Source organism: Mya arenaria, chromosome 7 (assembly GCF_026914265.1).
Source record: "Mya arenaria isolate MELC-2E11 chromosome 7, ASM2691426v1".
Classification (NCBI taxonomy): Eukaryota; Metazoa; Mollusca; class Bivalvia; order Myida; family Myidae; genus Mya; species Mya arenaria.
This window is the reverse complement of record NC_069128.1, coordinates 48295545-48352215: the sequence shown is the minus strand read 5'-3', so window position 1 is coordinate 48352215 and position 56671 is coordinate 48295545. Positions and strand designations below refer to the sequence as shown.

At 32.5% G+C, this 56671-nt stretch overlaps 1 long non-coding RNA gene across 1 annotated transcript; it reads left to right on the top strand.

The window, feature by feature from the left end:
* Positions 1-31323: 31323 nt before the first annotated feature.
* On the top strand, positions 31324-41864 carry LOC128240069 (uncharacterized). The gene is made up of 4 exons (XR_008262037.1): positions 31324-31454; positions 32711-32854; positions 33868-34012; positions 41575-41864. It is a non-coding gene; the product is annotated as an uncharacterized LOC128240069 (long non-coding RNA).
* Positions 41865-56671: the final 14807 nt, after the last annotated feature.

Here is a 56671-nt window from a genome sequence, read left to right as displayed (position 1 = left end):
AGGCTATACAATACATAAAAGCAACTTATTTCAGTGTATGGTAAATGTTTAAATCACTGAAAATACGTCATGGTAAAAATGTATTTTTATCAATGCATATTCATTACGGGGTTATAATTCATAACCACTTAAAAATATACATCTCCAACAAGAGATTTTCAGCTATAAAGATCTATCCATTAATATTGTTATTCTTAAGAGCACTTGCAACTTATGATGTTTTTTCCTTTAACTTTGAAATTAATTTATTTGTCATACAAGGAAAAAGGTGATTTATAATTTGGAAATACCACAATAGTAATAAAAAGACGTGTGATTTCAAGGAAAATAACTGAAACTCACAAATGAATAAAGACACGACATTGAAGCTTTACGAGTATCAGAAAGGTATCACCGGTTTATTTTCTTAATTGTTCATGTTAATACACAAGAGAAAAGTATATAATTACAAATCGTATTTTGTTCTTAAAAAATAAATACAGTTTTCCTTAACATCTTGAAGGCATGAAAAGGTTAACATTGTTAGAGAGCGTTGCTATTGATATGACACTAAGGTGTCATCCTTACCAATGCCAGCTAGATATAATAATTATTTCCCTGATGTTACATCTGTTATCCATTGAAATAATTTCTTTAAAAGAATGATGTCTTTTGAAATAGTCAAACCAGTTTGTACTTTACGTTTAATATATTGCTGCCTAATGCAATAAAGATGATATTTCATGTACGGAGCCTTGACGAGTATTTTTTTATCAACTTGAATAAGCCGATTTAATGAATTTGTATTAAATTGGCACAACATTTAATGTGATCTTTTATTTATTTCATAAATAGGTATGGACTGTTGCGTTGAATGCTTCCTGACGAAATAGAACAAATATTATTGTTTCGAATGTGCCTGTTACGATAAAAGGCGTAAACACAAAATTTAAAACCCTTGATTGATATATTTATATTTTTTTTGAACAATCATTCAGTCTTAATTACACGATTAGATCATTTTTTAATGCAGTTGAATAAATAGTAACACTTACGTCCAGGCGTGCTGGGGTATGCCTGGTTACGTCCCTGGCAGTTGTAAGATGGATATTTAGTCTTAATAAATATCATACGTCTGTGTTGCACGTAAACTGGTTTAAAGCCCCTGTAAATTTACATTTTACTGACCGTCTCAAGGCGGTACATAACAATTCGTGATGAACATAAATATAGTATATATGCACTGTGCTGTTTGTGGATTTTTATGCTGTTAAGCGGTGTTTTTTGTTTGTGATTTTTTTTGTTCTTATGTTCTATGTCTTTGGCGTTTACCCAGTGCCATTAAACTGGGTTTATGTTTAACCTTTTGGCTACTGAGCATGTTTCTGCAGTTTTTCACATAAGTATTGTTGCCCCTTGGGTCTCTCGTTCAGTGTTCGTTATACCTTTCTTTGGGCAATTAAATCGGGTTTCTCCAATAAATTGAAAACTCGTTTTTTTATAATTTTCTATTTAAGAGTCGATAATAAAGTCGGAATTGCAGTCATAATATGTATGAAAAACTGTTGATAGGAGAGTTTATTTAATGATCAGGTCGTGGTTTCCCTTGTTAATTATTCATGGCAAGTCCCGTAGTCGTAACCAAAGATTGTTTGAGAGCCGTTCTCGCCTGTTTGATACCTAGGCGTAATGCATAATATACAAACAGTGTATTACGATGTAACTTGTGCATGTATAATGCACGAGTATTTCACGCACAAACACTATATGCAAAATGATCAATACCTAAGTTCATCAAGTTATAATGCATGCGTTCGCAAATGAAGTAGCAAGCAATTACTCATCATAAGGTGTATATGGTCTGTACAACTACTGTTGAACTATTATTACTGATTGTATCGTGTTTTACAGTGAAGGCATGATAATTGTAGGTTTTTGTTATGACTAATTAAAACCCATATCGAAGCCTCAAACATGCCTTAATATCCTACAAAACAGCATGAACAATGGCTATCAGAAAAGTATTTACGAGTTTTAATTAATACGTTAGTTTTTTGTTAATGATGATGATTTTTAACATAATAAAAATGATATAATGATGATGATGATGATGATGATGATGATGATGATGATGATAATAATAATAATAATAATAATAATAATAATAATAATAATAATAATAATAATAATAATAATAACGATAACGATAACGATAACGATAATAATAATAATAATAATAATAGTAATAATTCTCATAAAAGTAATAATAGTTCTCATAATAATAATAATAATAATAATAATAATAATAATAATAATAATAATAATAAGATATAATACTCACCAAAAATCAAAGGCACGCACCAAAAGATAAACCTTGTTGATTGGTTATGTTAATTTCCTACGTGTTCTACTTTGATGTTTAGTACGAGAGACGTTTTGTTTACCCTTAGCCAATATAATCAATTAACAAGAGTAATATCTTTTGAAGTAGCACGTCTCGAATTGCTTGAAATAAAATGTTTAGCTGTCGAATGACAGTTTCAATATATATTTAGATCTAACAGTTTCATTTGCATTTTAAGAGTACCTGTATGCAATCACAAACTAAAGAGTCATACTTGTCTGTATGATTTACAAATATCATTCCTTGGTTTGGATTTAAGTATTGCTTTGTTTGGATTTAAGTAGTGTGACTCTAGCTCCTTTTTTGGCAATTGTCTTTTGGAAAGGTATTTTTCGACTTCCTCTATATCTATTGGGGAGGGGAGGGTATTTCTCCTTAGAATGTAAAGGTTTGTGTTCCAAGGCGGTACCTTACAATCCTTGATAAACATACATAGCTGTTTTATAAAGTTTATGTAAGAAATCTGGTATTTTTCAATAAATTCGTGATTGATTAAGACGTTCAAAGATTTGATAAACGTGAATTGCAACAAAACAATACTAAAGGGTAAAATGACGTCACAGACTCTTAACCAAACATTTCGCCGCAGGTAATTGTTTTCATTGGTTGATTTTATCTATTTTTGGTGCATTATTTCTCAGTTCAATATGGGTTCAAGTGTGTGTAATGACCATAATGAGGAATATTGTTTCAATATCCCATGACCTAACTAAATGTATTGTTATCATTATGTTTCTGTCTTCTTAATAATGTACTTACAAGTTTCATAAAATATATAAGAAACTGATTCTGCTCGGATATATATCTGTATTTTAAATTCATAGAAATATCTTAATAGCACATATGGCATTCACAATGCATGGCACTTGAATCACTTAATGACATATCACATAACATGAAGGTCCATATGGGAAGCAGTGGGCAATACATACAAATAAAACTGACAGACTGATGCTTTGAGGAGTGCTGGTTTCAGACTTGCAAACAATATGCCCAATGCTTATAACACGATACTGTACATTTTTTCTTTTTTCACCAATCTACTCTTTGTTTTGATATCCTGAATAAAATCGCTCAAAGAAATAAACGTGTTCTGAAGTGAAACCTTGCGGTTCAAAACAGCATGCCTATTAAGAATGTGCAATCCTATTTATGTTGCTAAATTTAGACCTAACATGTTTACGAGCTAAGATTTGAAGAAAATAAGTGCCTTAATAAGGAAAATTTTACCAAGAAAAATAGCTGTCATTTAGGAATGATTTCGAAGTTTTCCTGCAGAAGGACTAATTCGTCGTGCGTTTTCAATATTTTATTTGGGGAGAAAAATCAATTTGTAAGGTGTTTTTATCTGTACAATACAAGTTTGCAACTTTTGTTGGCAGTTTACATCAATTTATAAGGTGTTTTTATCTGTACAATACAAGTTTGCAACTATTGTTGGCCATTTATATCAATTTGTAAGGTGTTTTATCTGTACAATACAAGTTTGCAACTATTGTTGGCAGTTTATATCAATTTGTAAGGTGTTTTTTATCTGTACAATACAAGTTTGCAACTTTTGTTGGCAGTTTATATCAATTTGTAAGGTGTTTTTATCTGAACAATACAAGTTTGCAACTTTTGTTGGCAGTTTACATCAAATTATAAGGTGTTTTGTATCTGTACAATACAAGTTTGCAACTTTTGTTGGCAGTTTACTTAACGTTGTATTTACAAAAGACATTTCTAGCTTGAAACTGGTGTGATCGGCTTTGTTTAGAGTGAATATGTGCAGACATTCATACACAATGCAACATTGTTACCAGCAGAGGTTCAGCAGAGGTTCAAAGCATAATGCAATAGGACAAGGCAGACCTTTGTCTAGAGTGAATATGTGCAGACATTCATACACAATGCAACATTGTTACCAGCAGTGGTTCCGCAGAGGTTCAAAGCATAATGCAATAAGACAAGGCAGACCTTACAGTAGAGCGCTTAGACATAATGTGTTTGAATTATTTCGCATTATTTCACATGAAAGCTACTGAAAACGAGTGTCATGTTTTCTCGAGTGCACCCAATATCGTGAAATAGTAATAAAACATCCTCTGTACTGGTACAGTGGTCAGAAAAGTAATATCATTAAATAATCTTATAAATAGCAGTCATACCTTTTTTGCTAACCCCGTTGATTATTTTATATCGGAAATAATGGCCACGATTGAAAATAAATTAATACACATAGCAGACAAAAAACAAGGTTGCACTAATATGTTTTTAGTGAACGTTGTTTTATGCTTTTAACAATACAAATGAGATGCGTTTGGTTTAAGCATTGTTGTGGTAGTCGGTTCGTTCAATTTATAGTAAAGTTGACATTAACTAAGAATGTCTCATCGGCCAAATAATTGTCCTTATCGTTTAACCATGACGACTGGTTTAGTCAAAGTGAGTTTATTTTTCAACGACATTGAAACACTGTTATTTTGACAGTATTCACTTCAGTGAGGCATGTGGGGATGATGTTATGGAAGATTGGATGTTTTGTGTATAGTTGTGTATGCTTCTGAACGTTTTATTACAAAAAAATATATCCTTGTAGCGTAACAGCCACATAACTTTATAGAAGTTATTAACCAACAATTGTTTCAATGTTCATTCTTTATTTAAATGGTTCTTTCTAAATATAATAATATAGTTCTTAGTACAATATAACGTTCTAATCTCATTCCCAAAACCTAACTCCAAAAAGGACTCAACCCGGAGTTCCTCCGGCCCTCTCTACTTCACAGAGAAAATGATCCAATTTAAATACCACTAATATGAGGCAAATGCGACAGCTTAACAACCCAAAGCATACACGTTATTGTAATTAACATGACAATTTATGCATTACTGTGTATTTGTACCAAGTCGTCTGTCAACCACTTACGCATTCATTAACAATCAAATATGCCGTACAATAATTACTAAATATTCAGTATGAAGACAAATATCCATTTAATTAAAAGCTAATTATATCATAAAAATAACCTTAATAAGATCATTATGTTACATCCTTCATCTAAGCGTCAAGCAATATGTAGCATTGCTGTAGCAATTTAAGACTAATTTAGCTATATAATTCAGAGCTCATTAACATGACTACACGGAAAAATTATATAACATAATGTTTGACTAATCTTGAAAAAGAAGAAACTCTTTTTTAAAATATTGCTGATTATTATATCTAAAATATGCCTCAAATTATATAATTATGCTCTTCATTTCCTATTCCATTTCAGACTTACATGCTCAGTGAGTTAACGTGATTTGTGACCCGTGAACATTTCGGTTCTGTTTGATCAGTATCAGATTACACGCAGGACTTTCTGTAGTTACTCTAGTGATTGAAATATGCGCCCTGTAAAAATATGCTTATTAGAAATATATGTTATGGATAATTTAAACACATAAAATTGTCTCAAAAAATAAATAATAATAATTATAATGATAATAATACCAATAATAATAATAATAATAATAATAATAATAATAATAATAATAATAATAATAATAATAATAATAATATATTATTATTATTATTATTATTATTATGATTATTATTATTATGATTATTATTATTATTATTATGAGTATTATAATATCTTATATAATAAATAATTTACTGAGGTCTACTGTAGTCTCATGAGGTAGAACTACCGTGTTTTATGCTCATTTCTTTCAAATAAAACTCGGTATCCTTCATAAGAACCATTGTTTTCGACATTTATTTATCATTTTTGGAATATCAAAACAATATAATTAATTGTGGTAAATCTTATTTGGGAGGAAGAGTACATCACTACCACAAATGTCTGTCATCCAAAGCGGTGAAAATTAACCAAAAACTAACAATTCGGGAAACTAAACTTTAGTTTAATATCTCACATTAATGATACTGAAACCCTTTCTAACAAATAGTTTCCCTTTTGCTTCCGTTTAATGTTTCAAGAAAGTTCAATTTACAATCCAAACCATGCAACAATCATCTCATCGTCGATAAAACGTGCTTTTAATTTCTTGCAGAATGAAATGCTCTCTGAGATATGGTTATGTTTTGACCGCGTTTCATATAAAAACTTCTCTATTTTCAAAATAAGATGATTTGAGCTCGATAGACGTTTTGTATTTCTCAAACTAATAACGAAATTGAAAAATGATTATTTCTCAAAAACAAATTTAAATTTTGACAATATCTCTGTAAAGTATTTTCAAAGTTTAAAGGAAATGTAACTCATATCTACCACTCCTAATAAAGCAAAGATCATCACGTCAATTTACCGGCGTGGGCTTAATTAGTTGTCAATTATTTATCATTGAAATGCATTCTACAGATGAATATTTTCTTCTTTAAAGTCTATTTTCTTCTATATGTCTTGTTGCTATTTAAGAAAACGTAAATATCCTATAGTTGCAGCTAAAAGCTTGTATAAAATATATGCTTTAATTTCTGGCCCTCTGTTAAAATGGGCTTTGCAATTATTATTTGAACAGTCGTCAAAATGATTGCCCTTTAGAGGTAAAAGCCAGAGGGAGGCAAATGATGCATCTAAGCGTTCTGAATTTCGTTTAGTGTACATTTAGTCTTTCCGACGTGTGTTTGTAAATATAAATTACGAATTATGAACGCAAGCAAAGCGCAATAAAATAAAACTTCATTGTAACTGATTTATGTTTCAATACTCACCGATTTGAATTTAAGTTCTAAAACAGACCAAATATCTATGCTTGTAATAAGGTGTTAAATAATTATCCTGATGCCTTTGTTAAAGTTATTTGTTAAAGAAAGGCTAAAGTTTTGTCCCCTGTTTTTTTCTTTATTTTTAGTAGATTTACCATTGTTTAGTCGGTCATTTATCATCACTGACCTAAGAATCAATGATCGTGTACACATTTTACTACTTTTCAGTTATAACATTTATGTCATTATAGTTGTGAACAATATATTGTAATAATTGGAGTCAGTATACTTAAGCATTGTTCTGCAATAAATCTAAAGTCTTATTACTTGTAACGTTAGTATAAATACTTATAGGATGAAGTCTGCAGTGTTATACGCGAATTATCACGTTTCAAAATATATATACCTAATAAAACCTCTATAATATTGAATATGTTAGAATACATTAACTCTTTTAAGCAAACCTTTTATCAAAACATTCATGTTGACAATACACGCGACTACTTATTAACACAAATTCATACGTTTTCTACTATTCTACTATTTCTACTGTTGCAAATAAAAATATTTCAAATTAAGTACTGTGACATTTAACTCTGAGCTTTTATTTGACAGGTTTTCCCACGGAAAGGTCTTTAGGGACTTCCTGTTTATCGATTGGGAGGGTTGTTGTTTTGCTAGTCATAATGGGAAGTTATTCATATCAACTTTGTAAATGATGTTATCTTCTGTTTTCTTTCAAGTAAAGCCTGCAACGTTGTTAGTTTAAACATATTTATTTTACAACGATTGTGATACAAGTTATAACAACATTATATTAATCACACTCGTTGGCCCGTTTTAACGCGAGAGTGTGGTCTTGTGTTGTAGGGGAAACCGGAGAACCCGGAGTAAACCCACTTGTTCGGCTTGGTGACCACGAACCAAACTCACATGCGCCCGAGCCGGGAATCGAACCCGGGTCGCCTAGGTGAGAAGCGAGTGCGCTAACCACTGCGCTATCCGGACAACCAAAGTTGTTTACTTTTGACAGCTCGAAAAGGTTTTAAAACCATCACGTCAATCTCAGTACAACAGTTTTGATTGTTTGACATGTCGGGATACATTGCAATGTTGAAACGCCTTTATCTTCTTTATATATAACTTATTCGAAGGTGACATTAGATAATGTAGCGTTTAACATTTTGGTGAATGGCAGGAATAGCTTACATGTATCGAATGCCGTAAACATTTAAGTTAAAAGAAAATGTTCTGAAAACCTTAATCATTTGAAAACCTTAAACATTTTTGTTTCTCATCCATACATATCATAGCAACTAAACGGTGCAAAAAAAACTAATAATCCACACACGTCTTAAATCTTAAAGTCAAGTTACAAAATACTTGCTTTAATCGATGGACTTTTTGGATTTTTTTATTGTTTTGTGTAATGCATTGCAGTTGGGTACACCAGCCCCAAAGTTGCATCATTTTCCTAAGAATCAAAATGTCAAAATAACGCGTTATCGTGATTGAATTTATATTGTTGTTGGGTTTGATGATGACTGTATGGACATGACAGTTGCATTCTTTTTTTAGCTTTAAAATATCACATTATGGTTATTAAATTGATGTATACCGCCATATGGTGTTTTGTAGGGTTGGAATGATGACAGTATGGACTAACAGTTTAATGCTACTCTGCATATCCATTGAGCAGTAATTTTCCTGATCATTCGAGATTATTGAATAAGACATTGTGATCGTGGAAACTAAATCACCACTTAACGCACAGTCAGTGAACAATTTCCGCGTTAAATGTACGGGTTAAATATCCGGAAATCTTTTGAACAGGATCAGAGTCCCTGCTGGTATCATAATAGGAAACTAAACTGGTAAAATACCATTTTGTGTTATCATTTGCAAGGACAATACTGGATTATTTCACAATGAATGCAATCATCAATGCTAACAAAGATGCAATATAAAATTCGTCCATTAAGAATCCTTGTTTTGACTTCCGGCATGAAAACCATTTCTGACACAACACTTGGCTTCCAGGATAATGCAATTAAGCCTGTGTATTGATTGTTATCGACTAAACGTAATTTCTTTGTTTGAAGTAGATAAAAGAGGATGAAAATGTTGTTCGTTAAGTAGGACGATTAACATTGAGACAAAATCAATAAGTTTTCCGTGATGTCATATGTGATGTAACGGAATTTAATCTTTTTACGGAGAAAATATAATTGTTTGAATCATTTAGCAATGGAAAGTGTTTGTCTTAAAGTTTGTAACATAGCAAATGAACTTGTAAAATGGCATCTTTAAAATAGTTAATGTACATTCTTATCAACTTGTGACAAACTAAACCTATATAATATTATTGTAACAGTGTGATGCTGAACAAAAAAAGGAATATGTCTAAATCATATATATATATTAGTTTAATTTTCACAAATAAATATTTGTTTTATATGTAGACTGACTTTGATTTTGATGCAGTCCGTCTGTGGTGCTTGTAAGTTTGTGTGACCCGTCCTCGTCTGGGCCTTTGCTTTGTCCCACTTAACAGGGCGTATTAATGGGCTTGTCTCTGTAATTTTCATTGTAGGTTTTATTAATTATTTCATGCAGGACGTCCATGTATTACCATTTCATTTATAATAATAATAATAATAATTTGCGACTTAGCAACATTCCTATTGGTCCTATAACATACTCTTTTTGATACAAAAACAACAACAATGAAATCACAAAAGGAATGAAATCACAATAGGAATGCATTTTAGATAATTATGTATTATTGCCATTTCGTATGGATGTTTCAATTTCAGACAGCAAATATACTGCTGATTTAACAGCAGTACGTTTTCTAGATAAATAGGACAATGAAACAAAAAGGCATTGACTTTTCAATGACTGTTTGTAGTGGCTTGTGAAATAGAATGAAAATGTTGTTGGTTTAGCAGGACGATTCATTTTTCAGTTTGTATTGTATAGAAAAATAGAACAAAAATATTGTTTGTTGGTCGTGAGTTGTTTAGAGTGTGCAATAGGTGGTGTTATAGGATGAAAATGATTGTGTTTCAACGGCTTGATTGATAAATTATTGTGTGTAGTGGATGGTGAATTTAGAAGAAATGTTAATTGTTAAGCCGGACAAATCAGTTTAAAGTGAATAGTGAAAACAAAAACACTTTGTTAAGCGGGTCGATTTATATAGAGGCAAACAGAACATTCCGTTACATCAAATGTAATTTGTATATACATGTATGTGTTATGATATTTTGAAAGTATGAACACATTTTGAAACAAATAAGTTTATGTAGCAACTGTACAGCAAGTCCATAGGCACAACCATAGCAGGTAATAAAGTCATTGAACACCTTAATTTCGTTATAATAGGGTCCAAACTACAGGGACAAGCTCAGATGTATGAATCCTGTTTAAAGGCAGGCGGAAAGGGCTATAACGGCACTGAACGAGAGCATCATGGTGAAGTTAATATGAAAAGATTATAAAGGTTAAACAAAGCTTATAGAAAGTGATTGCTTATGTATCTTTATCTTAGTTATTTTCTCTTTGGTAACTTTGATATATGTTGGTACATATTTGAGGTAATGTGCAAGTAAACAAGTTAATTCCCTGTTAACTCATATTCCACTGCACATTCAAATGCGGTATTTTAATCATTAATTGATAACACAATTGGGCTTTTCCCTGTAATTTTCAATATATATGTTTTATAAAAAATATGCAGATATTCGAGTTCGTTGTATAAACACGTATCCGTCGAGACCGAAGGTCGTGACGGATACATGTTTACTCACCGAACGAAACGTGATGCAGGTCACCAGAAAAGCGTTTCATCGTAATATTCCATTTATTATATACCTGCCTATTTAATTATTCCTTTTTATTTTTTCGGTTTCAATTTGATTTAAATCAACCGCCACCTGTCAAATGCGCGTATGATATCGATTGTGTTACGTAGTTTTGTGTATTGAAGTCAATGGAGGCTACTACACTATATGCAGAATCTAGGGAAGTTCGTGAGTCAATCGCTTTTTCTATCGATGACGCGAATTCGCCTTCTTCTTTGTATTGGCGAGTTGCTCATATTTATGATATATGGATAATGCAACAATTTATGAATTCCGAAATGGCAAACAACTAGTTCAATAAAGTAGCTGTCTATATGGATTGGAAGTGTTCTCTGCTTCGTGCTTATCCTTATGGTTCCTGAATATTTACATGCTTCTGGAGCGTGAATAAAGTTAGATAAATGAATGTATTTAAAGGTGAAAGGTTTCACAAGGTTTTTTTGCCACGCTATTTTAAGCAACGCAAAAGTGGTTTCGAGATTACTCAGGGTACTCGCATGATACGGAATCAGAAAACGACAGTATCATCATTCGGATTTTTCAATACGGCGTGCTGTATTTTCACTGTTGGATATGGAAAAGGAATTTGATAGGCATATAATAAATTAAATTATGCATGAATAATCAGCTTGAATTGGACTATCCGTTTATTTATGAACAGTTGAGCAATAATATTACTCAAATTTGTTCATTTTACGGTACTATTTTCACCTACATACTAATTGTGTTTGTGGTTAAATATGGTTAATGCTGATTATTAAAACACAGTTTAACAAGAAGGTAAATTATATAGCAAGAACCTCCATATTTGTGACTATATCCTGGTAATGATCCCCAGTGGAATTTAGCAAAGGGAAATACCGATACACTTAACGGAGCTATTGAGCTATGATTAGGCGTCCGAACTGCGAGGAAGCATTAGCATTACTGAGAACTCTAGTATAGATGGAATCATCCTTGTTCTCTTTGCTTACTTGCTTCATTGTCCTATATATTTACGATAATCTTGAGATTTCCCAAAACAACAATACAGTGAAAACTACAGTTACTTTATACTATTTATGCTCCCCAGTGCCAACCTACAAAGGGGAATTCCGATAAACTCAACAGAGCCAGCGAGTATTGAACTATCCTTCGTCTGACCTGCGAGGATGCATTATCATTACTGAGGACTCAGGTATTGATGAAATCATCCTCTTTTCTGATTTGTTACATAGTCCTGTATAGCTGCAAAAAGCTTTTGACCGATACAATAATTCAATGGAAACTACTGGGACAACCCTGTAGAAATCAATAACGAAAGCCCTGTTTCGAGGCATGTTGTTCTTGTATCAAACACAACAAACTGTTCTAGTCAAATTTGCAGTGGCGATTAAAAGTGGTTTGCGATTTTATTTTCAAACCTGTAGGCTCGCAAATACTCGCATAAGTCATTGTCCTCGGGCTATCTTGCATGTCATTCTTATCTTGGGCAATGGACAAATTCTGAATGCCGTAGATCACAAAAATAGCCTATACGTACACATACGCGCATAAATAGTGCATCCCAACTTCACCATTGATCAAAGCTAGGACATGTTTAAGGTTGAGTGCATTAAACCCGGTTTTATTACCCAATGAATTATGAAGTGAATTACCCCCAGAAAACGGTAACGGTAACACTATCGTAACATTTCTGTATTGAATTTGTGTTGGAAATAGTGAATATCGTTTATTTTCGGTCTACCGGGCTTTTAATTGTAGTTTCCATTGTATCATGTTACGATCGTGTACCTATTTCACTTATTTCCAGGAGATCAGTGTAGTCTTGTGAATCTTGTAAATTTTGTCCGCAAGGCGTATACAAGCCAGGGGCCCTGATTACAAACAGTCTCAAGTTTAATTTCAGAATGAAATGGTATGCTGTAAAAAAAAATGCATTGTAACTTTCCTCCTAGTTAAGTATTGATCATATAATATTTAAAATTAATTAAACAATATTAATATTTTGATAAAGAGCATGGGCGAAAGATACTGTTTTGTTAACTTAACAAAGGTGCTTTTAAAATTCTAAACTCGGACTTGAGACAGTTCGTAATCATTAAGCAATATTTGCTTTTCTAATCTGCTGTTCTCGCGAGTACGTATTATTCCCTGTATTGTGTTCGGATATTTGTTCAACATGTTCCTGTCCAGATAAAGCAACGCATACTTGGCTCACTGTAACTAGGTTGATTTGTATGCACTGACTGTGGCAGAATACCGCTGAAAAAATGATGTAGGTTACAAATGTTAACGATAAGTATGCGGGGGAGCTATTGTTGCCGTCGCATGAAACGTCAGTTTGGGGTAGGTCTCAATGTTGTATCATTGAGGGTCACGTGATCAAATTCAACCAGCCACCATTATTATTGTAAAATAAAACTATAACATATGTTTAATAAAAAAAAACCTGTATGAACAAACAACGTATAAACTAATAAAAGAGAAAGGAAACATAAAGATGCCAATTTTTTTTTACCGTTATAACACACCTTTAGGCACTTTTAATGGGAATTTAATAACTCGTCATAAAACTCGTGGACTACGGTTTTTTTAAACCTTGATTTACGAATCTTAGGATCCGACTCGTCAAAACGTTTCGGAGGATGATTTAAAATAATCTGATTTTTTTTAAATAAATGTATAAAACAGAAAAGTCAATGACAATTCATTACATATAACACTATCAATTATATCATGAAGGAACTGTACCTAACCTAACAATCAAATAGGCTCACACGATAACCCGTCAGCCAATCAAATCGCAGGAATTTCAGTTAAGACCAAATTTCTTTAAAGCACAATATTCGCAGCAAAAGTAACACATACACGTCATCTTATTCTACAGGACAATATTTACGGGAAAAACAAGGATCATAGTCAATATGCCAAATTGCCGAAACTCTATTGTCCGTGTACCTATACATGTCAGCCCCCTCTGTATGACATAGAATTATAATTGTTTTCTCCAGCTGAATACCATCTGAAATATATTATTCGAATGTACCTGTACAGTTTATGGAAAGTATTATAAGGAATAAGAAATAACTACAACTGTTTTCAAACAAAGTATGCTAATAACGTAGCTAACGCTCTCCGTTTGAATCAGACGATGAGTACATGCTTTTCATTTATTGATATAAACGTTTCCAAAAGCAATGAAGAAAAATGCTCTTAAGTATTACAGTAGATTAAAATTATGTTAAATCTATCAATACGATCCTTTGAATACTTACCAACTGGCTTTGACAATTTTGAAACTTCCATTGAACATTTTCTGGATTTGTTCTCTCCAAAACTGAGACAGTAATGAAGAGCTACATTTTAATTGAAAACTCAATACACAAAACATGGTGAAAATAAAGACTACAATTGTTGTTTAGACAAACCTTGTTGTAAGTTGTCTATGATGTAGTGGCAACAAGGTTCAATTCGGCCCCCGGTATCGTCTGACAAGGCAATAATGCAATCGGCTTCGTACTTCCCCACAAGTTTTGTAAAGCGATTTTGCAGTTCCGTGTGCAATTTGTCCTTCCATTTGTTAGTTGTTGTCCAGCAAGTATGGATATGATAACTCTGTAAACTTTAGTTACGCGTATAACACCATGCACCACTTTAAACATCTATGCTGATTACAGAATAGCTTCTGATTTCATTATCCCCTACCCACTTAAAAAAATAAACAAAACATAGGGTCCGTTTCATTTATAACACTACGGTGCGTCTAAACCCAATGTCTTTAATCGCCATTTTCTTGTTTTTTCAATATTTTCTAAAAATATTACATGACGCTAGAAGAGAAACAGAGAATGGTTGCAGTTGTAGACAAGATATGGCAGGGTGCAATAATAAGTGACAATCGGAAAATCAACACACTTATATTTCGCCGTCCCATATCATTCACCAAATAAACACATTCGTCCATACAATTAGTCATATTTTTGTGAGACATGATTCGAAATAAATCGCCAACGTTTTACAAGCAAATACATTATATAACAAATCAGAAGCAAGGCATACCTTGTTATTGTCAAGAGTGCCAAGTTTTGTTTTGATAAATTCATCCGTAAGTATGTCATCTGGTTTTGGTGGTTTGATGTTTCCAGTCTACAAACGTGTAAACATAAGTTTGAAACATGGGATTATAAATTAGTAAAATAAATCATATGCATAGTTTTTCACGATAGCACGATGATATAGTTGTATGTTATGATAATCTGTTTATTATTTGTTATGTGATAATTAAAAACTTCTTAAACAGGGTTTCAGATAATATAAATTAAGGAAAACTTTCTCAAAATTTGTTTATGGTCATTAGAATCTTATATCAAAGTACAATTGTAGTCTTAAATCGCTCATTGCTGATAGTATTGCTCATCCCGATTTTTATGGTGATGTTTTAAAGACAATTAATAAAATTAAAATGTTTCCAGCAGGAAGTTGGGCAAATAGACTCAATGAATAACTTGGATTTTATTTAAACCGTGGATATAAAGGCAATACTTTGAAGATTACTTGTCTTATAGTTTTTAAAGATGAATTCCTGAAACAAAATATAGGGTTGAATATAACATCCTTACATAACTAAGCTTTCAGTCCTTTGATTTTATAAAAAAAATGCATATTCATGTTATTTTCAAAACCTTCTTTGGCTGGTTCGGAGTGTTTTGGCATGTGACGTCATTTTTTACATGAGTGATCATTTGGAGAAAAAGACTAGCTAATATATGAAACTTTTATTTTTAATTTTGTTATTTTATTTGTTCCCAGTTTTAGTAGAATGATGCTTTTTATTATACAACTCTATGACAACACAGTTTCAAACCTTTTATTTTATAAGGCAGACTGTTCGTGATGCTCATAGTTTCAAACAATGATTGCACCGTATCTTTAAAAGTTTTTGCATTAGGTGCTCTAAATTGTATCCCTCCGTCTGCAGATAGAGTTGGGATCTCTAATCATTAAGCACGTTGGGTTTACCACTAAGTTTATTATTATTTGTTTAATTATCCAGATTCCTCAAGTTAATTCATTTTTTTGTCAGATTTACTGGATAAGTAAGATGTTTATGCACGTAGACTGGTTTAAACCCCCCGTAAATCTACATTTTACTGACCGTTTCAAGGCGGTACCTAACCATCCTTGATAACATACCTAGTTGTTTTATATATAGTGTGTATGCACAGTGTTGTTTGTGGAGTTTTTTGCTGTTCTTTAATGTTTCTTGTTTGTGAGTTTTTGTTTTTGTGTTTTATGTCGTTGGTGTTTACCCTGAGCCATTAAACTGGGTTTATGTTTAAGCATTTTGCTACTGAGCTTCTTTCTGTATTTTTTAAATAAGTATTAATAAATAAACAGACGTATTGTCATTAGAGCTATTTCAAAAAAGAAAGGACTAAAATGCAGTTATGCATCTAACACTTAAACATAAGTAAAAGGATTTATTGTGCATAGTCCGTCACCACATGATTGATTTCAAAACAAATTCAGGACTTTTACCACCCTTACTACGTTTATATCCCATGTAAATTGCATCGACCACGCAGTTTATTTCTTATATTTACAATAATAGTTATATAATTTATTTCCATTAAGAGAACCTTTCGGTAATACTTTCTCACCCATTCTGTAAATAGAATAACTCGACCGTAACCGGAAACAGTTTGTCATATGACGTCATAACAACGCGGGAAAACATAAACAACAACATAGTTGATTTTTAACGTAAAATTGAAACGCCAGTGGCTACAATATTTCAACAAATCATGAATTTACACTTTTCAGCATATTGATTGAAGTACTGGACTGCTCACACCATTAAGATAATAACAAGATAAACAATGTTCAATGTACATACATTTATAAGCAATCTGAGCTTATCCGAAGACTTTGCGTTCATCGGATGATAATCGAAATCGCCCGAAAGGCCGTTTGTTTAAGGAATGGAAGTTGAAATGTAAATACATTTGTAAATTTTAGTATGATATAAATTAATGTACGTTTTCGCTAACTACACAGAAAGAAACTAAATTCACCGTTCGATGATCATGGTGGTAAAGTATTTTTACTTTCCAAAATGCAGTCTCTGTCAAGCTTAAAAAAATAAAACAATGTCAACCTAATCAAAAAGCGATTATTTCAATATCGCATACATAATGCGGTGACGTCAATTTAGGGCTGCGAAGTCATTTACAAAAACAAAATCCGCACGATACGTTTCTTCTATTTACCAGTACAAAAAAAGCACAAAATATCAAAATGTAATATTAGGTTACCTTGAAAGAAGAGTTTCCCATCTTCCAAACACTCACAATCTTTAAGGTACAATTGCAAATATGAAAAGGTTTGTCTCCTTTAATATTTATGTGAAACGCTTTGTTCAGTTGTCAATGAATGCATAATGTAGTTTTACAGCCAGTTATCGTTGGTTTACAAGTTATCATTATTGTCCATGGTGTAACAAGTACAATGACAATCAGAGGACCGAAAATACAGCAGACAGCGATTTGCAAGGTGATAAAGTAAAGATAGACCGGTCTCCGTGGTTTAGATAGTATCAGATACAAGTTTAAGGGATGAACAACCGGCCATAGTATGATAAATATGGAGTTCTTTTTTGATAGTTAAAATAATAAAATTGTTGTTTATTATGGTACAATTATCTTACAAATCAAGCGCAAACGTTTATTGAAAAGTTCGTAAACATTCACACATTAAAGATTGCACGAAAAGCCAAATACACATACGTCTATACAAACACATACCATGAAGGCCGTAGAACAGTAACTGTTATATTGGAGTGTGACGTTTAAGTGACATATACAACGTATAAAACATGACTTAAATAAATCGTGTCAGTCTTTTAGCTAAACCTAATTATATCCAAAGTTCAACAATGAAAAACATTAAAGTAAAGTTACTCGTATTGCTTTATTTCGTCGTATATATTCAGCCCTATTATCTCTAAGTCCTCAATACCGATGTTTAATAAAAGTAGTGTTTTATGTGTGTTTATTATAACGAACATAAATTATAGAACAATATATAATTTCGTCAATAATATTTAATTTATAAGTATTCTGTAAACGGCATGATTCGAAAACTCGTCCACTTGATCTGCAGTGTAATCTCCGACACCACAGAGGCTAGTGCACGCTTTCAGTGTTAATATAATACATACTAATATCTTTGTTACAGAGGCTAGTCACGGACAGGATAAGCCGCATTTGTTAATCGTTCTCGCTCATTTATAAAAAAAAAGTGTTCACCATATTGTCCAGCCTCAAATCCAATATTGGTGACATTTTTCGATTGTCAAGATTACTTCGGTGAATTGAAGGACTTTTAAAAATAGTTTCTGTTTAAGAATGCCTTGATCTGTTAGTTGCAGTACTAACTAAAATAATAAGCGCGTATAAGATGCTATTTGCATCATATACATTATCATTACTTGCTTCTCCGTCATAAGAATAGAACAGTTACCTTATTTATTGTTCTATGACGTCAAACATGCGTCTCCAATTTGTGTTTCCGATGTAAGAAGTTATTTCACTATATCATAAAAGCGTTGCTTCAAAAACCTTTGCTACGGGCTTTTGGACGTGGATGGTAATGCAATGCTTAACTAAAAATGATCATTAAAATAACAATATTTACCGTATTGCAGTTTTAATTACCAGATGTATAAGGGGTTGTGTACACAATGGTTTCAGATACTGCTGTTTTACAATACACAATAGGGGTATTGTATTATAATAGATTTGGTTTGTTGCGAATATGACATAGTAAGGAACATTGCGAGGTTTGTACGAGTTTATTGGTATTTTTTATAAAACAGTGCCAAAAAGATAATCAAGATATTGGTGGCTTTGACGCAAATAATGAATGCTTACCAGTGATGTATCTTATCTAAAGGGTTATGGCATTTTATCATACTTGAGTTTGTATGGTACTCGTGGAACACTTGAGTAGAGTTGAATACACTCGAACAATTATGACCTGGATCCGCAATCAGTCCGCACGTTATGTCGCAATAAGGTTTTTGATATTCGCAATGACTCAATGGATCCTTTTTAGGCCGAGACCAGGCGAGAACGTACGACTATATGAGACAATGTGTCAAGCAGTGGATATGTACATAAAGCTTTCAGGCGGTAAACAGTTTAAGCAGTTAAAAATGCTCGTAGGCACTTCCCGACAATATTCGAGATGCGACGAAACTAGATCGAAATCATAGCACTTCAAGCAAAAAACCCGTTCACATTTACACCAAAGTATGTACGTTATGTCCTCGTTGCAAATTCGTTACAATATGACAGGGGTAATAGTGGCAAACTAAATTGGTAAACCTATTGCCATTCAGACGCTAGCTCGTTGATTTACGAGACTAGAACTGCTGAGGAGTATTATTAGCGAATTAGTATTATAACTTCAGTCTTTGATTTTATGAAAGTATTTTCCAAGACGTAATAATATACTACACTCAGAAATTTTATTTTAATGAAATAATGTGAACTTTTGCACTGATCAACATTTATAGCTTATGGGTGTTTCTGTTTCACCTTTATATCCCCTTGCTCATTTTCTGAGAGCTATACATTTTGTCTGAAACATAATTAGATTTTATATTTGTGTTTTATTTTCAGTTTTTATTGTATGATTGAAACTTATTCAACTTTATAACGGTCTACACCCTTATATTCATGTCGATTATTTCTACAGTACTTGTACTTATAGTTGTATTTTTATCAGAATTAAGTCGCACTTAGAAACAAAATACTTCTGTATGTTTAAACAATGATCCAAACTAAACTGCAAATTTCCAAAATGATATTTCAAATTCTGAAAAATGTTTTTTAATTTGACAAATAACACAACACAAAATTTAATCATCAACAATATATGAACTCATCAATATGATATTTCATCATCCGATAACACATTGTCGTGTTTTTAAAAAATATATATATTTTCTATATAAATGTAAGCTTTATGAAGTAATGAAAACATAATGTCGAATAGATCCGAAGGATGGCGAACTGTTTATCCAAGCCGCTGAGAGATAATATTTCAGAAGAAAATGGAGGGGTACGTTTATTTGAAATATATATTGGCTAATACATAAAAGAAATATAACTACTTTATTTGTTGATTAAAATAAAAAAGTGTAGTTGAATGTAAAGGTTATCATAACATTTATGTTGAGTTTATTTACATTACCTAAAATATTTTGGCCCGGTTGTTCAAAACTCTCGTTAAGGATTTAACGTTAACTATCATCGTTAAATGTTACGTTGTCGACCTAAAAAAATAACGTTTACTTTAACTTTGACAAAAAATAAACTGAACACCTAAACTGACGGCGATAGAGAAGGCGTTAGTTTAACGGTCTGGTCCAACGTTAGAGTCAACGTAAATTAGTTGGTGCTTTTCTCAACAACGGAAGAAAGGAGAGGATTAAATTATTTCATTTGATCCACATGAAAAGTGATGACTTAGAAATGCGATGCCGCGACAGTTTGATATCAATGGAATTGAATCAATTGTACAGCTGCTTGCCAAAGACCTTCAACGTAAGACTTAATGGTCAGAAGCGGAGTCAGTCCGGGAGCAAGTGTGTTTGGCTCTGATTAGGTATGTCCACCATACTGTCCCTGACATTTAATGTTAGTTTATCCTCTGACTGGTCACTGCTAGTAATTTGTTTTACTTATAATTATTGTTTGCACAATTCTAGTGTAGTGTTAAAGTTGAACTTATATTTTAAGCGCATTTTTTGAGTACCTGTTTACCAACACATTTATTTACAATACCTTACTGAATCACTAATTGTAAACAGGCTATGAAATGAGTATGGTTACCAACAAATTGTTTAAGGAATGAATTGTGGGGTTGATGTCATTATTTGGGTATGAACGCAATTGGGCTGGTCGAAGTTTGTGGACTCTAAAGGACTCTATGCGTACTTTAACCAGCCCAATTGCGTTTATATCCCCTATAATGACACCAACCCCGCAATTCATTCCTTATATTTACACCAATAGTTCATTATTTTATTCATGAATCGTTAAAAAATACTTCATTTCATTTCGGATTACCTTTCAGTAATCCTGTCTTACCCATTCTGTAAACAGGACGACCCGACTGTAACCGGAAACAATTACGCAGGAAAAGATCGACCATTTGAAATCATTTTAAACGTTAAATTTAAACACTTTTGGCAACAAAACTTAGTAAAATAATAATTTAGCACTTTCTAAAATGTTGATTTATATTTTACGGGACCTGCTGACACAATACAAACTATAACAAGATCAAAAGTTTTCATGTATATTGTTATGCGATGAATTGTGATCCGAACATATCCGAAGATGTTGCGTTCATCGATACCTGCATAAATGACCCTGAGGTGAAATATATCATGATTACAGACTGGGCTTTCACAAATGCTCTGTCAATGTGACAAGTGTGGAAGACCAACTCACTTTCCTATATCCATATCGGTAGTTTACCATAAGCGAAGGTAGTCACTACAAGTACAGTTTTAAATCAAACTTATCTTATTAAATAATATTTTCGTCCACTGTTTGCATCACCCGAACGCTTGAAATTACGACACAGATAAGTCGGTAAATTAGAAACGGTCGGCCGCTTCAATCCACTGATAAATCGCCCCTTTTATGGGTCAACCTGTTTCACTTCAATTAACAGGTTTACTGTTAATTGAAAATACCAATATGCATTTTATTTTGAATACGAATCGAAAACTGATATCCTAGTTAAGGGCAAGTAATTCAGTCAACATGGTTAAAACATGACCGTGACATTAATTAAAAACACAATAACATAAGTTTAAAAGCAGTTGTATAATTTTGGTATATATAGATATACATGTGTATATACATATCATGTTATATATACCTTTAAGTATAACGATTGCTTTACAAAAAATGGCATCCTTAGTTTTTATATCATTATTCATTAAATCTTGACTTAACTCAAGCAAAGTGATGAAATGAATAGTGAAATACACCATTGCCTGTAATCAAGTTATGAAAGTTAAACTTTTAAAACGATTAACTCTTCAAGTGGAAATAAACACAGGAAGTGAGCTTAACGCTGATGTTAACGCCAACACGTCAGCGTTACATCAGTGTAAGCTAACGCTTACGACGATATATTTTTGAACAGCAGGATAACGCTGATGTCATTAATTAACACTAACATGTCATCGTAAGCGTAAGTAATTTAACGAAAGTTTTGAACAACCGGGCTTTTCTATTTACGTATTTAACATTGTGTTTAAAATGAAGTTTTAGCTTTTTCGGTGATGGTTAAATTCAAGAAAGTTTTGAATTCAAAGTTATTGGAATACTATGATCAGTAAATACAAAAATATCTTAAGTCAATGTTTTCATCAATCTGAAACAGGTTATCCGATTTGCCTCTAATTGCTTGCTCGGACAATCACATGTCAACATAAAACACATCTATCGAAATTCGTGTTTGTGTCGCCTGTGATCATCATCGTTCGCGTCGTCGTCACACTTTCGTTTCCGATCGATTTGAAAGGCATGTCGTTAAGTCTCCAAGCTTGTTGGTCATTGGTCATGCTCACAAAATGAGCTCTATTAATTTTGGGGTAGGGATATAATAATTCAAGGTCATGGTAATATTTACTAGAGAAATGACGGCTGTTTCTGTCAGGCGACATATCCGATTCGCAAAGTTATAGTGTTCTTATTTTTTATCTTTAAAATACTACCAAGTAGTACGGTATATATCTTGTACTGTTTCACTGGACCTTGACTTGTCGTTACACGTACATGGTTTTTTTCTCTTATTATTATGATTCTGGTCATGCCGATGCTATAAATCCACCTGATGCTGCTTTGCAATATCTTTAGCTTCTTCTTAGCTGCAGAACATTATTATTATTTTTTATTTTTTATATTTATTATTATTATTATTATTATTATTATTATTATTATTATTATTATTATTATTGTTATTATTATTATTATTATTATTATTATTATTATTATTATTATTATTATTATTATTATTCAGTAAGCTTTCCAAATAATAAAAGTATTTTGTTTGTAGCGAAACAGCTTCATAGAAGAAGCCATTTACTTGCCCAGCTGTGCAGTTATTGTTGTAAATGCAAAGTCATTGCTATACATGGACGCTCTCGCTGATTATTCCTTTAAAGAAAAGTGGAAAAAAATATTCGACTCAGCCTCTGAAGGTAAAACAGTTATTGGAAAATTTGTTACTACTATGCATCAATAAAACACAAATATTTGATTATTTTCCCTACTAAATAATCAGTTCTACAGTCAAGAAACTGCAACCACTACCCGAGGTTTTGAAATAGTTCACAACAAATGCAAAGCTTTAATTAGATATATTCCACTGAACGTGCCAAGACGTTTGCCCCAACATTTACAAATGGCGATTTGTTGATAGTTGTGTGATGTGTCTTGTAGCGTTAGGCTACTGTTTGGCGCTTCCCCCTTGTGGATCTTTGCCTTGATCCTTGTGTATTAGTTACCTATAAGGCGCTGACATCCGCACGAGTACCCGGCCCTCCTTCTCCAAAATTTAGTATGCAGCATTTTTTTGTTTTTTATTTGCAGATACAGAACCGACCGTGGTGATTACTCAATGCAGCAAATTAGAGAAGGATTTAAGCAGTCTAAACTGCTCAAAGAGGATACCTGAAGTTGTTGAAGGAGAGAGTGATCGGTGTTTCTCGTGAGAGTATCGTTCCGTTAGTAAATCATTATGAAGAAGGTGCTCGAGTCCAGGATACCGTGAAAAATAAGTACCTGCCTGCAGCCCAAAACTGCGTTTCGAGGGCTGCTTAACTTTGCTCAACGAAGAAAGTCGGTGTCATGAAAAGACAAAGGAAACACGAATTTTATTTTTACATTTGTTAATTTTAAGTTTAGTGCATGATACATTTATAGCAATAATCTAATAACTATGGCCCCAATTTCTCGAAACCTCTTAAGTCTCTTATAACAGAATTAAGAAAAGCTCACTTTTTGTTTTTCAATAATATTTACTTCTTTAAGAGTTTGTATACTTTTGATAGGAACTGTCTTTATGATAATCACAATAAACCAGTTTCCATTTATCCAAATACAACTTAAGTATGTATTTTTGGCCAATTAAAATAAGCCACTTTAGCCTGTTAAACTTAATAAGTTTCGAGAAATTTGGGCCTGATGTTGTTCATTTACACCTGTTTTTTTGTCGTTGATAAGAATAATCATACCCTATAGTTAGCATGTCAGTTTAAACCAATTTCTCTAACTCGATTGAGACGTAAGCTTATGGCTTCTAGCATCACGCTCGAGTTTTCTAGGTAGAAACCAGTACTGTCCTTTTCAGAGCGTTATGGAAAAATCACCTGTTTGGATAATATGTTGAACAAGAACTTTAATCTTTATAGTATCAAAATGTAAATGACATTCGATTATTATAGGTAAACATTGTCTACAGCCAGATACAGTATCGAAAGGCTCCAGATAATAATACAAACATTGCAATACTATTGTGTGGTATCTTACTGACCAATTAGATAAATGTTAAAACAGTGATCAGTAGAGAAAAGCTAAATCAAATAATGATAAAACAAATGTACTATTTTCCGAAATAGGTTGATAGAAGAAAAGCTTACATTAAGGTCTGTTTAAACTGATAGTTGGACATGTGATTGAAACAAAAGTTTACCACATTAAAAAATCATTTTTATTGTTAAAATTGTAACAGCGAAATGATAGTGAATGTGCAATTCGTGAAAAAAACAAAAAAAACATCCATTTCATTTAACTTTAGATTTCCAAAGAACTGGTAAAGTTATACAAGTGAAATTTTGTATACGATCAGTGTATTTTCAAATCTTGTTTTGTGGAAAAACATAGGCATTGTGGACGTTTTTAAATATACGACTTTGAAACTGGATTTTAACTCCAAATGTACAAATCGAATAGAGACATTTGTGTTGTGCATAACTTACAGAACTCTGCCTATGGTATCTAAGTGCTTTTTGAAATCATATCTGTGCATATGTCCATTCTGGCTAGCTAGATGATACCAGCTTATGATAATTTAGGACTATTTAATATTTCAATGACACGTAAACGTGATTAACAAAAATGTGCATATTTCTACATATTAATTCAATATGAATCTATAGGTTTAATCTTAAAAAATAAACTCTTGAAATCACACACCCCCCCCCCCCGAAAAAAAAGGATCTTATTTTGTCTGAGAAAATTAAATAAACTTAAAATGTTGGCCTATTCAATGTATTCCTTATAGATAATAAATATGTGTGATGAGCGCAATTGACCCGCTCGTTGTGTAAGGACTTTGTTGATGGCTCTTATATCATACTGAATTTAAACAGCGAATTAAAACTCGCAGTTAAATTTAGGAAGTAAACATAGAACTGAATCTTACATGTCAACGCCTTTAGGTTCTGGGTTCAACATCACAATGAATAAGCATGTTTTAAAAAAGGTTCCGATCTTTGTCCACGTTGATTGGTAAGCAATGAGAATTCAAAATGAATATTTTGTATAATGTAATTATGTGTTATTAATATATTACTGATTTCCAGTAAAGCAATCTATGAAGGGCTTGATGATAAATTATTGATGTAAGCATTCCAATGAATTACCATATGTTGTACATGCGAATAAATTTGACCTGTTCTTCACCAACGTTTGAAACCTGTCTAGGGCATGAATGTAAATTTAAATTTTACTGATGGCAATATGTGTTTGTACCCATTTGGAGAACCATTAATATTAGCCATTGGCCCCAAGGCTACATTCTTTTGACATCTTTTATAGTTTGAGATAAAATATGTATTACCTTAATATTAAAACAGTATTGGCTTAATTGTATTGTTTTAATTGTTTCTTTAAATACTTCAATCATCCTCTGTAATAAGATTAAACACAAAATTTATCTTGAATTATTGACTCTAATAGACTTTTGTCTTACTTTCAAATTGCTGGCTTTGTCAAACATTATATAATTTGGGATCCTAATTATCATGATGTCTCAAATGTTTGCATGCTGATGTGGTCATTGTTCTCATTGTATCATGTATGTCTTGAAGTGTCGTGTGTGTGCGTTGTTTGTGTTATATAAAACTGAATTGTTACGTGCCGGAGCTAGCTTATATTTGAAATGTTTATAAAAAAATATGCTAATTTACTATTTGATTTGTAATTAATAATTATGGAATAATTTGAAAGTAAATATATATTTTGTTCAATTAAAGCTTAATCAACAAAGACTGGACTTCTACTTTCTTACCCCAGTTTACAATGAAAAGCAAGGACTTTTGATATCGTTCTCCTTGCCTCTTGATATCAGGTTCTTCTAAGCTTCAATGTATAATGGTATACAATTATCATAAACTCCAATAATCTGTCTTTTTATTCTATTTATATTGCGTGTTTAGAATTATAAAAGGCTCTCCTTTGCCCATAGTTGGCATTGGTCGACTCCACTGAGCGTCCCATATCGATTTAAAGAACACTCAAATGTCATTAAAGTCATGAGTTATAAGAAAGATGTTTACAAATGTTTATGATAAGTGAGGGAGACAGTCATTTGTGTTTTATTTCCTGCTGCTATTTTGGTCAGATAAATATTGCGAATATGTTAAACATGGACCCATGTTCAATTTATTGTCATAGTCTCAGATAAAAGCCTACATATGAGCACGACATTACCTTTCAATAAGGGCTTTCATGTATATGGATTCTAATGAATACATTTTAGCAGTAATTTTTTTTTTTTATATCAAGAGAAATTATAATTTCCTTTTTTTCTGATACGCATTGCATGTTAAATTGAAGAATATTGCCATTGTAATATCAAATATTCTGAATTCACACTTGTTCAACCAAACTTCAGGGTGCAGCAAGCTTGTTTCGTGTAAAAAACGATCATCGGGGCATAGGAATCAGCTGCATCGAGCAAGTTGAGGCAACCGGCAAGGGACGCCAACTTCTGGATGACCCCTGCCCCGCTAAGACGTGCTCTCACCCGGATTCATTTATTATTGACCATCGTGCTCATATTGTTTGGTTTTATAATAATGTACTTCTGAAAATAAACTATTATACATCTTGACCCCTTAATAAAGTATTGTCCATACAGTTGTATAGGTATGCCTGTGGTTTATAAATCTACATGCCAGTGATATTCTTACTGATCAGTCATTTTATATCAGATTGTATATGACAATCCACGCTCAATGGTTTAAAAATCCGCTGATAATACTTTATCTATTACAAATAACAATTCACTTTGGAATGTCATACATTTATGATAAACTTTTCTTTATCTTTTCACTTGCAATTGTTCAACATGTTCACTAGTACTTTAGCTACAATACATACATTAACATTTGATAAGTGAGGCTACTTTCATGACTTATCTTATTCAAAGTTCAGTAGTCGCTTCCCTTTGGCCTCAAGAAAATAGCAAGCTGATAACTCTTAATGGTTTTGAATTTAAATGTGGCGTTCATAAAATGTATATAATGGACAATTTTAAGCACTTTAATTTAAACAAATTACTATGCGTTTACATTTTGACAGGGTCTGCGAAATGAAAAGCAATGGTTGGATAGCAACATCAAAGCTGCGTTGTGATTGTAAGGAAACTTGTGTTTCTGTATATAATATTGAGTCTTGGTTGTAACAGTACATGTCAAATATTTTTTATTTAAATATGAAATTGGAACTCAACCGTCGATCAGCATTATTTACGCATTTCGTTTTGACATGCCTCGATCTATACACAGGACATTCGCCTTCACCCATCGATTACAATCGTTATTATAACAAAAGTTCAAAGGAACTGATGTCCCATTTTTTTGTCTGCTGAGAACGCCGCTTATCAGTCTAACATGAAAAAAATCTTAACTGATCTTAAATCATATAAAATTAAAAAAATAATCTCTCTGTTATGTAGTCACTGTAACGCTGAAAAACACTATTTTGAACTATGTATTATTACCAGTCCAAAGCTAAAAACACTTAAGAGCACTACACAAGTGCATCCTTTGAGCACTCAAAATACTTTGATCTGGAAATATTTTGGATATTATAAAAAAAAGTTTTTACGGAAGTACATTCATAGATATAAAGTAGATTTCGCTCTCTGTGTATTTAATTTAATTCTTACACTATTGTCATTACTATGAATGTGTTCAAATGAAATATAACATTTGTTTCATGACTTATATGATAAAGTAATCATTTTGCCTTTCCTAGGACATTTTGGGAAAGGGCTGTAGTGTATGCTGGTAAAACTAGTGGCCGAATACATTTGCATGTCAATTATTATATGAATGTTAACAAATATTACATTGTACTGTTAATGTTTCGCTCTTGTTTTTATTAACATATATTGAATGAATGTTTTCTTCATGCAATAAGAAATGATTATATTACAGTAAAATTGAGTCCTTACACGACCTTGTTATTTATGTGTAAAATCATTTCGTTTCAACTTTATGGAAATATAGTAGTGTAGTGGCTTAATGCGTGCGATGACAATTGTGCAATATCCAATACAACGAATATCGCAGATTTTTGAAGGTATGTAATAAAGACACTTAAATGGACTGTGCACCAGATGACCAATTTGCAAGAAAAAAGAAAATTGTCGAAAACTGACATAAACTTGGTTTTAATGTCTACAATGCATTGAAACTTACTAACTAAAGTACCACATAGTTTACAATTTATTTAAGTTTAGCAGTTATTTCGTATTTTCCATAAAAATGGAAATTAACGTTTACTGGGTATGTCTACCTAGTAGAATCAATTCCTTATGCGTGATTGGCTAATCGATGTTATTACGATATATTACCAAGTTAGGTATATAGCTTAAATATACCACTTGTTTAGAGTAATCCTTCGTAGTTCAGTGGATACAACGCTCGACTGCAATTTTGACGACACGTGTTCGAATCCGGTCTCCGAGACAATTTGTTTTACATTTTGGTACTTTTTTACAATTATGATATCAAAGCGTAACACATTCTATTAAAGAATTGTCCTGAGATTCGTGCCAATCTGGTGTACAGTCCCTTTAAAGGTTTACTACAAACATTTTACATGTGTTTTACATGTGCGTACATCAATAGTCTGAATCAAACTGCTTCTCTTATACCTTTAGGGGTTCCACCTTGGCGCCTTAGCAGGGCGGTGACTTATTTGTATAAAGATGCAGAGCTTCTTAGATTCAAAATGAATTATATACCAGAATGTTTTACATATTAAATAAAGCCATACCTCTAACATATATATGATATTAAACATATATATTATAATGAACTTGTCAATATTTGTGCTTATTTTTTTTTATAAATTAAAAAAGTTTAACACAAAATGTGGCGTAATACAATTCTTCAGAAAAGCGTCAGTGAATTTAGCCAGTGGATTGGTACATATATTTGGATTGTCCTCATCTACGTTTTCTTAAAGTTAAGGTTTAATGCAGAGCGCACATGCCAAATAAGTCAGACATGTAAATAAACCAAGCACGGGCAACGTCCAAACATTATCACCATATCACATCATGTATATTAATATATCAAATTGGGCGATACGCACTTGGAGTACTTCGTTGATAAATATTTACCTGCAATTTGAGTGTTGTTGAATTCAATCTGTATTTTTACAAGTTCGGTTAATACGTTTCATATTCTATATTATTTTGATTTAATTATCCGTTTTTTTCAAATCTGAACAACTGAGCTAACTGCTTTAATGTATGTTTTTTATGACAAGGTAAGTATATATAATGCTTCAAACAGAGGACAAACCAATTGTTATCAGCAAGAAACTTTGAAACTATCCTCATGAACGCTCGTTATCTAATGTATACATACGTTATATAATCATGTAAATATTTGTATCCTTTAAATCAGATTACATCGAAATGTATTGTTTGCAAGGTAGTAAATGTTTTGCAATGGAATAAAATTACGGGACAAATATATTTTAACATTCATTGTGTTGCTGTGATCAGGAACATGGGCAAGATTTTTTCAAAGCCATGGAGAGCGTTGCCCGGAGAAACATTTAATAGTAAGTTAAAGGTACACATGTAACACTATAAAATGAAATTGATGTTTAAATGCTGCATACGTATGAAATATTGAGTATTCTGGTATATGGATATAATGCAAAGGTGACCATTTATATATATTGGTATTTGTTCGCCGACTTAGTAAATGTTTCAATTTATTTCACGCATGGAACGTAGACGAAAGTGAAAAAAACAAAATATTATGGTAGTTTCCGTCTTAACAAAACAAATATAACAATATATATATATATATATATATATATATATATATATATATATATATATATATATATATATATATATATATATATCAGTGCATCTTTCAACGTTTCATGGAAATAAGAGTTACACACGATGAAAGCACAAATTGATTGCAGAGCCCCAACAAGTTTTCATACTTTCTGTAGACAGTTTGAATATATACAAACATGTGTAAAGGGTGCAATTATTAGTTGACCTAAATAAAAACAGTTTTGTTTGTGTCATATACTCGTAAGTTAGAAAAGTAGTTTTATTGTATTTTATGGTATTATCAAATAAAGAAACATAAACATCGGAACGTCGTTGTAAAGCATTCCTATAGAGTCGCAAGAAATAAGGGGTATTACATTTACTAATTAATTTCACGTTTGACAGGACGTTGTTACGGTAACGGGCACTAGTTCTGTTTCCTTGCGCATTTACGACTGGTTAACGTGGTATTGAAGTAAACAGACCGATAATGAATGGCAATTAGTACACCAGTAGCTTCTGAAAGATGGGTTATAGAACACTAATTGTAATGTCTATTTTACGTTGGAGCAACGTTCGGGGGGGGGGGGATAAAAATAAAACTACGAAGTTTAATTATTTTTTTAGGTTCTAAATTCAAAGACATAAAAACTTTGGTCTAATGTATTCTCGATATCTCAGTCGATAGTGATCTGGGTGACCAGCATACGCAGGCATTTTGTCGTAGATTCAAATCTAGCAGAACATTACCAAATAAATCAAATACATTTATATTTAAACTCTTGAAATACAAAAAAGTTAAATGTCACTTCAATTTACAAGCTCTATTTAGCGGCAAATGATTCTATAACATACCCAATGATCCACATGTACATTTTCATACTTTTATAAATTCATACGTATGTTTTGTTTATTGCAGACTGAGAAATACTACATAAGAAAGCTTAAATCAATTAAATATCATAACAAAGGGTATAAGATGGCGATTCTAGGTCTAACAGGAGCGGGAAAATCTTCTTTCATCAATTCAGTGTTTACGGCACTGGATGGGGAGTACTCAAATATTGTTAACACCAAAGCATCTACCGCTACTGGAAGGGGAACGGAACGTGTAGGTATTTCGAGAGTTGATACATTAATAACTTACTTATAGATTTGAACATTTGCCACTTCATAGGAATCATACAATTGTCTAATTACCGAAGATTAACTACATATAGCTTAGTAGTATTGCAATCCAAGGACAATAATCGTTTTAGTGTGTTTTGTTCTAAACAGCATTATTTTGGAAGAATTATAATTTCAAGAAAATGTAGTCATAGTATGTTATATAACATGTTGTTTGTGTTCTGAAGAATATATGTTTTTGCATGCATGATATGCGAAATAATTATCATTTTATGTTAATTTGTGCAAAATTAATGGTCAAAGGCATTAAGCCGATTGCTAATAAAACTTTGACACTTCGATTTACTTAACTGCTTGAAATATGACACAATTAATTCATTTAGTAGGTGAATACAACTATCACTTTGTGTGTAGGAATGTCATGTGCATTTGTCAATTGTTGATTGTTTTGTGTGGTAAACGCTTAATAGATCAGAGTTATCATGCATGTTAAGGTTTGCAAAAGAAACATTCAGTTGCATTGTGTCTGTGATATGTTTCTGTTTATCTTGTTTTTTTGCATATATAGCGCACAAGACGATCTTCCTATTTCCATATGGCCATTAAGGAAGAGAATAATGCATATAACGTGAGGTGTTTGTGAATAAAAGTTTTTCATTAGTCAGTACTTGACAATCATAATGATGACCAAACACCAAAAGAAGTAATTACTAAACTAAAAAACAAGTACATTATGATTGAATGGATGTGTTTCGTCTGCTGTTCATACCTGCAAGCATTAAATAATAGAATTCCCAAAGTTATATAGCATTCTTAGTTATAAAAATAGACCTGTAGCAAACACACAGCACTACAACAAACACTAGTTTGTAATATAACTACCTTGGATATACAAAACACATTTAAGACATTTGCTATAATATATGACATTTGATATATATAAACGTCCTTTCTCATAATATCAACAGATCGATTATCAGTGAAAAATAGTTCCGATTAATATGTTACCTTTCTCTAATCTTCTATGGACAAGATCCTTGCCGGAAAAAAAGCACGGCGGACTGAACTTAGGTCCATTTATTTTTTCTATTGAAGCAATATAAGGTTATGCGTTAAAATGCGTCTAAAGAGAAAAGTAGTCGTTTATGTCCATTTTGATGTAGTTTCAATGCAAAACCAAGCGTTTTGGCTCCAACGATTATAACTTCGCTAAACAATTATTGTTGCCTTCATTCATAGGTGAACGCAGTCCGATTGAAGTCACATAATTTACTCCATGATGTTGTCTTTATTGACACAAAAGGAATACAGACAGATGGCAAAGGGATCGGAAAAGATGAGCTCCGAAATGTTTGTAACGGAGAATTTAGCATAAGAATTGAGGTAAGAACTTGTTGCATTGCAGCGTGCCAGTGGTTGTTTTCATTATGATATTTAAGGATCTCAGATATAATTTAGCAGAACACGTTAAAGGTCTAGGTTAAGGAATGTTTGGCATTCATTCAAGCTGCCTATGACTAATATGTGGTTGGTGTAAACAAAAACAAACATGCGATATCAAATGTTTATTGAATACAAATCGAACATCATGAAAGCTTTTATTAAGTATTTAATGTAAGTGGACAAGGAACAAGTTGGAAACATTGAAGACTGAGACCAAATAAGAACAGGTTACTGCCACGAAGAAGAGACAGGAGTACAAGGAACAAGTTGGAAACATTGAAGACTGAGACCAAATAAGAACAGGTTACTGCCACAAAGAAGAGACAGGACGACAGTTCCTATTGAGTTGGACCAGCTCATATTTAATAAGACTGGAAAATGCAGCTTTTGACATGCACTATTATAGTAATGTTCATCTGGTCCATGGCCAATTGCTTACTGACCTAGATTACTAGATTATTTCGAAAGACACCGGCCTTAATAATGAAATCGTATAGATTTGAATTATGTCTTATATCGACTTCGTGCTTTACGTAGGAAAACATAGTGGAACATGTTCCAGGACAGGGCAAAAAGGACATCCTACGATATGATTTGAAAACAATTCTGTGTTTATATTGCTGCAATGCGTTCGTAGTCTTGAGTGATAAACTGCGGAACAGTTATATTGGACTCGTTTGGCTGTTTTTAAAGCTGGCAGGAATGGAGCAGAACGCACGGGGCCCATGTTAGAGGGTGAAACGAGTCTCATTAAAGGTTCGAATTGTACAAAGTGTTGCCGAGATGTCCTGAATGCATAGGTTTCAGAGGTCATTTATGATGAGAAATGTCCATTATCATTTAATACCAAGTATCGCATCTTGAACGCTTATTAAGTATAAGGTGTTCTTCCGTTCGCCTGAGGGTCTCCTTTATGTAACTTATTTGTATCACCAATGTTTGTATACTTTTAGCATGCCCGAACCAAAGGCTGGACCAAATACAAACCAAACTGTGTCATAATTGTTATAGATGTTAGTCAATTGAAAGAATTGACCCACGAAAAAAACTCGGTCGTTACGCGAGAGCTACAAAGTATTTTTGACTGCGTCCCTGGAGGTATTTTGTTAAATATATTATTTCATTCATGTTTCAAATGACTTATCATTCATCTCTATAATGTATGTAAAATTTCTCGCAAGAATCGTTTTTGGTATTTCCTAAGGATAAGGTCTCATATTGCTTTGCAAAACTAAAATACGAATGGACATAGAGTGTATTTAAACAAATAATGTATAAAAAAACATTGTCTTGCATTTTAGTACGGCTTCATTGAAGTAACAATAACAACTTTTTATAATTAAATATAAAATTGAGAATACAGTTGTATTATATATTACGGAAGCACTTGTATTGAAATAAAACACAGTGCATGTAAAATGTCAAAATAGCTATTTCATCTACATAGAACTTGTGTGTAAATGATTAAAGATTTGAAATAAAGAACTATTCAACACAATATGGGCCACATTGTTTGAGAATGAAGCTTTTTTATCCAAAGTGAGTTGAATAATTTAGTTGATGCCGACGTATGGACACAACACTAGTTTTTTATTACAAATGAACTGTTTATTTCTGTAAATGTTTAATAAGAAGTTCAGAAAGAATCCTGACGTATTAGAATAAGGTTAAAATCTGAAGCAATAGACAAAGACAATTAATGTTGTTTTTGCTTAAGCAAACGACATCCCAAAATCAAATTCAGACAGTTTGAATTCGTAAATAAGTGTTGCTAGTGTTCAAAACTAGGCACAACTTAGTTAACCTTAAACATCTGCATCTTGTAAAACTCCCACCTCTATGTATATAGGCAATAAAGTTGCGTACGTAAACACATATATTGATTTTAAATAAAGTTTTAAATTCAATAGTGTTCTAATTAAAAATAATATTTAAGCAGAATCATGTGTATATTAAGTAATAACCATAATATGTCGTCTTAACATTTAGAAAATAATAATAATTTAAGTATTCAAAAGATGAATCAGAACTCAGACACTTTTGTTCGAAGTTGAATATATACTAACATCTTGAATGAGACCCTTTGTATACAAATAATTGAATATTCTAGAAGATCGCAGTTATAGAAATAAAAGATAGAAATTCCATTCATGACCTATGAATAACGGGGAAATACCCTCTTTTACCAAAGTTAGCAATAGTTTGTGCCGGTCGAATATGTACGTCTCGATCTATGACGGCGAATCGCGATATCTGTCGACGTTACCCTATGTTACCCGTGTTGTATTACTGATAAATTTCCCTTACCGCAACAGATTTCTTAAGGGCAAACTCTCATACATGGGAACAAACTTTAAAAAGAAAAAAAAAACATGCATATTACCAAAATATTTGTTTTCTAGACGTTAACTGAAATACACACATCTACACAGTACTTCCAATGCATGTGTCGCAAGCGATGTGATTTATTAGTAGGTAAGATTAAATGAGTGCTAATTTTATGCAAGTTTTTGACCAAAAAAATGCTTTCTTTGAATTTCATCATCTTGTGTCTAGCCCCTTGTATAGATTGGCAAGGACGACTAAGGTCTAAAAGAAATAATATTGTGTTTATAAACTAAAGAAGAATCTTGCGCGATCGTTACTTTACCTTTCGCAAAGTAGATGTAAACACATTCAGTTTCTTCATTGGGAACTCGTGGCTGATTCTAAATGAATAAAACATAAGTTTGCATCGACATTGCTGTTTGACAGTTGATCGCGCTACGCGTGTACTTATAGGACCGTTTCAATAAAGGATTTTAGTCGTAACTCCAATTATCTTAAACCTGTATAAAGACTAACAATACATGCACATCAATTATTTTTATTTACTCAATTTGGTGTTCATTTTCAATGCTGACTCGAGTTCAATTCACTCAAATATGTATTAAAATAATGAAACTATGACACTAAGATAATTTCAACTTACGATAAAAATCTTTATTGAAACGCACCCCAGATCCGAAAATCGTCGTTTCTCGTACAGACTTACGTGCGTAAACGTTGCTGCTGTGATGACCATGCGGTATATGATGCAGGCAACATGATCGATAGAAGAGTTATTCCAAGGTTCTATTTTTAATTCGTATTATACAATGCATAATTTGCAGCAATATCTATAGAGCAACTTCAGAAACAAGTCCAGTTCTCGAAAGAAATAGATAATGCGGTTCCCTTTATTGTTTTGATTCTAATCATATTTGCATATCAAGCATAGTACGTAAAGCATATGCCCTTATTTTATGCTATTTTTTAATTTTACAATTATATCAAATCGCAGTTAATAACCTGAATGTTAATTTATAGCACTGCTAATCAAACGCAAATTCAATATCGCAAAATGAAAAAAAATATTTTTGACCATAATTCAGCGTCCAGGATTCGGTAATTACAACCCAATTATACATAATTTAATTTGTCACATTTTGCACCATTATATGCATGCCTATGGTTAAATCATACAAACATTTACTTAAAAATCTATCTTGCTTCGTTTTCTTCATTTAATTGTCAAAACAAGTACCAAAACAACCAGGGGTAAAAACAATCGTATTCTTTCCATGCAGTTTCTTTATAAGAATACTAAAATTATTATTCTAAACAACAGTAATGGAAACACGTCAAAATCATATTTGAAATAGTCAGCGTATTTGTCCTTAATTACTACTGTTATTATTAAAGTTCAGTTATATTCAATTACAGACCAATACAATTTTGATTTCATCTATATCACGCAGTCAGATTTGTAGTCCTCAATTTAAAGGCATTTAAAAAATGCAATTAAAGTTATACGCCTGGAGCAGATGGTGTTTATGTTAACATTTAGAAGGTCAAATATAAGCGTAAGTGAGCCAAACATGGGGTTCCAATTAAAATGTTGAGATCATATGTCGATCATATAAGCAGGGTACTACTAATTTTAGCATCTTTAACGAAGTAGTATATAATGGCGATATAATTGGCAGGTTATGGAGGTCGTACGTTTGAAAGAAATAAGTCATAGTAGGAGCAAACTTTAGCAAATTGTGTTACCTGATTTTCATTTGTAAACAGGCGGGTTTTAATTCAAAATGCAGTAGGATGCCATACTAAAATATTCAGATAAATTGATTTTTGGTTGCATTCTGTCGAATTTCGGTTAGAATTTGGTGTCGAATATACGTCATATGAAACGGACTGCAGCTATCAAATCCGACTTAAATGACATTTGACCTTTAATTCATGTGCCAGCTGTCCTGTTTTTATTGTGCATCAAAGTGAAGTTGCTATTGTTCGTGAAATGTTAGGCTTCACCCGTATTTGTAATTGAACCGTAGGTCATGTATTCTTGATTGTTTTGCTGCATCGTTTGACTGATAGAACATGAGAGTATCACTGTTGCGTTTTTTGGTATCCAAAACGTGTAAGTGCTTAATGCTTAATAAAATTAGCTGTATCTCGGTCAACATTACACGTAGCTCAAACTTCATGTGTAAATAGAAACCTGATGTGCAGTCCAGACATATTTCATTTGGACAAAATTGATATGCGCATTTGGTAATTCTGCGAAAATAATTCATATGACAACATAGCTCCGGGCGTTTAAGGTACACATCCGATCTTGGCTTCTTTGCGTTTTCGTTTGGAAACAATGATACCAATTGACCGAAGTATCCATCAACACTCTGTATAAATATGACTTGAATATAACATTGTTTGTACTACTGGGCTTGTCCTGTTTTTATTGTATTATTGTTCAGCGTGCGTATGTCATTAATTATTTTTCATTTTTCAGATGTAGCTATTACTGTTGTGCTGAGTCATTGCGACAAAATAGAGCATGATTTAAGGAAGATCTACTACTCACAGAAAATAAAAAAGCTGTAATGGCCGCGGAACAAATCACGGGCGTTACACGAGAAAACATAGTACCGGTAGTCAATTATGTTGGTGAAAGATGTCGAAAACCAAACATGAACTCGTATTTACTGGAAGCCTTGTACTACAGTATGCGGGCGGCTAAATGTCGAACTGGTTGGCGGCATTAAGATATATTGAATAATGATTCAATTTTATTTAACAGACTAATCAGGTCGAAACAATGAAATGGTATAGAAAAATATAATATAAAGGCAGAAGTCGTTGATGTTTCTGTTTTAAAATTATCTGCCAAAGTCAATCATATACATACATACTTTTGTTATTCCCCTCTGAAGATAGATGAGGGTATTGATATTGATTTGGCGTTATCCCGCCGCCCGTCCATCTGTCCGTCTTTCCTCTCGTACACAGTCCGTCCGCAATATATTTTATGTTAATACTGGATGCATGCACAAGATTGATCTAGACCAGGTCAGTTTCACAAGAGTAATTACACTAAATTAATGAAAAAAATAAATGCTTGTCCGTTCATGTGTAATTCCATATTTTCTTCGTCAGTCATTTAAATATCGTTTTGCTGAATTGACCTTAAAGTGAATGTTTTTTTGTTGAAACGATTAATCTACGACACTACATTAATTTGCGGGGGATAACAATAGTCTAAATTTATTTTTCACAAACAAAGTTAATAACATATGGCACAGTTATAGAAAGCTTTAATTGAAGTATTTAAGTATATCCTATCTGGAACTACTTTGCAATCACATGTATCTTAACTTGAATCAGCGCTAAGATACTAACTCAACTATATTTGCCTTTACTCTTTAAACTTATAACCTGGACAACTCGGAGAGTATTTAACATATATCTTTACTTTTTCATTTGACAAAACCTGCACTCATGGCCCTCAAACTTGACAAGGACGTTGGGCCTGACCAGAAGATGACCCCTTATGATTTAACATACATAGATGGATACATACATACATACATGTTTGATTTTATGGATCATTAGGTCAAAGATAATGGTTTCAGTGACCTTGATCGCAATAACTTGTCTCGACAATGCCTGCACCAAGAACCCTCAAACTTGGCATTAAGGTTGGGGTGACAAGTATTTTACCACAATAATTTTCATTAAAGATCATTAAGACAAAGGGCAAGGTGACAACACATATTTGTCATTAAAATGATGTCATACATACTTATTCCCTGCTGCTCAGAGGATAAATCTTTATCTGCACATATCAGTCAAGATCTGAATATAAAAAAGCAGTAACTTCTATTTTCTATTTTCAGACTTCAAATGGACATGATCTTAAAACTGCCTCAAAGGTTACCAATGTCAATGTGAAGTCAGCTATAATTTTGGTTAATGCATATCTTATTCAATTGACCAAATATAATTGACAACATGGCGCTGGGGGGGGGGGGGGTTATTATGTTTGACATATATCTCTCGTTTATAAATTGAAGTTCCCGTCGACCCTTTCGTTGTTTCCCGCTGATGTTTCCACCGATTTGTTTGAGGCAAATATAGCCAGGCATAGTTTCGGGACAAGTTTAACCAGTGTCATTAAACTGGGTTTATGTTCAAACTTTAGGCTACTGCGCTTATTTCTGTAGTTTTCCATATACATATTAAAAGTGTGCAGACATAACATGATGGGAACTTGCAAAATGACATCTTTAAAATCGTTAATGTATATTAACATCAAACTATGACAGACTAACCCTAGAAAATAATATTGTATCATTTTGATGCTAAATAAGTACGGAATATGTCAAAATCATATAATTTTAGTTTCTCTGATTTTACAAGGAAACATTTGTTATTTTGACATTGATGAGTTTGTGCATTTGTGGGTCCCTATCCATCCTATAACATACTAACACTGATAGTGAAACGGTATAATTAATCGCGATGTCGCAAGCAAACTCCGCGTTTGTGACTTTATCCTTGTAATGCCCCCAAGTGGCAATTTACAAAGGGAACTACTGATAAACTCATTAAAGCCAGCGAATACGAAGCTACCAATAGACATCCTTACTTTGCATTATCAATACTGAGAACTATGGTATTGATAAAATGAGCCTTGTTCTCTATTTTGTCTTGCTACATTGACCTTAATATGTGAGAAAAGCTTGAGACTTACCTATGCAATAATACAGTGGAAACAACAGGGACAAACATATTTTCAAGAAGTAATAACGAATTTCTTGTTTCGAGGGCACATGGTTAAGACCAATATACTTTATTCTTGTAATAAACACAACGTTAACATGTTCTTGTCAAATTCGTAGTGCCGATAAAAAGTGGTTGCAAAATATTTCTCTAAACTTGTACTCTCGCTATCGTGCCTTTCATTCTTATTCTGGGCATTGCATAACATTTTTGAAGACGCAGACCACGAAAATAGCGTTTACATACACTTAGCACATATATATTGCATCGCAACTTCTCTGTTGATCAAAGCTCGCACATGTTTAAGGTCGAGACCGTTAAACCCGGTTTCATACCCCATAAAAGTGATTGAATTATCCGCTAAAATGCGATAATGTTTACGATAGCGCTATAGTAACATATCTGTATAAAATTTGTGTTGGCATTAGTGAGCATCGTTTAATTTCTGTCTACCGGGATTTTATTGTTATCAACATATTATGTACGTATTAAGTATCGCGTAGAATTTGAAGATTCAGTGTAGCCAAGGGGCATTATTACGAACAGTCTTAAGAAGTCTTTTTTCCGAATGAAATTGTTAAAAACCCCTTCATTGTTGCTTTCCCTTTAGTTGAGCATTGATGATTTACGGTTTGAAATAAAAAAAAATATATAATTATATTGTTAAAACGACATGGATTTTTTTGGTATTGTTTTAAAGGAGTTTTAAAAGAGGGACACTAAAACTCGACCTTGACACTAATGAATGACCAAGACAAACACTCTTAATCTGCGGTTATCGATGGTACATATTATTCCCTTTTATTGTTTTCGGATATGTGTTCATGACAACATGTTCATATCCCGATAAAGCCACGCATATCTTGCACATGTAACAAGGTTGTTTCGTATGCATTAAATGTGACAGGATACTGCTAAAAAGATGTTGTTTACACATGTAAATGATAAAAGTGTGAGAGTATAATTGGTGCTCTTTTTCCTGCTTTTATTTTTTGTCATATAAATGTGTAATGTGTATATGTAAATATGTTAAACAGGGGTCTATACGCAATGTATTGCAAGTAGTTGTGTCAGAGGCTTCGATAAAAGCCCACATGAGCATGACTTAACATATCTGTAAATGCTTACACGTATTCAGATGCAATTGTATACATTTTATCAGTAGTTTCTGATTACTATTGAGAAAAATATTAATGTTTATGTTTCTGATACGCATTGCATGTTGAAATAAAGAAAACGTGATGTCATGGTTACATCATATACTTAAGTAAAATTAATTGTTCAACAGTTGCACATTTTCACGGAAAATATAGAACAGTAAAACGTTTCAATTTCTTCCTGATCAAATCTTTATTCAAGACAAATTGATATCCTAGAGAAACTCAGCTTCTGAATATTCGCATTGACCAGTTATTGTGTATCAGATTCTATATAACAATCACTTTGGCTTCAATAGTTTTAACATTTGCTTCAAGTTAGGTATAGTGTAGTACTTCTACTTTCCTAAGCTCCAATACATCCATTTACATTTACAGGGGCAGCTACACTCAAGAATTCTCTTTATTTTATTTCAGTCGCCCCCCTTGGAGTACAAGAGAATATCCAGCCGTCATTAAATGCGTTATAAAAAGCAAGGGTATTGCAAAAACACGTGATTCAAAGAATGTCCATGGATGTATTTTATACTTTTGCAGAACGATATAAAATAAATCTATTTTAGACTTTAGCAATACTTGATCACAACTGAATTCCTTCAAAACATATTGCACTAAAATAATCAAGATTATACAAGATTTAATGAAAAACGTGTTGCATAGTATGTTCAATTAGGTGCACAAGTCCCATGTTGAGAATTGTGCTAATTGTGAGGCAGCATAACAACTTTATGTCTTGACATTGATTTTTAGAATCAAAATACTGACACCATTTTTTTGAGATATGAAAGAAATCTGAAATACATCTAACATGCGACAAGCAATTACTTGACTAAAACATTCACAGCATCAAGGCAAATGAAGAGTGAATTAAGAACAGTAGTTTCCTTCAAACAAGATCGCAAACACATCATTGTTGTTGGAAACAATTAGCATGTAATATTTTCCAGCCTCTGTCGTTTTTATTTTTCATGAGCATAAACAATAACTATAACCTTAATTCGTGGTATTCACAGTCCATCTGTAAATAAAAATAATACAAATTACCATAAACACATTTTTAAGAGTACATATAGTATGTAAATCAAAATAAACTTATGTTTATACTATATTGAAAAATAAAATATAATCAATTACAATGCTTTATATCAAGGGATACTATTACATTAATATAAAAACTTTATCACAAACATGTATATATATAACTGTAGTTTAAAGCATGTTTGTCATTGCATACATCACCATTTATTCCTTTTACTGTTTTCGCACATTTTGTGAACTTTTTAACGAACAAGATAATTCCTGAATCTCAGTCCGTCTCTCTCAATTGATGTGTTCACTCAAGGTCAAGTGAATGTTTGATTCTGTAATCCTGTTGAATCAAGAGTGTTTGACTTACTTAACTGTGAAATGCTGAACATTGCTTAAAGGGTTAAAACAATTTTAGTGTAAACTCGTAATACATATCATGGAATAATCACAAAAAAGTTATAAGTTCCACTTTGGTTTTACCGAAGTGAGCTTTATCAATTAATAATAATTTTTAAACAGTTTTCCTTTTTAATATAATATGTATGCACAACCTTGGTATTTAATGAACCAAGGTTATTTCAAAGTCAGACAGCTATTTAATCCTTTTGCAGGAAATTGATAATAACATAACTTTACCGACTTCATTGTGTATGCACTAATCTCGACATTTGTTTAATTATGTTTTCTCGTGATGAAGTATCCCCCCAAATAAGACGAATCTATCATCTCAAAGATACGTAAAGATGGAAATCGTGAATAAAAGACAATATTTAATAACATCAAAATTAATAAATGTGTACTATTTTCAAATAAACCATATCTCCTTATTAGCAAAGCCCTCTGATGTGATTTAGTAATTATTGTAGTTCAGGTATTTTCCGTTCGATCGTTCTGATAAATGATTTCTTTCGTTTTGTATATTGAAGGATGCACAGCTTTGGTTCCATGTCACGTCTAAAATATATCCATAATTTACAGATTTATGGATACAACGAAAACAAATAAGGGGGAATATGCGTTCCTAGTCGCTGCTTCATTATTGTTTAAATGATAAGACATAGAAAGGAAACGTAGTTCAATCTCAATACAAGTCAAATTTGGTTATAAACATTTAAATTAACAAAACACTTGACCCTGCTTCATTTCTTAAATTGCTTTTAGATTCAATCCTTTGGTCAATATTAGTCAACTTTTATGCCAATCATATTATTCATTTGAAAGTGTATAACTTACCTTTTCCTTTCCCTCAGTACACGTTTATAAATTCTGATTGCCAAATATAATGTCACGAACTAAAAAGGATTTAGAAATAACATAAACATCTTAAAAACTATAAACAAACGTGTGCATGTTATAAATTTAATATATAATATGTATCACGCAGTATTTTTTATTATAATTATTTTTTAAAACGGATTAAACTCGAGGACGTCTTAAAAAATATGTTGTGCAAATTGAGGTCTTTATTCAGGTTTCAGATCCTATAATTTTAAAAATTTACGAAAAGGGTCTTGAAAAGCTTTACATTGCACTCTTAAGAGATTTAACAATACCAAAAAAACTAAGATCAACATAAAAACTATTAATTTCATGAAAAACAAGATTTTTTTTTTATTTTGCGGAATTGTTTCTCGATTAAAGGGTTTTCTCAAAACAAAAATATGTTAACCTTTACAACTAATATTTTGTCAGGCAGATTTAAACATAATTGAACCTCAGCAACTAATAAATACCGCGATGCTGTGTAATTGCATACCAAAATAGAAAATTAAATTTATACAAATCATTTGCTTTCACAACATGTATAGTTCATAGACACCTTTGCATTTTATGGCACAGAACTTTATGTTTTTATACCTATGTTGCTGTTTTCGTTTTGCTAAAGACGTATTAACGCACTAACTTATAGTGGTATCGTTGTAGCTTTGTAAACGTGGGATTAAAAAGGGGTCAACCAGCGTGTGATATAAATAACAATTAATTAAATCGACTACCTTCCGCCTTTATCCTTTTTTAAGCCTTCGCGTAGGAAAACTCATCAATTGGTACCATAATGGACCAGTTCTTATAACAACACAGGTATTTGCGGATAAACTATGTTTATTTGTTCCACGTTAGACTTATAATGATCGTAATCACATATTGACATTTTTGAAAAAAAAAGACATATAAAGAAGTAATCATGTTTTTATGTGCACAAACCTCACTCTTATCCAAACAATTCTTAATAAAGATAAAACGCAAAAGATAAATCTTATCAAAGTATGCATTAACTTGAGGAAACTTATCAATAAAACAAATAATAATTAAAAAAGAAAAGGTAAACCCCAAGTACTTCAATGATTAGAGATCCCAACTCTATCTGCAGACGGAGGGAAACAATTCAGAGCACCTAATGCAAATATTTTTCAAAGATACGATGCAGTCATCGTTAGATACCAAAAGCATCACACACAGTCTGCCTTATAAAATAAAAGGTTTAAAACTGTGTGATCATAGAGCTTCATAATAAAAAGCATCATTGTACTAAAACTGGGAACAAATAAAGAAAAACATTATTAAAAATAAAAGCGACTAGTATAAGCTATTCTCTCCTTCCAAATGATTTGAAAATGTAAAATATTTGAAGAAATTTAAGTCACAGCCAAAACACTCGGAGTCAGTAAGCACGTGTCCGCCAAAAACGGTTTTAAAGATAACATGAATTAGCAAATTCTTCATAAAAATCAAAGCACTGAATGTTTAGTTATGAAAGGATGCTATATTGAACCCAATATTTTGTTTCAGGTATTCATCTTCAAAAACAAGAAGGCAAGTGCTCTTCAAAATATTGCCTTTATATCCACAAGTCATACCATTATCCGACGCAATGAAACAATTGTTTGCGAGGACTTGCCTGCTGAAGATTTCTTAACGCACTCAGCGGAATCCCTGATCTAATTCCGACCTCCTCAAAAATAATAATTGCAACAAGCAGAACACCGTGAATTGACCTGACCCCTATTAATGGATATCATTTACAATAACATAATCATCATAATTGTACCGAATGGCGTTTTATTCGGTCGAATTGAAATTGTATTACCATTCTGAAAAAAATTGTCATTGATATGATGATACAATTATTTTAAAACCTGTTCTCAGAAAATACTTTTAAGCTTATAAGAACGATAAAGCATAGTATAAGATAGGTTAAACATAGTGGAAGAAAGGTTAAGCTTAGTGGAAAATATGTTAAGCATAGTGGAAGAAATATTTATCATAGTCGAAGAAAGGTTAAGCAAAGTGGACGAAACAATTAGCATATTTGAAATAGGTAAAGCATAGTGGAAGAAAAGTTTAGCAAAGTGGAAGATAGCTTAAGGATGAAAGAAGAAATATTTAGCATAGTGGAAGAAAGTTTAAGCATGGTGGAAGAAACGTTCAGCCCTCGACAAGCTCGTACAAATTGTGGAGTTACAGCATAGTTTCTTCTTCGTGTGCTCAAGTCTGTTTCCAATGTCCTTTTGACAACTTTGTATAGTTGTATACCTAAAACATTGATACTGATGTTGCCGGATGGGCTTCAATGGTTCATAAAAGACGGGAAGACTGTAATATATATGTTAACTAAATACTGTAAATCTTGCTTATCAAGCAATGGTCAAGCAAATAATGGCCAATGAATAAATAAATATACTATTCTGTCGACGGCATTACAAATATATACAATGTCATATAAGATAATGAAACACAAATGATACAATAATGGTGAAATGATGAAACTGTTGAACAAATTACGTACCTGCAATATATATGTAAACTATGTATTGTAAATCATGCTTATCATGCCCTGGCCAAGCGAACAATGGCAGAGTTTATCCTCGCTACGCTTGACCAATCGAAAACGGTTAAGGTTGTATAGGTACTGTTATTGGGTAAATTTGCATACCAACACGGGTTTAAATGAGATGATATTGTTAGAGGTTTAAACTACCTTAACTAGTTATCTACGCTCTGGATATAATAATCTAACGCATAAATGGATGCATTGCAAGATTAATTGCAGATGGGACAAATGATAATATGAAACTCAGTAATAAATTCAATGTTTATTTCAATGAATAACGTAATTTCAATAAACCATTAAAAATGATACTGCGACACTAATAATTCAGGGGATGAAACTTTTATTACGGTTAAACGAAAGGTATGGTTATAAGAGTTATTTTACTTATCTCATATGCTGTTTACGTCACACATTTTGATAAATTTACTTCTGCACATTTGAATGATTCGTTAAAAGTCTACATGCATTGTAATGTAGGCTGGTAGCATATTATCTTAGTCGCTTATCGATATGAGCAAGTTTTAGGTGAACGTTTTTCGACATTTTCCTAGGACAGGACTTGAATAATTGATAATAACAATTCAAGGTTTGCAACTTTTATTACCGCAATACTGTATTTATAACTATTGGAGTAATCGTTCTTATTTGCTTCTCAAAAAGTGTTGACATATTGTTATCACTTTCTGCACTCAAGTGTTCATATTCAAGTGTCACAGACAAATACCACTTAAATTGGCTGTTGAAGTACTATTTTAAAGTGGATATAGTATGTACTTGATCTGATAATAGATCGAAATATTATTCAAATTCAGTTCTGCTTTGATCCTTTTTGGTACCACTATATTCTCTATCGAGTGATATTTCACTCTGTCTAAATATGGATGTTAACGATTTTCTTCCAATGACAACGTGGTCAGATTAATTATTGATCTTATAGTACTCGCGTGGACAGCAATTACATCGAAAAGACGCAATAATTCGATCCATTCACATACGTATTTGCTAAAATACTGATTTTAGTATGAATTACCGTTGACATATTCAACAAACAACATAATAAATGTATAATGTTTGATGTCGATGACGCGTTGTTTTGGTTGCTGAACTTTGTTTTAACATACATCGCATTTGCATTTTCATTTGATCTAAATTGTACGCTCATCTAGCCATTTTAACTCTGTCTACACTGTTTTTGCTCATAAATTTCGGGATTATGCAGACAATTATATTCTTTGCGATTTGACAAAGGTAGCTGCTCTGTTTGACAATGTGATTATGTGATGAACCATACTAGAAATAAAGTTTTTTTAGGTACCTTTGTGCTGGAGTGTGATATGTTCTGTTTGTAAAGACTTTTAGAGTTATTGTGACCTGTCACATATTGAAACGGTACACACAAATTTCTTAAAACGTATGTCAAAAGTTGAAAATGCCTGTCGATTGCAATTTGGAAACTGTCAACAAAGCTTTATAAAGTAGCATTTAACTGACAAATGTACTCATTTTTGAATGTATGATTAGTGTTGTATGGAAGAAACAATATTTAAATGAAAAAACAACAACTGATATTTATAAGAATAAATCAAGTACATTCTGATCAATACAATTTGGACATCTGATATTGATACTGTCTCGTATGTTTGAATTATAGAATGTTTAAGGATACAATTAGCAAAGTGTGCTATTTTGACAATGTAGAATGTTTTTTTGTTGCAGTATTAGATATTTTTCGAATGTTTAAATATCCTGTCCCTAGTGTTAAAGGCCAATTATGGTTTTTGATTTATACAAATATAAAGACAAAAACAAAACTTTCAAGACAAACACAAACAAAAACACCACCAACAAACCATACCTCATTAAGATTTCTTAACCATTAAACGAAAAGATGCTTAGTTAACATAGTCATTTTACCATACACGTTGTCCAAGGACAGTTATTGTTATTTGCATAAAGTACCGTTGTGAAAGTCACATGCAAGTGTGTAAAATCCAAACTTGTCCAATGAGTATTTTCTTCAGCAGTTTAATACTCACATTTGAACGCATTTGCGACTGGTATAAATGTTTATTGTAAATTTACCTTTTACTAACCGTTCCAAGGCGGTACCTATGAATCCTTGATAAACACACCTAGCTTTGTATATAGTTTATTCGCACTGTGTTGTTTATGGTGTTTTGTGCTGTTGTTCCATGTTCCTTGTTTGTGATCTTTTGTTTGTGTGTTCTATGTCTTTAGCGTTTACACTGTGCCATTAAATGTAGTTTATGTTAAACTTTTGGCTACTGAGCTTGTTTCTGTAGTTTTGCCCATAAATATTGCTCGTTCGAAGTGGCAATAAAGTCGAACTGGTTTCATCGTATCTCGCATTTTGCCACTCAGTGCTAACGAGCATATTAAACTGATTCAATTGTTCGCCGCTCGAAAGTTTCATGTACACATATACTGCTGTACACACTGTATTCTATTGTTGTATGTTCTCGTGTGTTCTCGACGTCAACAACGTGTATAACACTATTGTGGATATCATAAGTCTTGTTGCAATAATGCGTGCTAAGTGATGGCGGATCCATGTCATCACATTTCGCTTGTACTCAACATTACGCATGTGTTTCACAAGGACCATACGTGCTCAATCTGGATGTTAAGTCAATACCCTTTCGATAAGATACATCCCTGTGTTTCTTTTATATAAAAATAAAAGATCATTTTTCATTTTTGCTACATCGTTTTATTTTAAATGCTAACACACCAGTATAAATCTCGCCATTTTCATGCTTATTACTCATATCGCACACAGCCAAAGCTATGAATCGTGTTAAGTCGGAAATACCATTTTCTGTTATAACTCTTTGAAGAAAACCTGTATCTGACAAAAATTAGCGCAATGTGTTAAGTATATGAATTTAATATCCAGAGTTAATTTTATCATGGCTCTTCAATCTTGTTTAAAGAATCGATAGTGATAAAATGGACCTAAACTCCTCATACAAAATAATGGCAAAATGGAGACGCATTTGACGTCACGAAACAGCCGATAAGCTACCTGTTATATTCTTATGACGGGCAAGCAAATAATGATCATGTATAATGCAAAGAGGATATTTCATGCTCATAGTATTAAAGTAAGAACAGCAACTAATATTTCTCTCATTTCACTGAAGGCATTTTGACAATCAGATAATGTCAACAAAATTATGGATATGAACTGGAAATAATAGTGATGACTTAAGCGCCTGATAACTGAGCGAGAACGAATAAAACATGCAGTATCGGCTATCCCCGTACGTGACTAGCCTCTTTGAATATAGATTGTACCTATTTAGTATGGCATTTATCAACACGGACATTGTGCACTAGCCCTTATGGCCTTCAGACATTGCGCTGCAGATCAAGTAGACACGATTTCGAATCATAATATCGACAGAAAACTCTGAAAAAATATGTTTTTCGAATTAGTCTTCTCTGGTTTTACCCTAAAAGAGCACTACTTTTCCTAAAAAATAATGACTTAAAGCTAATAGAGCTGAATATCATCTTCTAAGGAATAAGCGACACATGTGACAATATTTTACTAGTAAGAAAGAATTTCAGTGTTGAACTACGGATATAATTACGGTACTAACGTCTCTCCCTTCCAATGTAACAGTTACTGTTTAATGGACTTTATGGTAGTTGTTGTACGTATGTTAAATTTGTGCAATCGGCTCTTCGTACAATCTTGAACATGTGAATGTTCACGATTATAACCGCGATAATATTATCATTCTCAAATAAATGTTTTATCCCCTTTGTCGTCAGTATGTTATCAAACAATGACATAGCTTCATGAACAATGGATATGTTACAAAATCTAACCCGTTTTGCTTACGCTGTTATCAAAAAGCGACCCTAATTTGATAGAATCAAAATCAACATTTTCGAATGAATTAGGCCAAACAAATGTTTTTCTTTGTTAGCTGGAGTTTCACAAGATCCAATCTATGCAAAGGTGATAATGAAAATGGAAATACACCTAAATAATTTCGATTTTCCGTTTTATGAAGATTCTTACATACAGGGGATTTATATATCACAAGAAAATGGTGAGTATCTGTTTCCGAGTATGTTTTTGTCACTTCTATTATGATACGCATTGTGTTTTTGTTGGGTATACATATATTTTCAGTTGCTGTAATATGCCACTTCCAGAAGAACCTATCGAACCACTAACTGATACAATATATCATATTATAGCTTCTTATAACAATATCACAAATTCATGAAGTACTTTTGCTCTTAACGAATTTCAGAGAAATATTTGAAAGCTACAACTAATGTAAGTAGTGCATCTTATTACATGCATGGTGCAATAGAATCTCTATTCCTTAGTGTCAGAGTTTCTCTTTAAGTCAGTGTTTATATAAGAAAGGTAAACTTTGTTCAATTTAAACAATACCATGCTATCAAAGCTAAACTATGTAAACAAATATGTACGTGAATGTTTACAACATAAATTAACTTCGATGAAATTGAAACAATACTATGTTATCTAATCTTTGTAAGGATAATTTCAAAGTTCACAGTCGACCCAGTGCGTGGAATGCGACATATATACTTGAACAAATAACATTACTCTGTCTCAGATAAATTACTTTCATATTCTTCTGTATATTCAAATCTAGTGTTTATGCGCAATGGGTAACAATAGTCTGTCAATGCACAATTGCAAATATTGTTTAGTTAAGGTTTAACATTCTACAATCGATAAGAAAAGATTATTAAATCGTGTTGAAACATCGAGCTATTTGAGATTGAAAGTAGCATTAATATTTTAGTTTTAGTTTTGAAACATCACTTTCGTTTATTGGTTGTATTCGTTGTATTGATACATTTTTTTCATCAACATACTGTGATGAAATTTATGTTATAAACTAGCAGTAACAGTGACGTTATAAACCACGAACTTTTCGCAAGGTGTTCAATATCCTAGACAAACATTGATATCATTGAGACGTATATTAATGATCGTTCATGGCCAATGACGTGTAAAAGACCAGTGCATATTACACTAGCATACACTATCACAAATAATATGTGAAATGGCACAATGATATAATCTAAATAAAACAATGAACAAAAGATGCAACTCTATGAGGATACTGACATTACACAACTATCTCGTTACTTATGATTGTTGGTGGTAACCATTCCAGTTATCATGCCAGCCTGATTAAGTCTTCAACTAGGTCGGTTCGTTAATGGAATTAAAGAGGTTCCCTAAGAATGAATAAGACAGTCTGCTACCTGGAAGATTTATAACCGTAGGCAATTATAATTTTCAATGAAAGACAAGTTTGTCGCCAAAAAACACTTAAAAGAGATTGGTATTCACGCAACAACTGTGAAATGAATTGTCGACGTTAGAATGGTAAATGAAACATGTGGTAAGCTAAGACTAAAGATTATAATAACATTAGTAGATGGCTTAAGACATGTGTACGACAGATGTTAATTATGAAAGACTACCTCCCTTTAATGCCGGGACGAAATAAACTATAGACCTATCACTTTATCTGCCCTTTGTTGATATGAAGCTGATAAAAAGGTCAGTTTAACAAAGGTACACGAGTAAAATAGCACGTTCATTATTCAAGCAACATCCTTTTGATTGCGTTTCCTTTTACTTTAAAGCGGATATATGTTTGGAATATATACATCTGTTTTTGTCAATCCATTTTGAAACATTCGCTCAGCCAGGTGTGTATTTATTTGGTATCTCTTACTTTACGTTGTATGTTTCATGCTATAGATACAAATGTTGATTCATTATATAAGACTATTATATTCCTTACACCAAATCTAACACTAGATTTACAAAACGAATAATCAATAGATTTTTTTTGTTAAACCGAAGTTTGATAAGGTGATTAGTTTTCTCAAACACTTCGACAAACCTGTTTCCAAAATAATGTTTGTCAGTGCTTTAAGTGTTTTAAGAAACTAAACTCTTAACCAATCTCAAGTACAGGACCAAATCCCCCCCCCCTACGCGGCGTAGACTGTGCTATGTTTGATATAAACTGGTGAAAGAATACTGAAGTTATCTTTGTTTAAAGTCTTCATTTTAAGAAAAACATTGCCTTCGCACGTAGCATGACGCAATTTATCACGTGGTATACACTCACTGTGAAGGCAATACTCTTCAAAACTATGAAATAAGAATGGTCAGAAAATTGAGCCTTGTGGGATAATTGATTAATTCAGTTTTCGTATCGTAAAACAAACTATTGCAAGTTTTTCAACAGTTATATTTAAGTCTTTGAAGAAGAATTACGTGATCCACCGTATAAATGGCTGTCATGGGGGAATTGTCATTGTCTAAACCTTTATAACAAGAATCTATCAATATGTTGATATTCGAGGCACGGAATGAATATGGTAAGGCTGAATTTGTTTATCAACTTATCGGTTAAAATTGTTGTTTTGTTTTGCAGGTCATCCACGTTCATGCTTGAGTTTGTCAGTAAATAATTCACTGCTGATAGTATTGTTAATGATGGCTGATGTAAGTATCCTACTTCATGTTTTGCATATGACGTTTTTTACAAAGCACCAATGTGATCATGACGAAAAGTTGTTCATATAGATTAGAACTATTTATAAGATAATTCCATGTTCAATGTGACCATAGGCTGCTTATGTAATATGTATCTTTAATTTGTATTATTGTTTATAATTTCCAAATAAATCTAGGACAAGGTTAAACAGCTTGTTCATATATATACTTACACTTTGCTTCAATGATGTTTCAAATGACAATGGTCAGCATGGTATCTATCTCTAACGTACACAAAGTTACTAATTCCTTTCGTGAACCTGATTGTTGATTGATAAGTTGTGCTACGTTGTCCATTAAAAGAGCGTGTCTGTCGACAATGTTGTTAAGGAATGAGTTAATCAAATTTAAAGGCATAGTGTAGATTCACTACGAATAAGCCCACTTCAAGACCTGATAATGTCTGCTCATTTGAAAGTCAGTGTCCATTCAAACGATATATTTTAATATCACAATAACTAGTTATGAGTAATACAAATCAATTCATGATTGATAAGAATAAATTGGAGGTTGGCGAACGAAGTAAACCGGTTTCCATTGTTTTCTCAATTATATAATACATTTCAACTTATCTAATGCTAAAATAATGTATGTAGTGTCTTGTTTATGAAGTTTGGGTCATTGTTTCATTTGTCTGATTTGTGAAATTTCTTTATTATGAACCACTATGATCACAGAGTGTTAAACCATTTTTACTAAGGAAGGCTGTGTATGATGCTCAAAATTTCAATCACTAACTGCATCGTATCTTTGAAAAGTGTTTCCATTATGTACCTCTGAATTGCATAATTTGTCTGCAGATAGAGTTCGGGTCTATTTGAAGTATATACATTAAAGTACATGGGGTTCACCTTTTAATCTATTTTTGTTTTGTTTTATTAACCTTTTAGTATTTTTATTCTGGATCATAAGGATAAGTTTGGGAAGTGCTCGCAAACTGGTTTAAACCCCAATAAGTTTACTTTTTACTGACCATTCCAAGGCGGTCCCTAGCAATCCTTGATAAACACATCTTTTTATGTAATGAATGATTTGCGGGGTTGATGTCATTATCGGGGTATGCACGCAATTGGGCTTGTCAAAGTGTGTGGAGTCTGAAGGACTCCACGCGTACGTTGACCAGCCCAATTGCGTTCAAATCAACAACAACAACAACAACAACAACAACAAACAGTGTTTATTAACAGAAAATCATTTCGAGCTGTCATAACTATATTATAATTTGAATCAACCTCCATATACTTATAATTTGCGAGGATTCAAAAAGTTGCTTTATTTCTTCGATTGAATGGGGCTATCCTGAGCTCTCATCTCTGCAACAATGCGTCCCCTAGTTCGTATTTATGCTTGCTGGCTTTGTTTGATAGTCTAGCTTTGTAGACTGTAAACACATCATGGCTGTTTAGGTAGTTAAATGTTTTATACATCACAAACATTACACACAGTTTCTTATATTTTCTCGATCTTAGCAAATTGAGCTTTAGAAATAAGCAATCTCCATCAAATACAAATTTTGTTTCAAATGGGCAAAATATGATGTAATGGTTCTGTAGTATACATGTACAACTTCTTATCAGCAACTATATATCGTTGCTCTATCATCACACGTTAACACGGGCACTGTTGTCATAATGATGAGTTCAACTTTCTTTCTAAACTTCAACTTTTTCTAGTTTCTTCCCTTCTTTATTTTTACAATTTCCACACCAACTTCAAAGGCTTTGTCTAAATGTACTCCCTTCCCTGCTTCGTCTTAATGCAGCACGTCACAGCTTATTTTTTCATAGCTGCAAAAAAAGATTGAATATCATCACTGTCCCTTGTCTTCATTGACGCGCTAATCTATTTGTGTTTTTCGTTTGACTTACATTTAGGAACGTTTAGTACCTGCATATTGTAAATATTTTTGAGCATGCTGGTCTGGAAGAAAATACCTCTGAAAAACGCTTCAATCCAACTTCCTCTTGTGCTTTGTTCAATACAGGCGGGTAAAATGCAATAACTCGATAAACATTGTAGAATGATTCCAACTCTGTGTCAAAGTAGACGAACGATTCCTAACCAAGATTCTTATCTATCATTGGCAAACATACTTTAGTTGTTGTAAAGACTTCAGGGGGTAAGCAAGTTTGTGCGATATCATTTGTTAAAACAACCGAGACAAATTCCTATAATTTCAAATTTTATAGCTCCTGTCAGCAACAATTGTCTTCGAAAGGGATTCAACCTTGATTGGTGTAAAGAGTATCTAAAAACTGAATATTCCTAAAAGGTGCAATGCTGGCTAATTGCACATTGATTCAAAAAACTTACTTGCACTGTTTAATTCCTGATGTGAAGGCAAACCAATAAGCTAATTCTATGAAGATATTCACCCTATTTCTAATACGTAAACTTTTGTCAAAAGTGCTGCCTTAGAACAAGGTATGCATACGTTTGCGTAACAGGAGCTTACTTCTATATTTCGTTACTTTACGGTATGAAATACCTTCTTCATTCAATGTATCAATCAGCAGTGTACAGGAAGTTCAAATTGTACAAAATTGGAGTGTCGGTATTGAATCTGATAAATTACCTATGAATGTGCCAGCATTTTCAATCTCATCTCTATATTGATAGATGTCTGTATGTCGTTCATTTTCTACACTGTCATTTTTGGAAAACTGAGCTGAAGTTAAAGTTATATGTTTTCTTCTATGACTAATCAGTGTCACTGTTTGCTTGTTTACTTCAATTCTGAATCAGTGTTTAATTTTTCCACAAATTTCATGAATAAATATCCTTATCCAAAGAATTAATGAACAGCCGTTTAATAACAGTGTGTGTATACCAAGTGATAAATTGCGACATAAATGCTACGTCGGAAGGCAACATTTTGCTTCGAATTAAGACTTAAGGCAAATATAACTTTACTATTTCTTCACCAATTTCAATTAAACATAGCGCAGTCTACGCCGCTTACGGAGCCCCGCCTACGGTCTTTTACCAGAGTTTCATTGAGAGTTTAGATTCTTAAAACACCTTATCAAACTCCGGTAATAAAACGGAGGCGGGACTCTGGCATAGACTGCCTTTTGTTCAATAAAATTGTGAGAGTAAAACAAAAAGCAAAATGTTGCCTTCCGACGTAAAATATATGACGTAATTTATCACGCGGTATATACACACTGAATAAGCTAGTTGTAGTTTATTTCAGATCTTCATTAACACGCTCATTAGAGTCAACGGCTTGTTCTGACTGTTTCCAATGTATTTCACTACTTCTTAACATTAAGCTGTTTTGCTTTGATTTGACATTTTTCTAAGAACACTCTGGCGTAACATAATCATTGTTTATAATAATAATGTTTAAAGATTATGATACAATTTAGTTGCACAATTAATCTGATGCTTTTAGAACATGTTGCTATCCTGTTCTTGAAAAGAGAGCATTCCACCAGGTTGCATTCCATTTAAAAGCTGGATATTTAATAAAATTATGATTTTAAATGAAAAAGTTTATTTTCGGTTTTGGTACATTACATGCGGTTCTCTTTATTTATTTTGTCACAATACTGTTCGAAAATAAAAGGTATTGTCAGATCTTAGCCCTACTTTTTGATAATTGGATTCTGATCTACGCTTGATAAAATTATTTCAAGCAAGTAATTTTTTGCTGCAAAGTATATCCACCGTCTGGTTAATAATTAGCTTCAAGTTAAATCTCCGATTTATTATTTAAATATAATTTGCTTTTTAGGTTTAACATGAATCAAGAGTTATCGCTAGTGATATTTTTGTAAATGAACATCGAGTCCATCTAAATGTTGAGGCAAGTGCTATATTTTGATATAAATAATATGCATTCCAGGCCGCTTTAAAGTTAGAAGATGATCTTATGTGACGTTGTTATTTTTTTCTGTTTCAGAACGACATCTCTAAAAAGGTACAGGATTTTCTGAGTCCATGGATTTTTCCTTTGGCCGTAAGTAGCCATGAGAATCGAAAAGTGTTATATATTACACGTTGGCTTCCGATAAGAACTTGTGTTCAAAGATTCTACTACTACTAATCACGAC